The sequence below is a fragment of the Vigna unguiculata genome, chromosome 8 (assembly GCF_037176805.1).
Source record: "Vigna unguiculata cultivar grain cowpea cultivar isolate G323 ecotype 2 chromosome 8, ASM3717680v1, whole genome shotgun sequence".
In the NCBI taxonomy this organism is placed as follows: Eukaryota; Viridiplantae; Streptophyta; class Magnoliopsida; order Fabales; family Fabaceae; genus Vigna; species Vigna unguiculata.
In genome coordinates, this window is record NC_140799.1 from 22,353,732 (window position 1) to 22,414,679 (window position 60,948).

General features: G+C 35.5%; 1 protein-coding gene, 1 long non-coding RNA gene, 1 other non-coding gene and 2 pseudogenes across 4 annotated transcripts; 1 reads left to right on the forward strand and 4 right to left on the reverse strand.

Annotated features, from left to right (window-relative positions):
• Positions 1–235, reverse strand: part of LOC146884244 (uncharacterized) — a 1,423-nt pseudogene extending 1,188 nt beyond the window's left edge.
• Positions 236–38,074: 37,839 nt separating this feature from the next.
• LOC114195515 (uncharacterized) lies at positions 38,075–55,582 on the reverse strand. Of its 2 annotated transcripts, none has more exons than XR_014984278.1 (3): positions 55,403–55,582; positions 53,744–53,954; positions 38,075–38,565 (listed from the first exon to the last, which is right to left on the reverse strand). It is a non-coding gene; the product is annotated as an uncharacterized LOC114195515 (long non-coding RNA). The 2 variants fall into 2 exon arrangements; XR_014984279.1 differs by having other exon boundaries at positions 53,740–53,954.
• On the reverse strand, positions 43,589–45,734 carry LOC146884245 (uncharacterized; annotated as a pseudogene).
• On the forward strand, positions 45,025–45,131 carry LOC114195714 (small nucleolar RNA R71). Its single transcript, XR_003606547.1, has one exon. It is a non-coding gene; the product is annotated as a small nucleolar RNA R71 (small nucleolar RNA).
• A 1,473-nt stretch (positions 55,583–57,055) lies between the features above and the next one.
• On the reverse strand, positions 57,056–59,087 carry LOC114193424 (protein ANTI-SILENCING 1-like). The gene is made up of 3 exons (XM_028083216.2): positions 58,631–59,087; positions 57,978–58,140; positions 57,056–57,329 (listed from the first exon to the last, which is right to left on the reverse strand). The coding sequence occupies exons 1-2, from the start codon at positions 58,979–58,981 to the stop codon at positions 57,979–57,981; spliced, it is 513 nt and encodes a 170-aa protein (XP_027939017.1). The 5' UTR covers positions 58,982–59,087; the 3' UTR covers positions 57,056–57,329; position 57,978.
• Between the last annotated feature and the right edge of the window lie 1,861 nt (positions 59,088–60,948).

Here is a 60,948-nt window from a genome sequence, read left to right on the forward strand (position 1 = left end):
ATTTTTGAGACAAGAAAGTTATTAATTAAAATAAAAGACAAAAAAATAGTTATTCATAACAATCATTTGTGAAAACTACCTTATACTCTTCACTCAAATGATAATCAACAAATGAAGACCAGTGATCTTTTTGAATACCATCAGGGACATTAGCAATTAATTGTTCTCTTGATAATGAGCTATCATAAACACGGTTCCACAAATTCATCTTTTCATTTCTATACTTATTTAACATCCAAAGGGAACAATAACATTCAATAGACCTTTCTAATGCTTGGAAATGAAATAAATTCTAAAAAGGAAAAAAGAAGTTAGTATATAAAATTATGGAAAAAAAGAAGAAATGAAGAATCTAAAAACATGATAAGCAATAACAATCGAAATGAAAAAAGAACAAATGTCAATCTACATTCTAATCCATGTGTCAACACCCAATTTTGTCCGGATGAATAAATTTATTTTCAAAAAAAAAAAAAAAAAAAAAAAATGTGAAACAAAATTTTCTTCAAAGATTTTCAAACTTTAATTCTAGAAAAAAAAAGAAAAAACGGAGAGATGAAAAAAAAGGAAAAAATAAAGAAGAGTCCAATTTGTTATTAATTATCGCACTCCTTCTCATGAGCCCAACAACTCAACATGCTTTCTACCCTTTGTTTCTTGAAGAGAAATTAGTGATATGATTGGAATGATTAGAAGCAATATCTCTTCAAATGGTAAGAATCAATATTACTAATTGGGATTGATTTTGTTCTCTGATTTGTTGACGGTTAGAATCAATATTATTGATCTTGATTGATTTTGTGTTATGATTTGCTATGATTTGATCTCCAAAATGTGCTGCGATCATGACCAATTCCTTCCTTATATTGTTGATTACAATTAAGGTTGAGATTGCATTGATATTGCAAGGTGTGAGTATAAATACGCACTCTGTCATGACAAAAAAAAGAGAAAAAAAAATTCTATATACTTCTCTAATTCTTCCCGATCACCACTCCCACATACACACCCCATTTTTTATCTCTCTTTTAAAAAAAACATATCGAAGGAGGTAGAAAAAAAGAAGAAGAAAACATTATCTACACTCTCTCTTTCTCTCATTACCACCCACATAGACACCTCTCATCTTTATCTCTATTGGAAAAACAAACAAAAAAAAGTTAGAAAAGGAAGCAAAAAAAAAAAAAGGTGAGAAGATATTGAAATTGTTTTAAGGTACGTCACTCTCAATTCTTTCATCTTTTGATTTAGTTTTTTTCAATTTTTATTCTTTTTTTTAATCATAAAAAATAATTTTCCCCTTTCTTTATTGTCTACCCGGCCGCTCGCGTCGCATGACATCCTATACAGACTTTTGTTTTTTCTAAAAATATATACAGATGATCTAAAAATAAAAAAATAGCTTTCTTTGTTTACTCTTTTATATCTATCTGGTTGCTCACGTCGCAATGACATCCACAACTACTTTAAAATAACTTACAAAAAAAATATTAAAAATTTATAAATGATTAAAAAATAAAAAATAAAAGATTAGAAAAAAAGAATTTATTTCAAGTGTCTATTCGGCCGCTCACGTCGCATGATACCAATTTTAAAATAATACTAAAATTTTAATAAAAAGGTTTTCAAAATTATAAAACAAATTAAATCATTTTCCAAATAGTTTTTTCATAAAGAACTACGTAACCCTAATTCTCCATTGTAAATGGAGATACGTAGGAGCAAGGATTAATCCTTGTCGGGCCCAAAAACCAAAAAACCCCGGTTTTCACACTAGCCCCCAGGCCCAGTTTTCACATTAGCCCTCAAGCCCAGTTTCCACACTGGCCCCCCAAGCCTAGTTTTCACATTGGCCCTTAAACCCAATTTTGTCTAGCCTCAAGCCTAGTTTTTTTTTCATCCTCTAAGCCTAGTTTTCCTTGCTCTCAAATTAAAATAAAGGAAAAATGAAAAATGAAAAAAACAAATTCCACCCATGCATCCACACATCCATGTATGGATATCATCATATAGGTTCAAAAAGAAATCATAACATGTCATGCATAATCAAATCATCCATCATACTCCACAAAATCATTGAAAATCCTTTAAAAAAGAAGAAGTCAACAATGATAATTTGTTGTGTAAGTCTCACCAATGTTAGGCATTCACGTGGTGTTTGTCGACACTTCAAAAGCAAAATTCAGGTTCTCCTTTTATATATTAGGACCCTTTACAAGGCAATGGTCATTGATTTCCTTATGTTTACATCAAGACCCTCTACAAGGCAATGGTTATTGATTTCCTTTCTTTACATCGAGGCCCTCTGCAAGGTAATGGTTATTGATTTCCTTTTATACATCAAGACCCTCTGCGAGGCAATGGTCATTGATTTCCTTATGTCACATCGAGGCCCTCTGCGAGGCAATGGTCATCGATCTCTTTACATCAAGACCCTCTGTAAAGCAATGGTCATTGATTTCTTATGTCACATCGAGGCCCTTTGCGAGGCAATGGTCATCGATCTCTTTACATCAAGATCCTCTACGAGATAATGGTCATTGATTTTTTTGTCAGATTGGGACCCTCTACATGGTAATGGTCACTGAATCTTTTGATATAGACCCTCTCCTTGAGATTGGTCTAATCTCTTTTTCAAAAAGTTAAAAAGTTACAAAAAGATTTTTTTTTCGAATCGAGACCCTCTACATGTAATGGTCGTCGAATCCTTTGGATATAGACCATCTCCTCGAGATTGGTCTAATCTTTTTTTCAAAACGTCAAAGTACAACAAGAATATGTTTTTCGGATTGGGGCCCTCTACATGGTAATGGTCGCCGAATCCTTTGGATCTAGACCCTCTCCGCGGGATTGGTCTAATTTGGTTTTTTAAAAAAATAAAAAAAACAAAAAGAATTAGTGTGTCAAATCGAGACCCTCTACTTGGTATGGTCAAGTTTGTCTTAAAATTTGTCTTCTTTTGAAACCCGAACGAAATTAGTGTTTTTATCTTTACTTATCTTTTATTACGATAATATGAAAAAGTCTAATTTTCATATTATCTATTAAAATCTAAGTAAAGAGGGGTAGTTGTCAACACCCAATTTCGTCCAGGCGAATAAATTTATTTTCAAAAAAATAAAATAAAAAAAAATGTGAAACAAAATTTTCTTCAAAGATTTTCAAACTTTAATTCTAGAAAAAAAAAAAAGAAAAAAAGGAGAGATGAAAAAAAAAGGAAAAAAGAAAGAAAAGTCCAATTTGTTATTAATTATTGCATTCCTTCTCATGACCCCAACAACTAAACATGCTTTCTACCCTTTGTTTCTTGAAGAGAAATTAGTGATATGATTGGAATGATTAGAAGCAATATCTCTTCAAATGGTAAGAATCAATATTACTAATTGGGATTGATTTTGTTCTCTGATTTGTTGACGGTTAGAATCAATATTAGTGATCTTGATTGATTTTGTGTTATGATTTGCTATGATTTGATCTCCATAATGTGCTGCGATCATGACCAATTCCTTCCTTATATTGTTCATTACAATTAAGGTTGAGATTGCATTAATATTGCAAGGTGTGAGTATAAATACGCACTCTATCATGATAAAAAAAAAGAGAAAAAAAAATTCTATATACTTCTCTAATTCTTCCCCATCACCACTCCCACATACACACCCCATGTTTTATCTCTCTTTAAAAAAAAAAAAACATATCGAAGGAGGTAGAAAAAAAGAAGAAGAAAGCATTATCTACACTCTCTCTTTCTCTCATTACCACCCACATAGATACCTCTCATCTTTATCTCTATTGGAAAAACAAACAAACAAATATTAGAAAAGGAAGCAAAAAAAAAAAGGAAAAAGGTGAGAAGATATTGAAATTGTTTTAAGGTACGTCACTCTCAATTCTTTCATCTTTTGATTTAGTTTTTTTCAATTTTTATTCTTTTTTTTAATCATAAAAAATAATTTTCCCCTTTCTTTATTGTCTACCCGGCCGCTCGCGTCGCATGACATCCTATTCAGACTTTTGTTTTTTCTAAAAATATATACAGATGATCTAAAAATAAAAAAATAGTTTTCTTCGTTTACTCTTTTATATCTATCTAGTTGCTCACGTCGCAATGACATCCATAACTACTTTAAAATAACTTACAAAAAAAATATTAAAAATTTATAAATGATTAAAAAATAAAAAATAAAAGATTAGAAAAAAAGAATTTATTTCAAGTGTCTATTCGGCCGCTCATGTCGCATGATACCAATTTTAAAATAATACTAAAATTTTAATAAAAAGGTTTTCAAAATTATAAAACAAATTAAATCATTTTCCAAATAGTTTTTTCATAAAGAACTACGTAACCCTAATTCTCCATTGTAAATGAAGATACGTAGGAGCAAGGATTAATCCTTGTCGGGCCCAAAAACCAAAAAACTATTTTTGTTTCTTTTGTATATTCTTTTATTACTATTTTTGGGGAAAAATAAATATTTTGAAAACCACATCCTTTGCACATTTAATTAAAGGTAACCTTTTAGGACGGGCGTTGTGGGGTGCTAATACCTTCCCCACGCGTAACCGACTCCTGGACCCAAAATCTGATTTTTCGCAGACCTTACTCTTTTTTTTTGGTTTTTTCGTAGTTTTCCAAAATAAACTATGGTAGCAACTCCAACCTCTTTTTTTCCAAATTCTATTTTTGGTTTGTCGTCCCATTGCGATTTCGGTTGCGACACCTTGCAAATCGTTTGAAGGAAAATTGTAATTGGTAAAAAGCATAAAAGAACTAAAATCAATCATAGAAATGCATGAGAGCTAAAAACAAATTCAAGAATAGCAAAGTTAACCACATTATACCCAACATGACTTTGGAACCTTTGGCCAACTATCAAAGTTAATGGGGACATTGATTGAATCTGTAGCAATACGACCACATGCTGAAGAAAGAAGTGAAACTGGTAACATCCCTACTGGAATTTACTTAATTAAAATAAATTAATAAGAAAAGAACATCAAACGTCAAACTTTTATTATTCCCAAGGCAGGAAAATTCAAAACATAAATCTAAGTACCATAATTTAAACAAAATTAGAGTAATAAACTCATTACAATTTTCTAACAATTCTGATAAATAATAAAGACATAACAAAATCCCTAGCTCCAACCCAAGCTAGCCCCTCTCTCTGTCTCAAGCGTTAGCAGCATCACCTATATCATGATCTGCTCTCGTGTAAATAATTACACGATCATCGCTAAGCACAATAAGAAAGGGTGAGCTTAATAATAAACGAAAACACATCAATTAAATAATATAAATACACCCAGTTATATTATCATAGTTAGACCTTGGCCAAAATCCTTAATACCCCAAGTCTTTTCAACCTTCAAATCACACAACATAGTTAGCCATGGACTCAAGATTTATGACGCTCACACGAAGCTGCCCGCTCGTGGTCCTACCTCTACGAACCTCCCGTTCGTAGTCCTACTCTACGGACCTACTCGCCTGTAGTCCAACACATTTGATCCACCAACTACATACCTCCCTGCACGCAACATCTCTCAAATGTGAGTACAGAACATACGAACGTACCTCGCTCGTATCCCCACATGAGAGTAATTCAGTATGAACCTCCCTGCTCAAACCATCACATGTTAACCACCATCCATGAACCTACCTGCTCATGGCACAACATCTCCTAATCCACGTCTGCATCAACGTGTACAAACAACACACACAAACTACACTATATTCGCTTGGGCTAGAAGCCTTAGCTTGAGCGACTAGGTCTGTCTCGTTTAAGCTAAGCTTTCTCGTCTGAGCGAGCGTGCTTTAGTGGCTCACTGCGAAGTCTTGCTTAGGCGAGCTCTTCTCGCCTGGGCGAGATCGCCCTTCGCCTAAAACCAAAACTCTCGCCTAGGCGGTGAGTTAAGCAAAACACAAGACCTTGCACTATTTCTCGCTTAGGCGAGGACCTCTCGCTTGAGCGAGATGCTCTGTCGCCCAATCCATGGGCTCCTCGCCTGAGCGAGACTCTCGAGCAAAACTTCACAACCTCTCGATTTCTCGCTTAGGCGAGATGCTCTCGCCTGAGCGAGATGCTCGAACAAAACCAGGTTTCGAGTCTCTACTATTTTCGCCTAGGCGAGCCTTGCTCGCTTGGACGAGAATAGCAGAAGTTCTCCCCTCTTCACGTACGCAGACACCAAAATCTTGCCCAAAGTTTCCATCCAATAGTCTATTTTGACATGTCATTCGTAAGAACAAGTTATAACTCAATTAAACTCCCAAAACGTGAGCTTAAACCATACCCAATCATGCATTGTAGAAACCCTTATCTTATTCATACAAAACTTAAGGGTTTGATCAAACAACATGCAAAAACAACAAAACTCCAACCTCATCACATAGAGCACGACAAATTCAACAGCAATAGAGTTTATTCATTCATTCCATACAATATACCATGCAATTTTTCACCAATTACGCATAAAATAAATACAACTTCCCTAACCTGGAAATCCTTGCTTCAATTGACTTTTAGCTTTAACTTCGTGATACTCAGGAGCCCTCCTTAGCTCTCCCAAAAAAAAAAACTATAGCTCTCCTTTCAACCCATAATGACTCTCCTCTCTTGTAAAAATTCGCACCCCTCTAGTACTCTAGGTTTTTCAATCTCAAAAACCCTTCTACTACCTTATTTTGCCCCTTTTATATGACCTTAATTATGGGTAATGGTAAAAAAAAAAGAAAAGGACTTTTTAATTGTCTATAATTGCCTTTCATAGCTCATTTTGGGTTGTTTTTCCCATTCCCTTGGCTGCCCAATGTCTCTAGGGTTTACCCACCCTTTCACATTCAGACTACAATTATATTAGCAAAAATAAAGAAGTCAATTTCGTTCTCAACAAGATTTGAACACATAACCCCTCAATCACAAAGCAAGTGCTCAACCAATACATGTTTCGTGATAATCCATATAATTTTAGGATTACATTATCACTACTCCCATTCAATGGTATAACCATACCCAATCATGCATTGTAGAAACCCTTATCTTATTCATACAAAACTTAAGGGTTTGATCAAACAACATGCAAAAACAACAAAACTCCAACCTCATCACATAGAGCACGACAAATTCAACAGCAATAGAGTTTATTCATTCATTCCATACAATATACCATGCAATTTTTCACCAATTACGCATAAAATAAATACAACTTCCCTAACCTGGAAATCCTTGCTTCAATTGACTTTTAGCTTTAACTTCGTGATACTCAGGAGCCCTCCTTAGCTCTCCCAAAAAAAAAAACTATAGCTCTCCTTTCAACCCATAATGACTCTCCTCTCTTGTAAAAATTCGCACCCCTCTAGTACTCTAGGTTTTTCAATCTCAAAAACCCTTCTACTACCTTATTTTGCCCCTTTTATATGACCTTAATTATGGGTAATGGTAAAAAAAAAAGAAAAGGACTTTTTAATTGTCTATAATTGCCTTTCATAGCTCATTTTGGGTTGTTTTTCCCATTCCCTTGGCTGCCCAATGTCTCTAGGGTTTACCCACCCTTTCACATTCAGACTACAATTATATTAGCAAAAATAAAGAAGTCAATTTCGTTCTCAACAAGATTTGAACACATAACCCCTCAATCACAAAGCAAGTGCTCAACCAATACATGTTTCGTGATAATCCATATAATTTTAGGATTACATTATCACTACTCCCATTCAATGGTATAACATAAAAAAGTGCACCATTTACACAACATACAATTGGCATACATAGGACTCGAACCCAAGTCCTTTCACACAACTAAGTACTCTCAACCACTTGAGCTAGTACTTTTCCACATCACAAATATTTGCATTAAATGCCATAAAGGCTCCTATTACCCATATTTATTAAATAATTATTTAATTAATTATTTAAATTTCTCGGGCCTTACAAAGCTGCTTCTCCATAGGCTCGTAACTGTCTATCAAATGTCACAATTATACGTTCACCATGAGGCATCTCAAATACACCTGGCTTCGTCAACTGAATTTTTTTTTGGTATTTCCTTGTTCATCTATCAAATGGTGACATAATTAGCAAGAAATTTTAAAAAATTATAAATTATTATTTATAAGTAGAACAAAACTTAATTACCAATAACATGTACATCCATACTCTACTCGACTCACGTCCTACATGTGGTTGTTGAGTAGTATCCACTTGAGGTGGAACATGTGGATGTGAGGTAGGAGCCATAGGAGGAGGAATATGTGGATGTGGACTAGGAGCCATAAGAGGAGGAACATGTGGATGGGTCGACATAGAAGGAATATGTGGTTGCTGAGTAGGCGATATAGGTGGAGGAATATATGGTTGTGGAGGTATAGGACACACAAGAGGAGGAACAAGTGGTTCTTGAGTAGATGCAATTTTTTAAAGACGTTTGGTTTTAGGAGCCATGATTATTTAAACTAGAGTACAAGGCAATTTTTGTGAAAGCTGAAAAGAACCATTTCGAGATCCACTTACCGGTGAACCTCATATTTTGTTAGCTTAACTACTTTTAGCTCATTTCTCTTTACTATGCTGTATAAATTTTACGGTTGATGCCTTTCTATACTGCTATCAAAGTTTAGGTTGTTATTTTCTTAAAACTAAAATTAGTTTCAATTACTAAATTTATCAAGATATCAATTGATCCTTCACGCTATAATCAAATGCTTAATAAAATTCAAATGCTTAATAAAATGTATGCTAAAAGAACTAGATATCACATAATGCATCTCAAAGAAGGTTTCTAAAAGTTATACGAATTGGAAAAGTCCAATAAGTTTTGAGGAAATACATGACTACCTTCTCACTGATGTTACACATTTTCATGTCTCAAAGAAAAACTTTTATCTGTCTCATGATGATGCCATTTTTCACGAATTATTTCCTTATATGAAGAATTTGAAAACTAAAAGATGCTTATTCAGTTTTCTGTTTACATGTGTAATCATTTGAAGTTTAATATAAGAACTAAGATTATGATCGAAAAAGAATGGTTGTGGTTGGAGAAGTGAAAATTGCTATCTAAAATCTCATGCTTAGTGTAACATCCCTAAGGAATATTACTTAAAAAATAAATAATAAAAGAAATAATTATATCAAAAGTCGTCTCAATAATAATCCCAACGCGGGAAAATTTAAATTCATGAAAACATGTGCCAAAACTCATAACTTAAACGTTGAAGTGTTACAAGTTCTCAAGATTCGCGTTTGTAAATAAAAACATAATAAAGTACATATGAGAAAAACCCTAGCTCTACTCCCAAAGCTAGCCCTCACTCCGTCGCCTGGACATCCTCAGCACCACCTGTATCAACATCTGCTCTCGTGTAACGAATCACACGATCATCGCCATACACACACAAAAAGGGTGAGCTGAGAAAAATAAAATAAAAGATATATAATACTTAAGATAAATTATACACCCATCTTATTCATTCTACATAATTCTTTGCCAAGACCTAAACCCCATGGCTTTGTAGCCTTCAATCACACAACAGGTTAGCCTTGGACTCGGGAATATGATGCTCACACGAACCTGCCCACTCATGGTCCTACCTCTACGAACCTCCCCGGTCGTAGTCCTGCTCTACGAACCTCCCCGCTCGTAGTCCTGCTCTATGGACCTGCCCACCCGTAGTCCAACACAGTGATCCACCAACCCCTTACCTCCTCGCACGTGGCATCTCTCAACGTGAGCATGGAACATACGAACCTACCCCGCTCATATCCCCACGTGAGAGTAACTGGATATGAACCTCCCCGCTCATATCATCACATGTTAACCACCTTCCATGAACCTACTCCCTCATGACACAGCATCTCCTGATCCAAGTGTATCATCATTGCTCAAACAATACCCAAAACAACCAAAACACAATTGCGTTTCTGCCTGGCTCGGCCCACACGCCGCCAGGCGAAATCGCTCCAGACCGCCTGGCGGTACTCCCTTTCCGGCAGGCGCCAGCGTCCTTTCAGAGTCACTGTTTTTTTTTTCCAGTTACTGTCGGGCGGAGCTCGACATGCCGCCAGGCGCCCCTCAGTACAGTGCTCTCCCATGTTAAACCTATCGCCTGGCGGTTATCAGTATACCGCCAAGCGCCATACCAAAACAGTACCTTACTGATTTATGGCACCTCAATTAATCCAATTTACTATACAACTCACTTACATAGACCACATAGAACCTCCAATATCAAACTCTCGTATTGGCTAATCTACAACTATCATATGTAATTCAGTCCTATACTTTACCATGACCAATCCATCGAATTCAAGTCTCCCCAATTAATCAAGAACAATATCATAAAGTAGCAACTTCTTTCACCTCATGAAAACAGCTAGCCCCTCACTATCGGGGGTCACACCCTTCACTATACCACAAAATTTGGTTGACTCCACAGTCTCACCAAACACTTAAACATTCACACTCATTCCCAGCAAAATGATTGTTAAACTCCAAGTTAATTGCTACTGCCTCCCAACTGTTTCTTACCACATCCAATTTTAAAAATCAAATCACTCTAAGGTTCCTATTATAATTGTCGTCCCATACTCAATTTCACCACAATTCATCCACAGATACTTTCTCTCAAAACAGACTTGCAGACCTTCCCGACAGTCTCGTACATGGCTGCCAGAACTTCACAACATAACCTCTGGACTCGCTATCGCCTGGCGGCAAGCCTAGAGCCGCCAGGCGGTACAACAGCGCCTACCGAAACGCAGAATCCTCCATACCTGTGATTTTGTCAACCATAACCAATATCCAGTCCTATTCTACAGACACTCCAATATGACAATATATATATACCATGGCTCCACTTCTGTTTGCAAATCCATTCGGAACATATTCCTAGCTTCTACCCACACGCATATGATCATGAATGATCCATCCCAAGAGGGTCTAAACCCCACCATTTTACAATTATAATCAGTTCCAAGTTAAGATAACACCCAATAGGATCATCACGTTTGAAGTTCATGAATTACAGTGACCCTTCACACCCACAACAACAAAATCAACCAACGATCGCGAGAACTGTCGCACCGTCTGACGGATATTCATCCCTGCCAGGCGGTTTAAGTTAGCAGAAGCCAAAACCACACACAAATTGATGAATTTCCTGGCGGCACATGCATGCCCGCCAAGCAGTTTCTGGGCAAAACCAAGAAAAACGCGAAAAACAATGCAGACAGGACAGAGATTCAATACACACATGATCATACGAGGCACAATGTAATGACTACGATAAAAAGCACGCAAAAACAACTCCCCTTACTTGGATTCCTTGCTAAATTCGAATTGGTATGCTTATCCCTTCACAAAAACCTTCCTAGCTTTTGCCTTCCACTCCAACCTTCGTGATCTCAACCTCACCACTTCTCTCAATCAGCCCTAATACTCTGGAAAACCCTTGCTTATGATAAACACGAACTCATAGTGCTCTTTCTCTCCTCTTATGACCTTCTCTCTCTCATTTACTACCTCAATTATGTGCACTTAACACCCAAAACGAAAATGCGATTTAAGTTTCCCGTTTAATGGTTAATCATGGTCTCCATTCAGTGTTTCCAGCCCCTTAAACTGCCCCTCTTGGCAGATAGGGTTTTCATGTCTCTTCAATCCCATGCAAAAATAAAATTAGGCCAAAAAGAAGAGAGTTTAATTTGGTTCTTAGCAAGACTTGAACCCACAACCTATAAATCGCCAAATCAAGAGCATAACCAAATCAACCCACCACGCATTCAATATTTCATTAAACAAAAATGCATAAATTAAATAACATTCAAGTGGCACACACAGGACTTGAACCCAAGTCCTCTCACACAATCAAAGTACTATCAACCACTTGAGCTAGCACTTTTCCACATTATAGATCCACACTTTAATTGCTTTAAAAGTTTCTATTACCCGCCATAATTAAATAATTATTTAAATAACTATTTAATTTTCCCGGGTCTTACACTTAGTTCTCTCCACAGAAAAGTTAAAAATTACAAAACCCATTTTCCTTTCACAAAAGTTCCTCAAAACAAGGACTAAGGTCCGTGAAAAAGACCATAAGGATTATGAATCCAGGGATCACATGGTATCCTAGGAAGGGATAGAGAAAAAAATCAAAGGAACTAAATGATATCACAGTTAATTAAATACTAGTAAAAAAATCATCAATGCCTTTGAAAGTAGGAAGAGGTTTTGGTGAACATAGATTGAGATTAATTTTAATGTGCTCTTTAGTAGAAAGAAATGATGATGATTGATAATAGAAAATGAGAATTAAGCAATGTTTGACATGTACTGAAACACTACAAAGTTAAATATTGTCCAAAGCATCTTAGATTTCCCTTAAGTGAGTTTGGAATCTCAACAATAAAATTTGTGATCCTGTAGTAGTAAAATAATATTTCTTCTACTTATGCCTCTGATTTGATGATGACCATTTTACCTTTAAGTACTTTAACTCAAAAGTTCAATTATTAAAACTAATTACCATGGTACCCCACCCATCATACAAAAATTTATGTAATGTTTAAGTGTATGATAATATGAAAATTTGGATATGAAAATGAAAAATCTATAATATCAAGAAATAATTTTAATTAAAAGTCAAGTAATAATTTTATGATAATATGAAAATGAAATGTTATAATAAAACATACTGGAATAGCTAAGGTAATGCTACAAGGATTTGCTGATGAAGAAAAGCACCTACTACAGAAGCATTAATCAACAATAATGATGTTAAAAGCTTTAGTTATGATGCAGAATCAACCCATCAACCAGTTGATAAGGGACAACAAGGTTAGCATAATTAATATTGCGAAAGGTAAGAATAAAGCATGATAATACATTTTTCTGTTTCATGATTAACAAACAAGATTATAACTTACTGACACAAGCCTCAATGTCCCTAATATTTAGAATTCTAACTTTAGAAATCCCTAATACAAGACCCAAAATATTAAACGAAGAACATAGATAAATACCTCAACAATGTTCCAACGAAGTTACTGCCTCTTGAGCTTAACCTTGTACGATTTCAATTCTAGATCGAACCTCTGCAACTTTTCCTTCCACCACGACAAAAATTTCCATTAAATCAAGAGACCTTATGCTAATGAAAATGGATAGAGAAAACTAATAGTAGAATCAATTGGTTTAGGGTTCCAAAAATAGAGAAAGAGGAACGAAAAGAAGAAACTCTACCTTCCAAATGTGAATCTATGACAAAAAACATGAAGCTCGAATGATGTCGTTGGTTATCATCTTCAAAGGTAACCACGTTTCTGAACTAAGGCTCATTTAAACAGTTTAAAGTGAAACTGAAAGGGCTTTCACGCGTGAGTATAACGTTTGGTCTCAATATAAATTTAACATCTCAATATAAAAAATTTAAAATTTAATTATATAAAATTAAAATAACATTAAAAATTGTGACGGTCAAATAAAACTAACAGAAACAGTAAATATTTGTAGCATTTTATTTAACTATCAGAAAAAAACCGCTAATAAAAATTATTATTTTTGTAGCGATTATTATTAATCAAAGATAAACTAAGACATTTTATTTAATATAATATTTAACTAAAATGTCTAATAAAAATTTTAGTCATATAACTACACATCACTAATAAATTATTATGTCAATTTTATAATTTAGTACAAATAAATTCATATCTAAATGTTAGTTTTTTAATCTTAGTATTTATCATCTAAGAAAATAGTAATATCTTTGATTCACCATACGTCAATATCTTTCTGTAGTTTTGTCTGACTGTCTATTTATCTTATGTCAATATCTGCATATGTTTCTATTTATAAATTTTAACATCAACCTCACATCTTTCTTTTGTATGGACTCATTCATATTTTACGATGTGCCTACACTTTACTTTTATTTTGTATGTTTAATTATGCCTTTGGTCCCCATTTTCGTAGCAAAATATCAATTTGGTTTCTCTACTTTTTCTTATCTCAATTTCGTCCCTGTTTTGAGAAATTCGATGCAATCAAGTCATTTCCATTAGTGGTACAGTAACAGACTTATCACTATCACATTATTATCAAACTTTCATGCTAAATTTTCAAAGCATAAAAATAATGTCTCATGTGAAACACCAATCTAGGAATAATGTCTAACAAAACTGTAAAACATTTTAAACATAAAAATAAAAACAATTTACAAACCATATTTACAAATCATGCTCATGAGATTAGATTGATCTGGTTACCATCCCAACTACAACTTGAAAAAACATAAAGAACCATTAAACATAATAATATACTAAACAACGAAAAATACACTAACAAGACTCCCAACAGATTAAAATAACTTTAAAACCCAAATGACTCCAAACAGATTAAATGCGTACGAATTTCAAATAAATAAATCAAAATACGTACAAATTTAAATTGAAATATTAAAGAATCCAAATACATTTTAGAAAAAGAGTACACAAAAACATCTAAATGTTTCCGATTCCTAGAGGTTTGACATAAATCTAACCTATTACTTTGCTCATAACTAACGTTGCTAACTTGAAAAAACAACTACAAATATAAATAGATAGCAAATAGAAATATAAAAGTCCTTTATCAATTAATATTTATAATTTTTTTGTATGAAAAGTAAAGAAATAACACTAAAATATAAGCCAAAATATACATTCAATAGGAGAATAACTAAATATCATAAAAAAAAATTCTTTCCCCTAGACAACTAACTACCTTACATTTTGGAAAACACATAAAGAATAAAACAAAACAACCAAATCTGATAGAAGTAGAAGAGTGTATTATGTAATTGAATAATATCTTAATTAATAGCTTCACAAACTATCTAGACAATAATGTCTCTCTTCGAGGACATTATTTTGGCTCGTGATGAATCCATAGATACCTATAGAAAATAAATAAGCACTCAAAACAAGTGTATGCTTGAATATCATTGACCAACTCCTTTTCAATTTTTATTCATTTTGATATGAATATGAATTCAACGGATTTTATTGCCTAACATAATAAGTCTACAGCAAAATCAAGTATTTGCAAAAATATTTTATACTTTATACATAAATGTTCTTTTTCGTTAACAAATAATTCAACAAAAAAGAAATGTAATAAATTCTAACAAAATGTAATTTATATTATTTTATTAGTTCAAAAAATTTCTTATTGGCGAGCCACAAAAATTGCACCTATTAAAGCAACTAAAAGAATTATTGAAATTAGTTCAAATGGAAGAAAAAAATTGTTGATAAATGAATTCAATTTGTTGACTAGTGCTTATCAAATCTTGCTCTAAAATCTGATTGGGTCTTGTCGTCCAAATAATTTTGTGCCATAATGTCTCTAGAATAGTAGTTATTTGTGAAAGAAAGATACTAGTACAAACCATCAAAGTAATTCCATCCCCAACGGTGCAAACACAAAATTTTGGTAATAGTCTGAACCATTCATAAACATCATAACAAATATTATTAAAACATTTATAATGCCCACAATGGGAGTTTGATAAAATATAGAATAAAGATACACAAATAAGAACTAGTCCCAAAGGAAAAGCAGGAAAAATCGGATTTGTAAAGTATACTACTCCTAGACTTCCTAATATGAGACCTGATCCAAGAAAGATTAAAATAAAATCATGTTGCGATTCGGACAAATCCATTATATGTAAAATAAAAGATAAATAGAAATTTCATGACCAGGAAAAAACTTGTTAAATACGAAAATTATTTGTGCATAGAAATTCACCAAATCCTAAGATAAGATATGTGAATTGTTATTAGGTACAATTGTTATAGAATCAATGTAATTTCATTCTTTTCTTTATGCCAAAGAGTCATTTCAAAAAAATAGAATATCTTTCTTTTTATTCTATATATAGAGAAATTCAATTATTTTTGTGAAGAATTTTGAAATCATTTTATTTGAATTGTTCGAATTGTATAGTCATCAATTACTGATACTGGTAAACGACCCAAAGCAATTAGATTATAATTCAATTTGTGGCGATCATAAGTTGAAAGTTCATATTCTTCGGTCTTTGATAAACAATTTGTAGGGCAATACTCAATACAATTACCACAAAATATACAGATTCCAAAATCAATACAGTAATTAAGCAACCATTTTTTTGAATATCAGTTTCTAGTTTCCAATCAACAATGGGTAGATCAATAGGACAGACACGAACACAGACTTCACAAGCAATGCATTTATCAAATTCAAAATGTATTCGACCGCGAAAATGTTCTGATGAGATTATTTTTTCATAAGGATATTGAATAGTTACGGGTAACATATTTGCGTGAGATAAGGTAATCATGAGACCTTGACCAATATATCTAGCAGCTCATATTATTGGTTCACTATAATTTATGAATTCAGTTACCATAAGGAACATATCGTGAATAACTCCAATTTTTTTTTATTTCTCTTGTTTAAAACAAGTTGAGATGACATTGTTAATAATAGATTACCAAGAGAAATGGGTATGTCTTATTCGTATAATATTATATTAGGCATAGACATATAAAGAGTAAATCTCTTATCATGATCACATTGTCATCAAACTTTAATGCTAAATTTTGAAAGCATAAAAATAATATCTCATGTGAAACACCAATCTTTTGGAACAATGTCTAACAAAACTGCAAAACTTTCTAAAACATAAAAATAAAAACAGTTTACAAACTTTATTTACAAATCATGCTAAAGAGATTATATTGATACAGTGTCCATCCCAACTACAACTTGAAAACACATAAAGAACCATTAAACATAACAATATACCAAACAACAAAAAATACACTAACACAACAACTAACTACTAGTAAAATAACTTTAAAACCCAAATGGCATCAGAAATACATAAATACCACGCAAATAATGGCATCGGAAACGTGAAGGTGACGATTAAATAGTCCATTGGCTAGGAAACATTGAGAATGACAGAAAACCCACACTTGAGAACAGGTGTCACAATATTAGAATGGGTATTAAAGGGAAACAAAAATTGGAAATAATTTAAAAACCATTTATTTGGACAACTATCAAAATTTTAAGAAGGGGTAGTTAGGTATATTCATTGGTAGTTGTTTTTCTTATATTGTTATAGAGGTAACAAAATATATATGTTGAGAAGAAGATTTCTTTATATAAAAGAACTTATTTTAAGAGAATATTATTATACCTTAAAAGAAAAAAACTTACACATTCAATAACATGCAATCAAATATATAGAATATATAAGACATAATTCATTATAAACCTATTAGTAACTGACGTCGTGAATTTTAAACCCCGTCAATCTAAAATTATAAAAAAAAATTAATCTTCTATAAAAAAATTTAACTCCTAGTTTAACAATTCAAAAGAAATATTGTTTGGAAAAATTTTGTCAGTATCCAAACAAAATGTGTAAAGAACAATAAATGGTTTAAGAAATGTAGAACAAACAACCAATGTGTTGAGATAAAAAAGAACAATGTGATTGAAAATGTAAGGTATAATAAATAAAACATGCTTAGCTAATGTCCACACATCACACATTCCAGAATGCACATATTACTTAATAATACGCATCTATTCATGATATAAATGATCAACTTTCAGAAGATTAGTATCTATTCAATCAGACCTTGAAGATTCTACACTTGTCATATGACCTCCCATGCTCACATAGAGCCAAACTCCTCATGTTAAAGGATGAATTCCAAATTACCCATCACACACAGTCCTTTTTCACATCACCAAATAGGTCATATAAAGCTTCGTTATTTGTCCTCCTCATATGATAAGGTAAGTTTCTTAGGATTTATCGCACATAGTTTATCTTCACACCACCAATAAGATTATAGGAAGCTCTATCAACTAAAACCACATGAGTCCAATATTTAGTAGAATCAAGATAATCTCTTTACCTAATCCTTAATCAATACACCTACTTTGCACATAGTGAGCTTAGAGTCAAATTTCAGTAGTTGTGAAAAATATTGAGCGTGTGATTAGTTTTTGTAAAATCCTTCACATAGTGCAGTAAACCTTGTAAGCATAATTGTACTTTCATTATTTTATATTAAAGTTTTCACCTTTTATCAAAGTACATTTTATATTATTGGAAAAAACTCATTTAAACAAATGAAAGTTTCTAAATTTAATCAGAGTACATATTCAATTAAAATTAAAAACCCCTGGACCCATATGATCATCATGTATATAGATTAAAACATCTCACTAATTAGTTGGATGTAAAAACAATTACCTTTTACATCTTTGGAGAGCAATTCTCAACCAATACTAATGGTTTGACATGCAACCTCTCATATTTAAAATCCTCCTTGGCCCATGAAAAGAGCATTTGAAGCCCATGAGGATTTATGCCATCTTGAGAGAAGCTCATTTGAATCTTTCTTAACATGCTTCTTGTATTAGGCCTTTGATTGGGCTTGAGCCTTGAGGTGCATATGGGTCATGGGTTAGGCTTAGAGTGGATTCATCATATCCTCCCCCTTGGAAAGGATTTGTCCTCAAATCTTGATGTTCATCATCGTCCACAGTCCCTTAGAAAGGAAGTAAGTTAGATATATTGAATGTGGAATGAACACCATAGCCAACAGGGAGATCTAATTGATAAGCATTATCATTGATTTTCTTGATTATTTGGAATGGACCATCACCACGAGGACTAAGTTTGGATTTTCTCAAATGTGGAAATCTTTCCTTTCTTAAGTGTAATCAAACTAAGTCACCCTCATTAAAACTCCTAGCTCTCTTGCCTTTGTTGTTATACTTGGCAACTTTTTCAGTTTGAGCTTGAATTTGGTTTCTCATATTTTCATGTAAATCTTTGATGAACTTAGATTTAGATACCCCTTCTTTATGGATGAAATCAAAAGAAGTAGGAAGTGGTATCAAATATAAAGGTGTGATAGGATTGAAACCATGAACAACCTCAAAAGAAGAGAGCTTGGTGGTGTTATGGACCACACGATTGTATGCAAATTCAATGTGAGAAAGGTACTCATCCAAAGATGTATGGTTGCCTTTAAGGAAGACCTTCAACAAAGTGGATAGAGATTTATTGACTACTTTAGTTTCCCATCAATTTGTGGTGACAAGTAGTAGAAAAAGATATCTTGGTTCCTAGCCGAGACTAAGGTTCTCCAAAAGTGGCTAACGAATTTAGTATCTCTATCAGACACAATGGTTTAAGGTAGACACAAAAATAGAATCAACACTCCTAGAAGTTCTTGGAAGTTTTAGGACAAAGTCCATGCTTATGTCATCCTAAGGGGTGAAAGTAATAGGCATAGGAGTATAAAGGCCAGAAGGCATTGCAATAGTTTTGGCATGTAAGCATATGGTGCAACTAAAGCAATGTCTTTGGACCTCTTTCCTCATATGGGACCAAAAAAAAATTCTTTAAGCATGACTAAAGTTTTAGCAACTCTAAAGTGTCCCATAAATCCCCTTTCATGCATTTCTTGTATAAGGAGTTTTGTATACGAACCATGAGCAATACAAATTCTTCCTTCTTTGAACAAATACCCATTGTTCACATAGAATCCTCCTCAGGACTTTTGTTCACAAGACTTGTAAATGGGCAAAAAATATGGATCATGAAGGTATAATTCACAAATATTATTTAAGCAAAATATTTGAAAAGCAAAGGTGGCTAGAAGAGTATATCTTCTTGAAAGTGCATCAGCCGCAACATTGTTTTTCCCTTTCTTGTATTTGATAATGCATGGGAATTATTTTAGAAATTCCATCCTTGTGTTGGCTCTTCAAAAACTTGAGAGATTCATGATCACTATGAATGATGAACTCTTTTGAAATAAGGTAATGCTCCCAAGTATGAAGTTCCCTCACAAATGCATAAAGCTCCTTGTCATAGGTGGGATAATTACGCAAGGGCCCATTTAATTCTTCACTAAAATAAGCAATGGGATGACTATCTTGTAATAAAATCGTACCAGTGCCAACACTTGAAGCATCACATTCAAGCTCAAAGGTTTTCTCAAAATTTGGAAGAGCAAGAATTGGAGTTTGAGTGAGCTTAGCCTTAATCTCATCAAAAGCATGTTGTTGCCTTTCATCCCAAACAAAAGGAACATCCTTTTTTACAAGCTCATTTAAAGGTGAAGCAAGAGTTAAAAAGTTGGGTACGAACCTTCTATAAAAGCTTGCATGACCATGAAACTATGGATGTCCCCGACATTTTTATAAATAGGCCATTCTTGGATGCCTTGATTTTTCAAGGTCAACATGTACCCCATTTTTATTGACTACAAAACCTAAGAAGACTACATTATCTACACAAAAGTTGCATTTTTCTAAGATGACCTACATGACCACTAGGACTCTTACTAAACACTTAGATATCATCAAAATAGACTATAACAAACTTACCAATACAATCCCTCAAGACATGATTCATTAAGCGCATGAAAGTACTTGGAGCATATGTTAGGCCAAAGGGCATGAGTAACCTTTCATAAAGGCCAAATTTGGTCTTAAAAGCAGTTTTCCATTCATCACCCTTTTGGATGTGAATTTGATGGTAGCCACTTTTAAGATCAATTTTGGAGAAAATATTAGCTCCATGTAATTCATCCAACATGTCATCAAGTCTTGGAATAGTATGTCTATACTTTATGGTGAGGTTGTTGATGACCCTACAATCACAACAAATGTGCCACATACCATCTTTCTTGGGCACCAATAACACAAGAACAACACAAGGACTCAAACTCTTTTGCACATAACCCTTATCTAAAAGATCATTCACTTGAGTCACTATCTCCTTAGTTTCAATTGTATTTGTCCTATAGGCAAGTCTATTAGGAAGACTAGCACCAAGGATAAAATCAATTTGGTGCTTAATTCCTCTAATAAGAGGTAGTCCATGGGGAACATCCTTAATAAAAACATCTTGGAATTCTTGAAGAAGAGAAACAATTGAAGGAGATAGATCCTTAAGTGAAAGACTTGGAATTTTTAGTATTTTTGGAATTTTTCTTTTCTTTTTTTGAATTTTTATTATTTGCAAATATTTTTTGTTTTTCGGAAAAATAACATGTGTACAAAAAGATGGGACAAAAACAAAAATGAAGGTAAAAATAAAAATAAAAAATGCATGGAGGGTCTAAGCATAAAACACAGTGGGGTGCAATGAGTAAAATCTAAAAATAGAGTAAAAATATAAGGGTGTAGACTACAAAAATTGGGGTGCAGTTAATAAATGAGGACCAATGACATAAGGAATGCATAACGTAAATAATAGGGGTGTAGTGAGTAAAAAGGCACTTAAAAAAACATAAACAATTTCTACAAACATGTAGATGCAGATATTAAGGTGGCGTTGCATAGATAACACTAAACAGGGTCAAATCCAATTTATTCTATGAAAAAAGAAAATCAAAACCCTAATTAAATTTAAAGCCTCTATTCACTTCACCAATGGCCGCCCATTCTCCATTGTTTCGAGCCACCAAGTTTTCTTCCTTCATTTTCCACGCTAACCCTTTATGGCTAACACCAGAACTAACAAACCCTATGTGTGTGTTCACTTGTAATGATTTCACTATTGACGAAAATTTACAAAGACAGATTTTAACTATGCATTGTGTTCTCTATATCTGAAATGCGAGGATTCTAGAGCGCGGAAAAGTAGGATGGAGGAATTATCTAATAATGGCAATGCTGCGCAAATTTGAAGGTGTTCATTGCCATTTTACGATTTTAACCATGTCACGTGGTTAATATTTTTGAGTTACATGGTGTGGTTTTCCCTTTCTGCTAGCAAGATTCATGAACCATGCTGCCACAACTTCACGCATACTTGTTATTTAGTGTGTGCTGCAGAGGAGTGTGTGTTTTTTAATGTGTTCTTCACGCATAAAAAATTTAAAAATTGATTAAAACTCATACAAATACAAATTTATACTACTTTTTACATAAAGGGCAAAATGGTAATATCTCTTTAAAATATATTAAAACATTTTTTATGTATCATAGCAATCAAATCACTCACAAACTCTCATAAACTTTACTTCTAAATTCACTCACAATCACCTCTAAATTCCTTAAAAAAAACAAGACACATTTCACTCTCAAATTCACTCAAACCCATCCTCTCCCTCTCCCTCAAACCCATCTAACCAAGTGAACAAAGCCTAAGGTTTCCAACTTACATCTCTTTACAAACGTGCACCACCCCAAACCAAACATGTTCACTGCCACCTTGTTCTGCTTGACCAAAGGCCATCGTCGACGTCCACAAAGGCTTAGTGATTCTAGAGCTGGAAATTTGTGTGAGTGTGATGATGAAACTGTGTTATATTGTGTGACGTGAATAAAGGTATGGACTTGGGTTTGAAGACCAAAGTAGAGATAGATTTTGGCTTGTTTGTGTGTGATTTGTGGGTCGGTGAAACTGATGAAACTGAGTATGAAGTTGGTTCTTTGTCCGAGTATACGTTGTTGGTTAAACGGTGAAAGTGTTGGTGGATCATGAACGATGGTCAAACAGAGAGTATAATGTAACGTGTATATGTCCTTTGATCTCTGAATGCAGGTTGAAATGGTGTCCTGGTGGTAAAGGAGAATGAGATGAGACAATGGTGAAAATAGGTTATGAGAATGGTCACTACTTTAGGTGTTTCGTTGGTTATGGAGAATGGTGAGGATTGGTGGTTTTACGAATTGGGATCGAAGGTTAATGAATGTGAAGGTTAGGATTTGTGATTGTGGAAGGGCTTGGTGTCAGTTTCTTTTAGGTTCTACTTCTTTGTATTTTTCTAGGCGTGAGATGTAAATCAATGCATGAACTGTTTCATTAGGGAAGAAGAATGGAGAATGTGAAGCTGTATTGGCTGAACGTGATTAATGTTGGAGGTTGAATGGCAAAATGAGCAATGGAATGTGTGAGAAATGTGATGCGCATATATTAATGATGGTGATTGTGGATTATGTTTTCAAACACTCAAGCAACAACAACTAACACAATATCATTATCATGAATTAGCAACAAATAAAGCATGGCAAACACAACACAACATCATTCTTTCAAAGACTAGACAGTTTCACATTCATCCAAGCATTCAACTAAACATTCAAGAATTGAACGGTGTTTACCTCTTGTAGCCTTCTTGTGCTTGCGTCATTTGTAGCCTTCTTGTGCTTGCGTTGCTTGCTGCTGGGTGATTCATCTCCCCTAATCTTAGTTGCTTCCATTCTTTCCTCCCCTGGTTGTTCTCTCCCCTCTTGTTTTGTTTTGAATTTTGAACTTATTCCCCTTTCACAAAGAATGGGTTACCTCAAAACTACCAACACTTTCCCTTTTCATTCATTCTCTACTTCAATTTTTGAAAAAAAAACCAAAAGCATAAGGGAAAGAAGGAAGACTGACAAATTTTGCCATTCCAACACCAGCGTTGCCATGGTGCAACCTTGATAGTCCCTAGTATTTCCCTTCTCATGTCACAATCCGTATAGGGGAAAGAAGGAAGACTGACAAATTTTCCTTATATCATGATAGAAGAAGGCCAACAAAGGTGCAACGACTTCAAACGATTGACTTCAAATTAAAAATAAAATAAGATAAAATAAATATAACGTAAAATAAAACAATAAAATAAAAGTAAAACAAGATAAGAATATATATATATATAATAGATATAAAAATAAAAATAAAATATAAAACAAAAAAAAATTAAGTTGAAATAAGATAAAAAAATAAAAATAAAAATCTATTATTTATACTCAATTCAATGTTCATTTTTTTTGTATTATTATTATTTTCTTTTTTTGTAATTATCTTTGAAGTCAATTTTTTATTATCCAAACGAAATAGTGTTTACTTGACTAAGATGAGACACTCCATGCAAGGGGGCCTTCTCCCTGCACCCCTAAGTCTTCTCCAGTACCACCCATAATTACCATTTTATCCCTAATAAATATTTACTTGGCAGGTGGGTGAAAGTAGTAAATGATATATTTACTGCGACCAACAGTGTATTTTTGCTTTGTTTTTATCTGAGCTTTGCACCCCCAACTATTTCCACACTGTTTCTTCTCTCCACCGTTTCTTCACTCTGTTTTTTCTCCATAGTGCTTTCTAAACTGTCATATTTGGTCCCTGTGCTTCAAGGTTGCAGTGGTCCCCGCTTGTGCTTCATTCTCTTGTGCCTTGTTGAATTGAAGCTGGTTTGAGCTTCGTGCACCCCTATTTCATTAATTTTATTTTTCAAAGTTGTCCTCTTCTCTTCTCTACCAGGTTAGTCGTCTTCCACTTTAATCATAATCATGTTGAATGTTGGAATTTTATTTGAATGTTGAAATGTTGTTTGTTAAGATCCGTTTTGTAATTTGTTTCTTTTTTCTTCTGTGAAATGGATGTTGAGATTCGTTTCAGGAAAATGTGAAACGGATGTCGACATCCGTTTCATATTCTTTTTTTATATTACAGATCTCGAGATCCGTTTCAGAAAAATATGAAACGGATCTCGACATATGTTTCTTTAATCTTTTTTGTTTTTTAATGAAACGAATGTCGACATTCGTTTCACATTTTTCTAAAACGGATCTCGACATTCGTTTCATTATTTTTTTTCTTTTTTTTACAAAATGGATGTCGAGATCCGTTTCACATTTTTGTGAAACGGATGTCGACATCTGTTTCATTAAAAACAAAAAAAAAATAATGAAACAGATACCGAGATCCGTTTCACATTTTTCCGAAACGGATCTCGTGATCCTTTAGTATTTATTTTTTTCCTTTTTCTTTCTTACGGATGTCACACACAACTGGATTGATAAAGAATTACAGAGGCAAAAGCAAGATACAAATGTAAAATGTTAATGGTGGCTTTACTAGTAATGGTAATGGTGTGGAGAAAATAGTGTGGTTTTAGTGTGGTTTTAGTGTGTGTGCGTGAGTGAGGTGTAGTGAGTTTGTGAGGTAGTGTGTTGTGTGCGTGAGTGAGGTGCAGTGGTGTGCATGAGTTTGTGGGGTAGGTAGTGTGTGTTGTGTGCTTGGTGAGAGAGTGCAGTGAGTGTGGTTTTCGTGTGTGCGTGAGTGAGGTGTAATGGTGTGTGTGAGTTTGTGAGGCATTGTGTGTTATGTGCTTGGTAAGAGAGTGTAGTGAATGTGGTTTTAGTGTGTGCGTGAGTGAGGTGCAATGGTGTGCGTGAGTTTCTAAGGTAGTGTGTGTTGTGTGCTTGGTGAGAGAGTGCCCTGAGTGTGGTTTTAGTGTCTGCGTCAGTGAGTTTGTGTTCATAATTCATCTCTTTGTTGTTTCTGTTGGTTTCTTTTGGTTTGAGCTAAGGATCAAATTTTTCTGCTGGTGCATTGCATATTTTGCTTATCTGCTTGCATATTTCGCTTTTATGCTTGCCCTTAATTAGAGATGGCAAATAAACCCGTGCCCGTGGGTATCACCCGAACCCGTCCCCGTTTTGACGGGGAATCCCCGCTTTGACTGGGTATGGGTATGGGTATGGGTAATACCCGAAATTTTCAACTGGGGATGGGGATATATATATACCCACCCAAATACCCGTCCCCGCTTAAATTACTAAACTATTTATAATTTATTAAATAATCTAAAAAATATATATAAATAAATAATATATTTACACATAAAATATAATATAATATAATATAATATAATATAATATAGTATATATACATATAAATAAAATATACTTTTATATATATATATATATATATATATATATATATATTTACACATATACATGTAATATAATATAATATAATATAATATAATATAATATAATATAATATAATATACATATAATATATATACATAATAATATAATATAATATATATAATATATACGTATAAAACAAATTAATCATTTAACTAATGAGATCTTTTATAAACAAATTTATAACATGACAAATTTATAAAAATTTAAAAGAAATATATATATATATATATATATATATATATATATATATATATATATATATATATATAAAAGCATAAAATATCTACGCATATATATATAATATATATACATAATAATATAATATATATTATTATATTTATATTATTATATAATATAATATAATATATACTTAAAATAAATATATATCTATAAATATATATATATATATATATATATATATATATATATATAAACATAAGATATCCACACATATAATATATATACATAGTAATAATAATATAATATATAATATAATATAATATATATAAATAATTATATATATATATATATATATAAACATAAGATATCCACACATATAATATATATATACATAGTAATATAATATATAATATAATATAATATAATATAATATATATATATATATATATATATATATATATATATATATATATAACATATTTGTCATTCTCTTTGTTTTTTGTTATACACTTTGTTTACTCTCTCAATTGTCTGGTTTGTTTTTCAAGATTTAATTTTGAAGGTAATTTTTCTTCTTCTTATTACATAATTTTTACTCTCTGTACATGGTTATGTTCAAATAGGTGTTCCTCAATTTCATTCTATGAAATAATTTTTAGGTTACACATTTGATTATCTTTATTTATTTATTTATTTTCATGAAAATGTTTGACTCTTATTTTGTAGCTCTTCTTTTTGTTACTTTGGTTATAAACTTTTTTACTCTCTTTTAATTGTTTGGCTTGTTCTTTAAGGTTTAAGCAGATCTTCAAGGTACTTTTCCTTTTATCATAATCTTAATTATACATTTTTTTTTCCGTTATGTTATGTTCAAATGGCAAAAAGGAATTGGCTTGTGGAGCTTATAATGAAGAAAATGCCAAGAGGGAACTTGCAACAATGATTATATTGCATGAATATCCATTGTCAATAGTGGACCATATTGGTTTTATTAGATTCGTGACAACAATTCAACCATTATTTCAACTTCCTTCACGAAATACGATAAAGAAAGAGATACTCGGCATCTATGAACATGAAAAACAAGTTGTTATGAAGTTGATAGATACAAATAAAGGAAAAATAGCAATTACATCGGATATGTGGACTGCAAGCAATCAAAAGAAAGGGTATATGTCTATCACAGCTCACTATATTGATGACAATTGGACATTGCAAAATATAATTTTGAGGTACACCTTTTTTAATTTATAAATTTTCCAGTAATTTTTTTTATGCACCTCTAGAAAGATTATATGTCTTACAAAATATTGCTTAATTTATAGGTTCATTTATGTTCCCGCACCTCACACAGCTGATCGACTTTGCAATGTATTAGTTGATTGTTTGTTCGATTGGAATATTGATACAAAATTGTCTACTATCACTTTAGACAACTGCAGCACAAATGATAGCACGATTGAAAAAATTAAGGATAAGTTGAAGTTGGACACACTCATTAAGAAAGGGTCTTTGCTTCATATGCGTTGTTCAGCACATATCCTTAATTTGATTGTGAAAGAAGGGTTAGCCGTCCTAAAAGAAGGGGTGGAAAAAATTCGAGAAAGTGTAGCACATTGGACAGCAACTCCTAAAAGAATGGAAAAATTTGAGGAAACAGTTAGACAATTGCAAATTTCTTTCACTAAAAAGTTAAGTTTGGATTGCCCAACTAGATGGAATTCTACTTACAAGATGCTTGATATTGCCATATGTTATAAGGATGTGTTTTTTAGGTTAAAGCAACGTGAAGCTCAATACACTTCTTTGCCAACTGATATGCAGTGGGAATTTGCAAAGGATGTTTGTCGAAGGCTAAAATTATTTAATGACATCACAGAAATCATTTCTGGCTCCAAATACCCAACTGCCAACATCTTTTTCCCAAAGATTTGTGAGATCAAGATTGCAATAAATGATTGGGTTAAATCTCCTGAGATAACCATTCAAAATATGGCAATACAAATGTTAAAGAAATTTGAAAGTTACTGGAGTGTTATTCATGATATATTGGCAATTGCTTCAGTTTTAGATCCAAGGTACAAGATGGACATGTTAGAATATTATTTTTATAAATTGTATGGTAATGATTTTGATCTGAAACTTAGTAGGATTCGTCAAATGTGCTATGATTTGGTTTTGGAATATCAATCAAAAAAGAATGAAACTTCTTCTTATAGAGCTACATCATTGGAGTTGGGAAAGGATGTTGATAATGATGCGAATGAATTTTTAGAGTTTATGGCAAAAAAGAAAAAATCTAGAACTACAGTTATGAAAACAGAGTTGGATTATTACTTGGAAGAAGATAATTTGCCGGTTACACAAGAATTTGATATCCTATCATGGTGGAAAACAAATGGGTTAAAGTTTCCAACCCTTCAAGCAATTGCAAGGGATGTTTTAGCTATTCCAATAACAATTGTAGCTTCTGAATCTGCTTTTAGTACTGATGGTCAGATATTAACTTCTCACCGTAGTCGACTTCATCATATTACTATAGAGGCTTTGATGTGTACAAGAAGTTGGATATGGAACTCAAACCATCTAGGTAAGTTACTCAAATTTATTAATATTTTTTGTTAGTATTTTTTGTGAATTCTCATCTAATATTCTACATTTGGTGTTTGTAGGTGTTAAAAAATTAAAAGGAAAAGATGTTCTCATGAGTGAAAATGAATCTGATGAAGAAGGTACATTATATTCTAGTAATTAAAATTTTCAATTTCAATTATTATATCATATCTAATTTTTCATTTTTTTTCTATGTGTAGGTGGATCGAATGCAAATGAAACCACTGATCATTTGTAAAATTAATAAATATTTTGGTTATTATAAAATTTTAGTAATGTGTAATTTTTTAGCTTTTATATAATTATTTGAATTTTATTTAGTTGTTATTTGATACTTTAATTTGAGATTTATACTATTATAATATTTTTCTTAATATTTGACATCATGAAAATCAAAAAGAGTATGTTATTTTAATATTGAATATTTTGATAGTATCATGATTCCGTTGGTGTGATTTTTAAATTTTTTTTATAAAAAATATTTAATTGATATATGGAACAATAAAAAAATGGGTATGGGTATGGGTATAAGAAAATACCCGTTACCCGGTGGGGATGGGGATGGGTCAAAAGTTGTATACCTGTTGGGTTTGGGGATGGGGATGAGGATGAATTTTTATTATGGGGATGGGGATGGGATCATGATACCCGTACCCGCCCCGCCCCGTTGCCATCCCTACCCTTAATCGGGTTCTATCATTTGGATCATACTCATATGCATGATTGCATTTATCATGCAAGTGATACACTACCACTTCAACATATAGATTGCATGATATGATTTTATATCTTTTACGTATTAAAATATTTTCTTTTTATTATAGCTCATTATGTAAGATCATCATTTTAGTTATTTGAGTTTCTTGGATTCTCAAGTGGATTCTCAAGTAAATTGTAGTCTCATGTCAGACTTTTCTGATTTCGTTCATGATATCTGCGAACAAGATTATACATCTCAGTTTACAACTGATAATATTTTCTCAACATGTGAAGATTTAATTAAGTGGGTTAGAGGGGTTGCTTTTAATCTTGGATTTGTTGTTATCATTCTAAGATCAGATAAATATAATGGACAACCAGGAAGAAAGACCCATGTATTATTAGGTTGTGAAAGAGGTGGAAAATATAGAAAATACAAATGTGATGCAGAACCGAGTTTATCTGGGACAACAAAATGTGACTCTCCCCTTAGATTGAGAGGCAAACCCATCTCTCAAGGGGAGGGATGGGTGTTGAACGTAAAATGTGGTTACCATAATAACGATGTCTTATCTACTCTAGTTGGTCACCCCTATGCGGGTAGGTTGAAGTCCACTGAATAGTCGTTGCTTGTTGATATGACTAAAAGTCAAGTAAAACCTGCAAATATACTTCTCACTCTCAAAGAAAACGATGAGTGTAATGTGACAACTTTGAAGCAAGTATATAATGCAAGATATAGGTACAAACGTTCAGTAAGAGGCTCAAGGGCCGAGTTACAACAATTAATGTTGATGTTGGAACGTGATCACTATATCCATTTTAGTATATGTGTTGATGAATCTGATGTGGTTAGTGATCTGTTCTGGACCCATCCTGATGTTGTGAAGTTGTTAAATTCATTCAATATTGTGTTCTTAATGGATAGTACTTACAAAACCAACAAATATTGGTTGTCATTGCTTGAGATTGTTGGTGTGACCTCAATAAGATTAACTTTCTCAATCGCGTTTGCATTTTTATCTAGTGAAAAGCAAAATAATTTCACTTGGGCTCTTGAAAGGCTAAGAGGTCTGTTTATGACGTCTAAGGGTGGTCCATAAGTCATTGTAACTGACAAAGATTTGGCTCTAATGAATGTTGTTGGCATTGTGTTCCCTGAGTGTTATCATCTTCTATGTCGTTTCCATATTCAAAAAAATGTGAAAGCAAAGTGCAAAATGTTAGTGAATTTTGTTGATGCATGAGATGTTGTACTGCAAGCATGGGAGAATGTTATGGACTGTGAAGATGAGTTAAAGTTTAACGATTGTGTTAATCGTCTTGAGCTTGTTTGCCAGTCATGGCCTGTATTCTTTGAATATGTTAATGACTCGTGGATTATTCCTTACAAGAAATATTTTGTGAACGCGTGGACGAACAAAGTTATGCATTTAGGGAATACAACATCAAACAGGTATGTTTTCATATTTTCTTACTAGGGTTGAATCTGTTCATTAGAGCCTCAAGAAAGTTCTTGGAAGTAGTATGGGAGACCTTTGTTCGTGTTGGGATGAAATTCACAACGTTATTATCGTGCAACATAACGAAATAAAGGCGTCTTTTGAAACTTATGGTCTTCCATGTGCGTGTGAATTAGCACGATATGACCCTAGGATGATTCCTGTCCAAGAAATTCATGTCATGTGGACTAGGTTGAGCTTCTTAAATGTGTTCTCTTCACAATCCGTAGGGCAATTATCTATTCAGAGGGAGGTTCATCTACTGCTTAATCTTGTCAAAGAAGTTCACATTGCAGGAAAAGTCACCATCAAACATAAATTACTTGACATAGTTTGCCCTTCAATGACATCGATGTTGCCGCCAGTGAGTAAAGTTAAGACGAAGGGTGGACCTAAAAGTCATCGATCAAAGAAGTCAACCAAATGTGATCCCTCATATTTTGAGCATGTTGACACCTTCCTTGAGTCATCAAGACAAGACACATGTGTTGCAAAAACAAAAAACAAGTTGAAGACCAAAGGTGTAATCCAAGAAAAGATAATACCATGCTAGAACAGTTCAATCATGTTTTTCATCCTTATATAGGGGATGTTATGGATGTAGTGGCAGATGGTCATTGTGGGTATAGATGCATTGCTGCATTGCTGGGTATGGGTGAGGAGTCATGGCCTCTAATCAGACATGATTTATACAAAGAACTTAGTCAATGGTGAGATGAATATGCAACATTAGTTGGAGGCTATGATCGTCTAGAAGAACTAAGAAAGTCTTTGCTAGTTCATTCACCATCTTGGGTATGACTTCTATACACTAATGTTGAAACTTATTTATTAAAAAGTTTTTTATCATTTTGTTTGATTATAATCTAATTAATTATATATAGGCTAATTGAAGTGGATCACTAAACCGGACATGGGGTATGCGATTGCTAATCGATATAATGTAATCCTCGTGTGCTTGTCATCGGTTTAGAATTAGACGATATTCCCACTTCGTACATCCCCACCTATTTCGCAAAGTCAACATCGAATAATTTGTATCGGACATGTTTAGGGTTCTCATTTTGTGTAGGTATATTTTTTTTCAAAGAACTTTATTTCTTTATTGACTAATTACATATTTACAGGTTCATCTACAAGAAGGTTGTCCATTACCGATGGTGGATATCATATCTTCAAGCAATTGTTACCCAAAAGCAAAGGGGTGGGCATCATTTTATAGAGATAGGATGCAAGCATTCGTAGATTTACACGTAACGGATCGTAGTTATGTAGATCTTATGGAAGACTGATATTTGTTAATTGTATTAAATATTTAACTGTTTAGTTTATTTTAGGAAATTTCATATTGTAATGTACTTTTAAAGAAATACGTTTGTAATTATTTTACTAATATATAAAATACTAACTCCTCTAGACAAGGGACATGTATATTTTGGCCTTATTGCTAACAAAATAGACGTTTGAATTTGTAATCATGTATAGATGAAATTACTTAATATAAAATCCAATAAAAATGTAATTTGTAACATCAAACACAAATATAAAGTAAATCGATTATCCAGACGTAGATGGTTGTCGACCTCGAACTCAACGTCCTCCTCTAGTCTCTTCGTCTTTTGTTATATCACGAGCTATCTGTAATAATTCATGCATGTGATCCCAAGCAACTGTGTCCTCACTAATGTCTTTATATTCTATCATCCGCTGAAGATTGCTGACAATGTGTTTCATGGCACCCTGCAACAATACGAAGTTAATGTCAAATATTTAAGTTACTAATAATATGAACAAATAAATTTGTAACATACCAATAAACCACCACAAGATGATGACTTTGACGTCCTCTAAACTAGTATGTCATATGGCATATTCTGACAAAGTCGGGGCATAACCACAAGGTCGGGTCGGTCAGCCTCAACTCCGCGTAAAATGTAAGGATGGGAGAACGATGAAGGATCGACTCTGATTTGGAGTGGAAAACATCTTGGACAGAAATGGGTATAAACCCTATAACAAAAAATGGAGGAAAATGGAGGAAAATGGAGAACGTCGATTGGGGACTTTTTTGGAACGGGAGGAAATCACGCCACTTAGAGGAGGTTCCAAGATAAGTTAGGAAGATCCGCCACTTTGAATCGGAGATTCAAAGATAAGGATTGGTGGCTGAGGAGAACCTCGAGACTTAAGAGAAAACTCAAATTTTCATATAGCTCAAATCTGAATACAAATGTGTCTCACAAGGGCTTATATATTATGGGCCGAAACACCAAAAGGCCCAACACAACAAAAGGTCCGATAAAGCCCAAACACAAACATTATAGAAATTATAAAAGAGTTCCTATTCTACGATCTGAACCTAATCCGAGATCTCTTTGAAGGTCTTAGGCATGATTCCATCAACTATTCTGAAATCCCTATGACGATCCTGAACCACGCCTCCATCATTGCCTCCAAGTTGGAGAAAATTCGACCTCAAATTTTAGTTCTTTATTACCTACAACCAAACACACAAACATAAGTGTTGAAAGCACACAAAACTAGAATAGTCTAAAGACAGAAATAAAATGCTATAAAGAAAAAATGAGATTGAAATCATGGAAGAAGTCAATCTCTTATTATCAAGGTGCTTGAAGATTGTCCTCTAGGATCAAAGATAAACCTGCAGAACACATCAAAGAGTTTCAACAACTATACTATCCACAGTGAAACAAAAAGGAAAACAACCCCTAGTAATTAGAATAGAAAAAGAGTGTCCCTGAAATCCCTTAGGATTTTCATGATAGGACAAACACACAAGCAGATGATTAAAGTCGGGTTCATGTTTTGCCCATGTTGTTGCTGCCTTTTCTATCATCTTTTCTTCACCCCACTGCTTATGCCATTGCTCCTTAATATATAAGTGTTCCCTAAGCATTAACACAAAAGGGGAGGGGTTAGTAAGTGTTCTCAATGAAAATGCAAAATGATGATATGAATGGGAACAACAATTTAATGCATTATCATCCCCCTTTAAGGATTTCATCTCAACCATGCATGTCAGGGGTATGAGGAGAGACTCCTTCTCGTGTTTCTCTCTTTGTTCTTCTTCTTCCTTTTCTCGTCACTCTTTCTTCTTTTTCTCTCTTAGCTCGTTCTCTTTTATTTCTATTAGCGATTTCTTCCTTTGTTCCCTTTCCAAATTTTCCACTTGTCTTGCTTTTTCCAACATTTCCTTTAGTGTTCTTTCTGCATTCTCTCTCTCCCTTTGTGCTTGTTGTGCTTGTTTGACTTCGAGTTTTTTTCTAACACTCCTCTTCACCCCTTTCAAGTATACAATGTAATCTTGGAGTTCCTGAAGAGTCATGTACTTGGCGTTCCAATTAAGACATTGATAATTTTCGTGTCCATAACCTTCACACTTGGTGCACCTAATAGCACTTGTTTTGTCTTTTGGCAATGATCGTCTATCTTCATGTTGCTCCCTTCTAAGATTCCCAAGTTTGCTATTCAACCTGATAATTCTGGACACAATGAAGTTGATATCTTCTATCAAGATCGAACGTGTATGGAACATTCTGGAGTGCTCAAATTTCCTAATTTCTGCAGTGCAAGAGAGGAAACAAGAACTAACAAAAAACACGGCAACTGGTTAGCAAAAGAAATGTAGATAAAGTTATCAAATGGGCCTCACCACTCCTTACGTGTTTACACTCAATTATACTCGTGTTTCACTCTCAAAGTGTATTCATTCGCTTACAAGTTCCTGTTCAGTTCTTCAAAGAACCTCCAATCAACCCATCAACAATTCAACATCAAAGTGAAAGATGTAACAGATCTAAGCTCAACTTAGGAGGCCAAGGAAAGAAAAGTCTAAGACAAAACCAAGGAAATTTGAAGACAAACTAAAAAGCACCAAAATCAAGAAATGGCTAAAGCAAAGGGAGTAAATATGTGACAAAACTAGAACTATGACAACGAGAAAAGCACTTTTAAAGACAAGAGTAATCTAAATAGTGTATTTATAATTACTACTAGAAATGGGAAACAAAGTACTCAAGTTAAACTGTGATGATTAATTCAAAGTCCCACAAGCAATACTTCCAACAATTTAGCTCAAGGTACATTGTCCCACAACATAAGAATCCAAGGAAAATCAAACTCAAAAAGAAAAGTGATACACAATGGACTCAAGCAAAGCTAGGAATTCAAGAAAAAAGACTTATACTCACAAGAACATTGACCCATAAATAAGCACAATACACCATGTATATCCATCATAACAACAACTTCATAATCCCATCGATGGAGTAGTGATAGCAAAGTGCATCATGAACGCCAAACTGATGAACCTCATGTTGCACTAAATAGGAAATGACCAAGACTAAATCCCTGGATTGAATCACCTCATTACCAACAGGAACATTCAGCGGCTTCTAGAACGTGCCAATTTTTTTCTTCTTCTTCTGCATCGCTCCAACTCTATTTTTCTCACACAACCACTTTATGCGTTATATTTGGACCAAAAGTTAATCAACCCCTATATAGTTGTTGCATCGCATGGCAAAAAGACTAGAATTGACGGTCGTTTGCTTGGTTGGACTGCCACTGCTTCAATTCCCAAATAACAATGCTCACCGCTTGAAAAAGAAAAAGGTATGTTGCTGTCAAATTGTAAGGTCTGAGAGTGGATGTTGGACAGTGTTGCTGCAATGTGGAATTTTGGTGGCTATACAAGTTTGGGCTATTGGTGTGATAATTTCACTTTGTTGCACCGCTTAAGATTTGGTTGCACCTTGCGTGATGTTTCCAGCCACTTCCAACTCCAATTTCACGTGGCAGTTGTGCTTCTCCACTTGGCACCAAAAGATCACCTCAATTCATACCGACACCTGTTGTCCAAACAAGAAAGTTTCATGCCCAAAACAGTCATTAAACCACCTTTAATATCTCCCAAGACAACACCAATTAAAGAACGACAAGGCTGCCACTTGCACCGTTTAGAAATGTTTTAAGTTAATGAATTGGCTGCTGCACAGAATGTTCAGCTGGACTACCATCTTTAATGGTTGGCACCAAAGTTCACCAACTACGCTACTGTCAATCATTGCGGGTTGTAGCTAGCATGGCTTAAGCGAGTGAGGCATGGCTTAAGCGAAGAAGGCTTGCGGGATGGGAGGCTTTCATAAAACACAACTCTGCTGCAATAAAAGTCTTGCCAACAATCAAGTCGCTTAAGCGAGGGGGCTACTATCATGCATGAAACAATAAAGGTCTGTTGCTGCTCTAGCTATTTCACTGCACCAAAAGGCCAATTGATTTTGGCACCAATGCACCAAAAGTGTTTACTTCTCAAATTTAAGACTTTGCTGGAATCACTTTGCCTTTGATGATGCACCAAAATTTCCTGCCTCCACCGCTCGTCAAAAGTGTATGTTGCTACCACCACCGCTTGAACTAATAAATGGAACGGACCATGTAGCTATCTCTTGAACTAATAAATGATGGAGGCGTGGTTCAAGATCGTCATAAGGATTTCAGAACAGTTGATGGAATCATGCCCAAGACCTTCAAAGAGATCTCGGATTAACTTCAGATCATAGAATAGGAACTCTTTTATAATTTCTGTAATGTTTGTGTTTGGGCTTTATCGGACCTTTTTTTGTGTTTGTCCTTTTGGTGTTTCGGTCCATAGTATATAAGCCCTTGTGAGACACATTTGTATTCAGATTTGAGTTATATGAAAATTTGAATTTTCTCTTAAGTCTCGAGGTTCTCCTCAAAACCACTGATCCTTATCTTTGAATCTCCGATTCAAAGTGGCGGATCTTCCTCACTTATCTTGGAACCTCCTCCAAGTGGCGTGATTTCCTCCCATTCCGACAAAATCCCCAATCGACGTCCTCCATTTTCCTCTATTTTCCTCCATTTTCCGTTATAGGGTTTATACCCATTTCTGTCCAAGATGTTTTCCACTCCAAATCAGAGTCGATCCTTCAACATTTGGTATCTAGAGCCTACGTTATCTTGAATATGGTGTTTTTCATGTGCTAACCCTGTCTTGTTGTAGCTATCTTGGTATGGCTCAAATCCACTTCCATGACACACAAAAACAGTGCTGGCAGAAAATGTGACGATTTTAAAACATTAAACTACACCAGCTCAACGGTCCAAAAATTACGTTTTTGGTGTCAAAAGAAATCTCTTTGAGTCTAGTTTCCAGAGAAAATAGAACCAACGCATTTGGAGTTCTATGGAGAAAGTTATGATCACATTTGTGAGCTAAGGTCAGATCTGCCAAGAATACGTGAATCAACGTTTTCAGGTTTTGTTGTGGCAGTTTGGCTACGATTTTTTCACCTCTTTCAGCTCTTAAATGTGGTTGGATAACATGTCTTTGGATGCTTAGTCTTTGAGCCTCAAATCCATGAGTTTAAATGCATGATAGCTACATGTTTGTATCTTTATGTATGTCATATTGAGTCTTTAAATGTGCCTAACTTTTGCTTGAGTCAAATGTCATATGTTAACTTGAAGTTTTCTTATTCTTGTTTTTTCAAGTATTTGAATCTTGCTTTCACTTTATGTCTTGTGATAGAGGTCGTACCCCACCAAATTAAAACATATTAAATATAGTATATGAAAGTGAACCAAGTCGTCTCCCAACGACCAATATTTTCATTTAAAGCGAAATTTCCAGATTAACACAACAATAAAACACAAGGGGGGGGGTTTGGCAGATTCACACAAGTTTGCTAAATTCTAATCAAAACACCAAAACTGAATTAAACACACAATTCAAAACGTACTGGTCCTTTGATTCCACTGAAAATCAACCAATCACAGGTTACTAAATCAAGTCTCTTATCCAATTTACTCTCATGAAATCCGAATTAATCAACTATGCGAAAATTAACACAGCTTCATTATGCATAGCACACATCCCTCTTTCAATTTCACACACTCACACACAGATTAAGCAACTGTGACCAAAACCCGAACTCACTAAGCATGACAAGGATTCTGAAATTGTGCAAAATATGAACCCACGATTAAGCATCACAAATTCCATTTCATTCAAAGCTACGAAATTGAATAGGATGAAGAGAAATTAGGAATTGGAGTGCATTGCAAAACATCAACCTCATGGTTTCAAATTAGTTTCTTCAAGGAACCAATACGAAAAAAACTTAGCTAGACATGGAAAATGAACAATCAAACACTTCAAAACTGCAATAAAAAAACAGAACCAAGAACCCTAATTTTTGAAATCTGAAAAACGCAATTTAAGAGCAAAAATAGAAATTTCAAAGCTTAAATGGAATGCAAAACGGTGTTGTCATATATAAATGCGAAAACCCCATGAATGGGTATTGTTCCAAGTCAATAAAACCCACAAAACGAACTGCCCAAGCAAGAAAACGAATTCAAAACGTAAAACCCTCAATGGGTGCTGTCAAATATGCATAAAAACGGTAAAAATGAGCCAAAAACGTGAAAAACCGCAAGGGGGGTGTCCATGGAAGCTTGGACAACGAAAATGGAGGTTTTTGAAGAGAGGTTGAAGATGATGGAGCGGTTAGCCTCTTCTCATGCAGACCTAATTCGTGGTCATATCACCCCTGCCACTTATATTTACAAAACTGCCACTCTGCCACTCAGATTTACAAAAATGCCACTATGGGCCTCAAATGTTGACCCATTGACTTTGCTGACGTGGAAATGACATGGAAATGATGTGGCAATGATGTGGAAAGTCTCTTCAACTAAATATTAATGTCCAAGCTCCAAAATTGCTTCACCCAAATACCTAAAAATAATTAAAAACAAAAATTAGGCCAAATAATGTGAAATTAGTCCAAATTCGGAACAGTGGCCCAATAAAGCCCAACAGATGAAAAACACTCTAATGATGAACAATTAAGCACTAATCAACTGTCTAATGGGTGCACAAAGGCTAGTGGAATAGAAGAAAATAATGACTCATCAAATCGACCACACTTACCCTTTTGCACTCCTGGGCAAAATTAAAGAGTAAAGCAAAGCAAGGACATCACAAACATAACAAGAGAGACAAAAGACACATGACAAACAGACACATGACAAACGGAAACACATCTAACACAGAAGGATTCAAAGCTGCAAGGTATCCATGAACATCATCCAAGCAATTCAAAACATGTCAAGTGCTCAGTTCAGCTTAAGGAGAGAATTGAAAGCAACATAACCTCACGAAATATGCACTGTATCACTCAAATCTCTAGGCTACTGTTTACTCTCAAAGCACCCCTGAAAAACAAACATCAAACAGACTTGGCAAGCCTCTAGAATGAACAACCAAACCAAAAACACATGCAGGTCAAGATCAGAAGGACTTTTCAAGGTTGTAATGGGGCTGAGGACAAGGTGTGGAACATATGGATAAGTAGCTAAGCAACCAAGGAAATAGAGGAGCAATTGGGAATAAGTCTCAATCAATCATGAAAGTAATCCCAAACACCAACACTTCCAACTTCAGTTCGGTTCTCACACAATGCTCAAATACAAACTCCTTTTTATTTCTTTTCTTTATTCTCTTTTCTTTTCTTTTTGTTTTCTCTCTTTTTTTTTCTATACAAAGAACATGCAGAGAAACAACAATTTTGAAATCCCACTTTGGTGTACAAATGAGCAATTCCAAGAACCAACCAACAACAAGTGCGCGCACAACCACACTTAAATGAGCACCCATTCCCAAAACAATTCCAAAGCTCCAAAATTTCCTAAGGTAGGAATAATCATGGTTTTTCAGGCTAAGGGCTTGTAATGAGCTGTAGAACAATGAAAGGGTATGCAGGCTCAAAAAGGGGTATCAACAGAAATAGTTCAAGGTAGGCTCATCTGGCTATAAGCTCACAAAAAAAAATGGCCTAAATCATATCCCAACATGCATGTGAATCAGAAAATCATTCAGAAAGAGTCAAGCCAAGGCCACTGTGCAAGCATTCAAGAGGCATTTGTCACACAATCAAAGAACAGAGAGAGGCTCAAATTCTCACACAGGGTAAAATAATTCCAAAAGCAACTTGACATGCAAAGAGAAAGCAAGGATATCAGTCCACAGAGTAACCAACAACTCATCCTCCAAGAGTGAAGTGAGTGTTCCAAACAGAAAACAAAAACATAACACTAACTAACACAAATTAACAAAAATGAAACAAACAAACGGAAACAACTACAGACAGACAGACCTGGACAACTGCAATAAAAGTAAAGAAGAAGGGGAAAGAAAACTCCCTGAATCATGGTGAAACAGCAGTGGGGTCAAGCAGGGAGGTTTCCTCCACAATAGTATCCACCAGGGCAGGATTGCTGAGGAATGGCTTAAGACGATGCCCATTCACTTTGAAGCTCTTATCTGTGGACTGGCTTTTGATTTCAACTGCACCATAAGGATAAACATTAGTGACAACAAAAGGACCAATCCACTTTGATCTCAACTTACCACCCATGAGTCCAAGTCTGGAGTTATATAGTAAAACTTGCTGACCAACAACAAACTCCTTTCTAGCAATGGAGCTATCATGGAATCTCTTGGTCTTCCCCTTGTAGAACATAGAGTTCTGATATGCCTCCAAACGGATCTCATCTAATTCATTCAACTGCAGCTTCCTTTCCTCCCCAGCTTGATCAAGAGAGAAGTTGCATGACTTGACAGCCCAATATGCTCGATGCTCTATCTCCACTGGAAGGTGGCATGGCTTACCAAAGACAACCCGATAAGGAGACATCCCTATAGGTGCCTTGTAAGCAGTCCTGTGAGCCCATAGAGCGTCCTCAAGTCTATTGCTCCAATCCTTCCTGTTGGGCTGCACAATCTTCTCCAAGATCCTCTTGATTTCTTTGTTTGAGATCTCGGCTTGCCCATTAGTTTGGGGGTGATATGGTGTAGAAAGTTTATGCACAACCCCGTACTTTTGAAGCAAAACCCCCAAGGATCTGTTGCAAAAATGGGTGCCCTGGTCACTAACAATAGCTCGAGGAACTCCAAACCTGCAAAATATATGAGACCTAACAAACTCCACAACAACTCGAGCATCATTAGTTCTAGTGGCTTTGGCTTCTAGCCATTTTGAAACATAATCAACAGCAAGTAAGATGTAAGTGAAACCAAAAGAGACAGGGAAAGGGCCCATGAAATCTATACCCCAGACATCAAACACCTCACAAAATAGCATGGGTTGTTGAGGCATCTTTTGTCTCCAAGAAATGGCTCCTCCTGCTCGTTGGCATTCCTCACATGTGCTACAAATCCTCCACGCATCTTTGAAGATGGTGGGCCAATAAAATCCGCAATCTAGCACCTTACGAGCTGTCCTTTGTGTGCCAAGGTGACCACCAGGTGCAGATGAATGATGAATGACAAAATTTGAGGACCGAGTCAATCTCATGGTCCGGAATGCTCTCCTGGTAACCTGATCACTACACATTTTCCACAGATAGGGGTCATCCCAAATGTAATACCTAGCATCGCTCTTGAGTTTATCACATTGAGCTCTGGATGCTAGGGGAGGAAAAATAGAAGCAGCAAGATAATTAACAATGTTAGCAAACCAAGGTGAGGAAGAAGTAGAGAGTGTCAACAAACTTTCATCGGGAAAGTCATCCCGGATCGGTGAAGCATCATCAGCAGACCTCTCAATCCTGCTTAGGTGGTCTGCAACCAGGTTTTGTGCTCCGCTCCTATCACGGATCTCCAAATCAAATTCTTGGAGCCAGAGCATCCATCTTATCAGCCGAGGTTTTGATTTTGCCTTCTTCAACAGGTACTTAAGAGCTGCATGGTCAGTAAACACAACAACAAGAGAACCAAGCAGATAAGATCGAAACTTTTCAAGTGCAAAAACTACCGCAAGGAGCTCTTTTTCTGTTGTGGTGTAATTTGATTGGGCAGCATCTAATGTCCTGAAGGCGTAGTAGATTACCCTCGGCTGCTTATCAATCCTTTGAGCTAGAACAGCCCCTAATGCATAGTTGGATGCATCACACATAAGCTCAAATAGGGCTGTTCAGTCGAGCGCCTGAATGATTGGAGTTGTGGTCAGGGCCTTCTTGAGGCAATCAAAAGCCTCTTTGCATCCTTCATCAAAGATGAAATCAACATCCTTTTGCAATAGGTTGGACAGTGGGAGGGCCTTCTTACTGAAGTCTTGAATGAAGCGTCTGTAAAACCCTGCATGGCCAAGAAAAGAACGAACCTCTCGTATAGAAGAGGGGTAAGGCAATTGTGAAATAATTGAGATCTTGGCAGGGTCAACTTCAATGCCCTTTTTTGAAATTATGTGCCCCAATATTATGCCTTGTTCTACCATGAAATGACATTTCTCAAAATTGAGAACAAGGTTAGATTGGATGCACCTGTTTAAAACTCTGTCCAAACTATCCAAACATGCATCAAATGAGGACCCATATACAGTAAAGTCGTCCATAAACACCTCGCATTTTTCAAGAAAATCACTAAAAATGCTTAGCATGCACCGCTGGAATGTGCCAGGGGCATTGCATAGGCCAAACGGCATCCTCCTATAGGCAAAAGTGCCAAAGGGGCAGGTGAATGTTGTTTTCTCTTGGTCCTCAAGTGCAATGTGAATTTGAAAATAACCAGAAAACCCATCAAGAAAGCAATAGTGGGACTTACCTGCCAAGCGCTCAAGCATCTGATCAATAAAAGGCAGGGGGAAGTGGTCTTTTCTGGTTTCTTGATTTAGCCTTCTGTAGTCAATGCAAACCCTCCAACTATTTTGCACTCTTGTTGGAATTAGCTCCTCTTTTTCATTCTTGACTACAGTGAGGCCAGTCTTCTTTGGAACAACATGGATGGGGCTAACCCACTGACTGTCAGAAATGGGGTAGATGATCCCAGCTTGTAGAAGCTTGGTCACTTCCTTCTTTACAACATCTGAGATGACAGGGTTGAGTCGCCTCTGTGGCTGTCTCACTAGCTTTGCTCCATCTTCCAACAATATCCTATGCATGCATGTTGATGGGCTAATACCAGGGATGTCAGCCAATGTCCATCCAATTGCCTTCTTATGCTTTTTAAGAACGTGCAACAACCTCTGCTCTTGTTCAACAGTGAGGGAGGTGGAAATGATGACAGGCAGTTTGTCCTCCTCCTCTAAGTAGACATACTTGAGGTTGTCTGGTAGTGGTTTCAACTCTAGAGTACTGGATGCTGGCTGAATATCAGGAACCTGAGGGGAGGGAGAAATGGGTTCCACAGCCTGTACTTGAGCATAACAATCAGATGCATATGTACTTCCTGCAACATGGTTAGTGCAACCTGATTGTATAACATCAAAGTGAATAGGTACAACATCCAGAGAGTCAAACTCTGTACATTCAACATTATCCATATCCACATCATATTCAGCTTTATCAGAATCAGAATTAGAATCAAGAACATCAATGCATGCAAATTCAGATAACTCAGACACGGATGAATGTTTTAATGTATGCAAAGAGTGGAAATCAGAAATCAATCCATCAACAGCATCATCAATAATATCCACGTGAAAAACAGAATGATCCTCAGAAGGATGTTTCATGGCATCCAAAATGTTAAATCGCACAACAATATCATCAAACTCCATGGACAAAGTACCTGCATGGACATCAATTTTGGTTCGTGCAGTTTTCAAAAATGGTCTACCTAAAATGATTGGTGCAGAACCATGTGAAAATCCCTCTTCCATGTCAAGAATGTAAAAATCAGCAGGAAAAATCAATTCACCAACACGAACCAAAACATCATCAACCAAACCTGCGGGGTGGGCAACACTTCTATTTGCCAACTAAATCACCACACCCGTAGGTTGCAAGGGTCCAAGAGAAAGAGATTTAAAAATAGATAGAGGCATAACATTTATTGAAGCACCAAGATCAAGCATTGCATTTTCAAATTTATTGTTACATATGATGCAAGGTACACAAAATGTACCTGGGTCCTTGCACTTCTCAGGAATCTGAGGAACAGATTTACCTATCAATGCTGACACGTTTCTGCCCATGCTGATCTTTTCGTTTCCCTTTAGCCTCCTCTTGTGCGTGCATAGCTCCTTCAAGAACTTTGCATATCTGGGAATCTGTTTAATGGCATCCAACAGAGGTATGTTCACCTCCACCTTCCTGAAAGTTTCTAAGATCTCCCTGTCAACCTCTTCCATCTTTTTGCTTGGAATGGATCTTGGAGGGAAAGGAAGAGGTATGAAAGGTGATAGCAGTAGAGGTGGAAGGTGTAGAAGTCGCACCAGATGTGGAAGGACCAGCTACATGAGCATCACGCTTTCTCTGAAGTGTGGCAGGGTCGGCTTCCTTTGGAGGTGTAGGCTCGAAAGTGGGAACTTCAATGTTCTTCCCAGATCTCAAAGTAATGGCACTCACATTCCTAGGATTTTCCACCGTCTGTGATGGAAGCTTGTCAGAATTCTAAGCTTGTGCCTGGTTTAGCTGAGTGGCCATCTGCCCCATTTGATTTGTCAAACTCTGGATTGAGGCCCTAGTCTCCTGCTGGAATTGCATATTTTGAAGGGTCATCATCCTGACTAACTCCTCCAATGAAGTAGAAGAAGAAGGTGCAGGTGCTGCAGCAGGAGCTGGTGTGGGTACAGGTGGAACAGGAGCAGCTTGTGGTGCAGGTGCAACTCTTTGTTGTGGAGGTGGTTGCACATTTTGAAATTGTTAAGGCTGCTGGTTACCCTGGTTTCCCCATCTCAAATTAGGGTGATCACTCCATCCTGGATTATATTTGTTGGTTGACAAATCATGGTGGTTTTGTTGTTGTTGTTGGGGCCTATTGTTGTTGAAAATATTTGCTGCATAGGCCTGAGGTGTGTCCACTAGTGTAAAAGAAGAAGAAGGAGAAGCAGCCTGTTGTTGCAACGCTGAGCAAGAGTTTGTAAAGTGATCAACAGATGTACAAAAGCCACAAACTCTTATAGCTGGAGATCTCTGATTGGAAGCAAGTTGGTTGACCAGTGTGGTAAGAGCATCAATCTTACTCTCCAACTTCTTCGTGTACTCGGCTGCTCCTACATCATGAACACCTCTAACAACTATGGCATCACTCCTTGTGCCAAATTGTTGAGAATTTGAAGCCATGTTCTCTATTAATTGTCTGGCTGCAGCTGGGGTTATGTTACCAAGGGCACCACCACTTGTGGCATCAATCATATTTCGATCCATGTGGTGCAAGCCTTCATAAAAATACTGCAGAAGGAGATGTTCAGAAATCTGATGGTGTGGACAGCTTGAACAGAGATTCTTGAACCTCTCCCAGTACTCATAAAGGGTCTCTCCAGATTGCTGCTTGATGCTAGAAATCTCCTTCCTTATGGCTGTTGTCCTTGAAGCAGGAAAGAACTTGGCAAGGAATAATCTCTTCAGGTCATCCCAACTTGTGATGGACCTGGGTGCTACGTAGTACAGCCAGTTTTTCGCATTACCCTCCAAAGAATGAGGGAACGCCTTCAAGTATACATGGTCCTCTTGTACATCTGCAGGCTTCATGGTGGAACAGACGACATGAAACTGCTTCAAGTGTTTGCACGGGTCCTCACCTGCAAGACCATGGAACTTTGGCAACAAGTGTATTAAACCAGTTTTCAGCACATATGGAACCTCCTCCTCAGGGTATTGTATGCATAAACTATCATAAGTGAACTCTGGTGCAGTGAGCTCACTCATGGTTCTCTCATGAGGTGGAGGAGGTTGAGCCATGTTATCAGTATGAAAATGAAAATGCTCAGAATGCAAAGAATGAGGAGTGTCAGGAATGTGATGAGAATCAGAAGAATCAGGAAATGTCACTGAATATTCAGCATGCAAAGATGGATTCCTAGGATGCCTACTTCCTCTGTGGAATGTCCTATCAATCTCAGGGTCAAATGGTTGTAATTCACTTGGGTTTCCCCTAGTCATGCACCAAAAAGCACTAATTGTAGTGATATTGGCATAACAAAGGGTATAACTACAAGTATACTGAAACGACCTTCAATTGACTTGAAAATTGGTAGGATATTCCTCTGAGTGGTCAAACAGAAGCACAAAAAAAATCAGATCAATACTCAAAGCACAAGTATTTTTTTCAATTTTTTAAAAGTAAAAAAAAATGAAGAAAAATCACAAAAAACATTGCTGAAATGTAGAAAATGGCATTTTCTGGAGAATCTGAGTTTGCAAACCGGCAGAGCGGGTTACAACAAGGTAGCAAATTAAATTCTACCCCAAATCCATATAAAATAATAGTGATTCTGATAACCAGAGCAAAAGTTATGGTCCTCTGAAGTTTCACTAAAAATCAGTCCAAAAATTTTTTGAATCTCTTAACTCAGACCATACCAACTGCTCCAGCTATTTTTTCTATCAAGTTCAATGTCTTAGAAGTGGAGGGAAAAAATTTCAAGTCAAAACAAGCTCCGTAGCTACCAAAACAAAAATCCAGAAGTTAAATGCCAGATTCAGACACTATTCAAACACTATTCACTACTACAAATGACACTATTCATGCGCGCCGCAACACTATTCACTACACTACACAGAAACACACAGGAATGGAAACAGACACTGAACTTAACACAACATTAACATCACAATGAACATATACCAACTCAACCACACTTGAACTACACACACAAACCAAAACACAAAACACAAACACACTAGAAATTTTACTGTGAACGAAACGATTGGTCCCCGGCAACGACGCCAAATTTGCTTGATGTATGTTTCATGAAATGGATTTTGGCCTAAAACTTGAGGAACTAAGTGTCCAAGCCACCTAAAACTCTTTCTCACCATTTTATGAAACTAGTTGTGAAAGAAGAAAATTTTGCACAAATTTTTGCCTAAAAACCAAGAGCAACCTTGCTCCTTAGTGAACTAAAAGTGTTTTTCACTAGGTGTTATGCTACTAGTTTTCATACTTGGGAATTGGGTGATATTGGCTAATTAGTTCCATGTTTTAACTTGGTTATGATATTTCTTGGTGTATGCATGATTTAAGACTTGAAGATGCTTGTCAAGTACTTTCCATAGAGTCTTTAAAATGTGCTTTTCTTGTTTTAGTCTTGTTAAAAGTTGTCTCAAACTTTTCTTCTTTAGATTTTAGCTTTCCTTGTTTTTGTGCTTTTCTTTCTTGTCACTAGGTGTTCTTTGTTTTGTCTTACTAGTTTTCTTTTCTTAAAACTCTTAGGGTGTTGTGGCCGAATCACTTGTCTTGCATTTGAAAGGTTTTGCACAAGTTTTAAAAGTGTTTTCTTCAATCCTTTGGTGGATTTTGAGTGCTAGCCTTGTCTTGTTACTTTAGGAGTGTGATCTAAACACTTAGGTTTCATTTTAGGTTGGAATTGTTCTCGGTTTTCATGTTAACACTTGGTTTTGAGTGTTTTGTTGTAGGAATCATGGCAAGTTCATCAAATGCACCTACTCCAAACAAAAATAATACATTCATGAGATTGCTTTGCGATTTGGAGTTGTCTAGGAAAGAGTCCTTTGAACAATTGAGAAAAGAAAAAGAGCAAAGTGACCTAAGAATCCAAGAGCACATTCAAAGGCTTAAAGCTAAAGAGCAAGAAAGAGAGGCTAGGAAAAGAGGGCATTCTAGGCGCAACCCAACAAAAGAGAAGCAAAATCCAAAGATTCCAAAGTTCTATGGTGGAAGTGATCCCAAAATCTTCCTTGATTGGGAAGCTAAAGTTGATCAAATTTTCAATGAAAATCATGTAAAGGATCAAGCACAAGTTGATCTAGTAGTTTTAGGATTTTTGGATTATGTCAATACTTGGTGGCATAAAGTTTGTAAGAATTATAACCAAGGGCCACCCGCGGCTTCTTGGATGGACATTAAAACTCTTATGCGCGCTAGATTTGTTCCTCCCTCCTATAGGAAGGAACTTCTTTTGAAGCTCCAAAGGCTTCACCAAGGTCTTATGAGTGTGAGTGCGTACTTTAAAGAATTAGAGTCTCAAATGCGTAGGGTTAAAATAAAAGAAACTAACAAAGAGAAAATAAAAAGATTTGTGAGTGGTCTTAGGAGAGACATACAAGACCAAGTAGAGTTGTATGAGTACTCCACTCTTGAAAATTTTTTCACACTTGCCCTTGGGATTGAAATTCAATTGAAAAGAAAAATAAGGATAAAGAAGAGTTACTCATCTAACCACTACTTTAGTCACTCATGGAAGGGAAATAGTAAAAAGAAACATGATAAATTCCCTTCTAACTCTCATCAAGAACCACCAAGTAAAAGTAAGTCACCAAGTGATCACATTCACCATTCCACTTCTCCAAGATCAAGTTCCATTAAATATTTTAAATGTTTGGGTTATAATCACATTGCTTGAAATTACCCAACCAAGAGGACCATAATCTTAAAGAAGAGTAATGATGTTGAAAGTGAACACTCATCTCCCCATTCTCTTTCAAAAAAACCTTCTTCCTCTAGTAAAACTAATTTTTTTTAGAAAGGCCCTATGTTATTAAGGCGCATGATAGGTCAACATCAAAGTGAGCTTGAGCCAACTCAAAGAGAAAACATTTTTCAATCTAGATGCAAAATTAACAAATGGGTTTGCTCTCTAGTTATTGATGGAGGAAGTAGTACCAATGTAGCTAGCACAAGGTTGGTGGAAAAGCTTAGCTTAGAGACCATTCCTCATGCTAAGCTCTACAAGCTTGCTTGGATAAGTAAAGAGGGAGAAATAGATGTCAATAAACAAGTCCTAATTAACTTCTCTATAGGAAGCTACAAAGATGAGGTGTTATGTGATGTTGTTCCCATAGAAGTCACACATATCTTACTAGGTAGGCCATGGCAATTTGATAAACAAACTTTACATGATGGACATACCAACCAATACATTTTCTTCATAAATGGGAAAAGGCAACTTTACTACCTCTATCACCTTAAGAAGTTAATAAGGATAAAAATATAATAAGAAAAGATGAAGAAGAAAAACAAAAGGGGCAAGTTTTCACCAAGGTGTTACTTGCCTACAAAAAAATTCTTCCAAAGCAAGATGTGCGTCACCCTTCCTTCTCTTCCCAAGCCAAAAAGAAAGGCCCAAAGCACAAACAAGAAAGGAAGAGTAGTCTAGAAAATAAAGATGACCTAACCAAAGCTAGGGGTAATACCCTTAGAAAGGATGGAACAAGAGCTCATAAAAGGGAGCCGCAAATCCTCCCCCAAATCAAGTCAAGCTCCATCTACAAAGGCTTAAAGAATTTGTGGTCAAATTCTCTCCAAGGAGGGGAGGATGATGAAGGATTGATCTCAACCAAGGATGGAGGGAGGCACATGCTTAGGAAGACTAAGCATGTTTAGAAAGGAAGTTCACTAATTCATCATTCCTTTCATTTGTGTTTGTTATTTTTGATTCCCTAAGTTGAGTTAGTTGAATCAATTTTAGTTGACTTGTTGACCTTTAATTAGGTTTGACTTGTTGACTATAGTTGACTTGACTTAAGCCAACATGCTAATCTATGTTTATTTGCTTTGTAGGTTAATTAGGAGTAAGAAAGCAATGCTAGGTGGCGCATGGTGATTGGGGAGCATAAATGATGTGGAGGAGAGAGTAAAGCAAAGACATAAAGCATAAAGAAAAAGGCATAAAGCAAGTGTACCTATGTACCTTTGGTCTCCTTTGTTTTTAGCACACTTTGACCACTTTTTGGAGACATATGAGACACATTCTTGGTCTCCTTTAGTGCTAGAACGAAATTAGCCTTGCACACACCATAGTTAGCTCTTTTGTCTCTCATTTTGTAACCTTATTTGACCTAGTTTCTAGAAGCTAGGGTTAGGTTTTTGTACAGACATCCTTAGGTATCTTTTATTTGCATAGAGGCTCCTAAACTCTTCTATATAAGGGGCGCTCCTAGACATGTAAAAGGGTTGAACATTTTGAAGTAAAAACACTATTGTTTCTCAACCATTTGTGAGAGTTTCCTCCCTAGGGAGTGAATACTTTTAAGCCTTATCTTGCATAGCAAGTGGCGGCTGATATCGCTGTCGTTGACGCGATCAAATTACAACTACTTAACTTTAGCAACTTTAGTATTGCAAAATTAGTAGTGATTAAACTAGTCAGGGTTAAGATAACCCTGAGTCGTCTCACAACGAATACGAAATTGATTTCAAATATTTGAGTTTTATAAAAATCTATCCTAAATGCAATTAAAACTAGAAACTATAAAAATATGGGGTTTTGATATGCAAAGAATAAATGTCACACAAATAAAAGATTGTAAACACAGTAATAGAAAAGAGGTCAATTCCACTACTTTTTCAAAATAGGATTCTTCATCGGTTATCTAGAGATTATTGTTAAATTAATTATTGTTGTTGATTTACAAATCAATCAATGTAAAGTCTCAATTAATTTGTTAACGTTCTCACTTTTAACCAAAGTACAGTCTCAATTAAAAGTGAGAACTTTTAGATTATCCATAGTAAATTCAACCAAAGTACAGTCTCAATTAAATTTTACTATGCCTAATCATGTCTATTCCTTTGTTTCCTCACCAAATAGAAAACTTGATTAATCAAAGTAAAGTCTTGACTAATTTTAGTTAAAGTAATTACCTCTAATCAAAGTAGAGTCTCAATTATTGGCAAAAACTTATTTAATAAAATGAAAGTTTCTAAATAAAATCAAAGTAAAGTCTCAATAGAATTTAAAAACCTTTTTACTCACATGATTAGCATGCGTGTAGATTTAAAATCATTATTTTCTATTCAATTAAGAAGCAAAGGACATAGATATAACAAAAACCACAACAATAATCAAAATAACAAATACATAAATTTATCTAACCTCAGAATCCAATTAAGAAATTACAGTGGAATCAACCCTAAAAGTTTAGCCCTCCATGGCTTTGATGGAATACATGATAATATGATGAAGGAAAGAAAATAAAAGGAAAGGAAGAATGAGAGATGTGGTGGATGACGGTATCTGCCAAAACCAGAGAGTTGCTAAGTGTCTCCTTCTTCTGCTCCCTTAGACCTCTTTATATAGGCTTCAATTGGAGTTGGACTTTATCTGTCGGTTGCTAAAATATTTTATCTTTATTTAATTAATTAGCAACTTAATTTCTATCCAATTTCCAATTTTACCCCTCTTATTTGACCGTTTTTGCAGTTTTGACCAGAGTTTGACCAGAGTCTGACCAGAGTTTGACCAGTTGACCTGTTAACCAGTTTGACTGTATAATGAGAAGTTGACATGTGGCAGTACACTTTCTCTCTCCAAAATTAGGGTTTCTGCAGATTGGAGATGCAATGACGACTGCTCCTCTGCTGCCTGCGCTGACTCGTGGTGGTGGCTGCCTTTTCTTCTCCAGCGAAGGCGCGGTGGTGCAGAAGGTTGTTGTTGGCGTTGATGATGGTGGGCGCGACTGCTGCAGGTTGTGCGTGGGTCTGGATCGTGTTTTGTTGTTACTCTGCTGTGGTTTCGTGGTGCTGCAAGGTGCTTGGGGACGCTGCAATGGCTGTGCAAATCTGTTCTGGCTTGCAGTACAGTGTAGATCTGGCTGCAATGGTGGAATCAATGGTTGCTATGGTGGTGCGGTGCAGCTGCTTTAATGGAGGTGTGCCATTTTGCTTCGCGGAGGTGTGGCAGTTTCCATGGCTGTTCGCGGAGGATCTGTGGTGATTCAATGGGACTCTCGTTGGTGATGGTTGTTGGAGGCGAGAAGGATGGTCACGGTGGCTACTGTAGAGATGGTGCGAGGTTGAAGGTGCAGGCGACAGCCGCCGGTGGTGCTGGTGGGAGAGGAGAAAATTAAGGTTAGGGTTTCATGTGTGAGATGGAGGAGATAATGACGTGGCAAGCTCTGATTGGTCAATTTGGTGAGTGGAGGATTATGATACGTGTCAGCATATGGTTGGACAGATTTAGAAGGTGAGGATTGCCACATGGCATAATCTGGTTGAGTGGAGTTTAAATGGTAGGAGGGGTAAAACTCAGTAAAAATTGAGGGTGCAGAACATGTTTTCTTTTGTGGTCCACTTGCCAGAGGAGTGTGTAAATAAAATCTGGGGGTGTATTTAGCTCCTGATTTATTCTTTTCCAGAATTTCCTGATTTTGGACTTATTTTGTAACTTTGAATATTTCAAATCCAAACTTTTAATGACCCAAATTAAACTTCAGCTGCATTAACAAATGTTAAAATATCCAATAATATTTTATGCAACTAAAATCAATTTTTACGCCATTTTTAGCTTACATACTCAATAAATCCAATAATCACAAATCCTAACTAAATCAATCCTTAAGCACAAAAATTCAATTAAATTCCCAAATTTGCACATTAAATGAGGGCAAAAATTTGAACTCATCAGCGGCACACATCCACTCATCTTCAAGATTGTGATGGCTTCTAGCCTACTCTTGTAGTGGCGTGCTTCTCACATTTTTACCATTTCTTTCCTTTTCATTTTATGTTTTCTTCTTCCTTTAATTGTTCTTGGTTTTCTATGATTTATGTGCTTTTCATTTCCTTTTCATTTTGAATCAATCCATCATCTTCTTCTCTTGAGCTTTGTGAAAGCAACCTTCACATTTAGATAGCTTGCTATCTTAATGTCCAGTGGGGATTTCACTTAGCTTTCTTAATCAACTCACACCATATTCAATAATCTTAAAAAGGAACAAGATAATCCTTCATCAGAGACCCTCCTAAACCACTACAAATATCCATCCGAACATGAAAAAGGAGTTGGCGCAGCGACCACCTGAACTACGATAAACTGATCGTGGTCTCTCCACCGATCATCAATAATCGCAAAGTCCAACATGGGAAGCGAGCTCAGCAGTCGTGGAATAGGCTGCATGAAGCCAAATTGTCGTAGCACACGCTCTGGCAGATGACGGTGTACGAGGATACCAAGCCTGAGGAAGCCAAAAAACATGACAGATACAACAAGTGGTCGACTAGCCCTATGTGCTCCATATGGGTTCCAAATCACCCCATCATATGTCAAGGCATCCAACTAGACTCTAACATCAGCTAGAGCGGAAGTAGCTCGTCTAGTGACATAATGTCTGGCACGGGGTTCGGTCTCCACATATGTATCACGTAATTGCTTCATTCCCAATGCAGGGAAGTACTCGTATATCCAAGCCTATATAAAATAGCATTTCATTTAACTATTGTGATATAAAATAAAAAATAAGTAAAATATTCAACAAAATGTAATATAAAAGGTACCTGTAGAAGAGGAGGATATTCAACTAATTGCTTTGTATTTGCAAAGCTAGCATCTCCTAGTTGCTTATATAAGTAGACAAGAGCAGCAACTCCCCAAGCATATCTACGACATATAGGGAGATCTCAAACAAGCTCGAGGTAATGGGTACGAACATAGGTGGCACTTTTATTAGCAAATATCGTGCACCCTAGAAGGTGCAAAAGATATGCAGGTGCAACAAACTCCCATAGCTTGTTATCACAACAACTCCTATACAAGTCTCTCAACCAACTAAGTCTGACATGTCCACCCCGACTTTGATTCAACTCACTAGAAGCCACAACCCAATCAACACCAAGAAATGTCATCATAATCTTGAGTGAATCTTCATATTCAAGATTTTCAGTGGAGCAAAACTCTCTAGTGATGGGAAGGTGAAGGAGCGACCAAACATCATCTAAAGAGATGGTCATCTCACCAATTGGTAGATGAAAAGTATTAGTCTCGGGATGCCATCTCTCCACAAAACCCAGTATTAATCCAGTATCGGGATATTCATATAAATTATCGCACAGAGACGATAATCTATAAGCTACCATAAAAGGCAGAACAGAAGGGTGAGGACGTCCTAAATTTTTCACTTTTTTAATATGGGAGACTAGTTTGACAATTCGATCCTAAGAAAAAAGAAACATAAAACAATTAAAATACACAACAACGATAAAATAAAAACATTTATAAAAATTTCTTACTAACTTGACCCTCCCATATGATATGTGCAACATGATCCTGGTATCGAGTCAATAAAGATGTATCAGAGGGACCACTTGGAAATCCTGCAGCATTGTGGCCAATCCCTTGCTCCTCGTCTTGAGCAACATCTGAACCCTACTGCTCAACAACATCACCCTGTGCAGAACTCTCGGGGTCATCATGTGAACCGCGTATAGATAAATTTCCTCTTGTCCTAACCATATTTATAATTCAAAGTTTCAAACATTACTAAGTTGCAAATTAAATCCCGACATCAAGAGGCCTAAAGGAATGCAACCAACTAAAAAATTAAATTCTTTTTCACAAACAAAATTATCATTAAGTGCAACAAAATTCATTATTGTATCAAACATAACCAAATTCACCATCTAATATAACCAAATAAATAATCAAAGCATAGGGTAACTTCCACCCCTTATTCTTATTTCGCAGATTCTTTCAAAACAAAAAATTTCAACAAGCCAACCATCTCCAATACAGCAAGAATAAATCACTCAAATTATCAAATATCAACCACCAAATATAAAATGAAACACCACTGGAACAGATCTCGACATCTGCATTGCAAAAAACAAAAAAGAAATAAGGAAACAGATCTCGACATCCGTTTCACAAAAAACCAAAAAAAAATGAGACGGATCTCGACATTTGTTTCATAATTTACCGAAACGGAGACATTTGTTTCACGAAAAAAACTAAAAAATAAGAAAACAGATCTTGACATCCGTTTCACAATTTACTGAAACGGATCTCGACATCCGTTTCACGAGAAAACTAAAAAAAAATAAAGGATTGCAGATTAAAGTGCTTCAAAAATGATACGTTGGAATACAACAGCATTCACCAATAACTTCATCAATCAGTACAGCTGTCAAAACAGGTCACCCGACCCAACCCGGCTCGGCCCGCGACGGGTTGACCACTTAGTGGGTCAACCCAACCCGGCTCACTTATTAGCGAGCCAACAAAATTAGAACCCGACCCGACCCACCACGGGTTGGCGGGTTAAACGGGTTGGCTCACTGGCTCACTTAATTAAAAAAAAAAAAGAAACATTTCGATTAAAAATCTAAAAAAACTTCAATACAATCCAAATAAAATCTCAAATTATGTTAAACTCCAAATACAAACCAAAATCACAAAAATATAAATTACTATCTAACATCAAATCATTATTGTCACTTATCAAACTATAATATTAGAATCTTGAATGAATAAATCCACAACGTTTTCATCTCTTGAAACATCTTCTTTATCCCCATCTACAATATATATATATATATATATATATATATATATATATATATATATAATATATGCATATATAATATATAATATATAATATAATATATATATATATATATATATATATATTAATTAATTAAATATTTAAAATTTATTAATGGGTTGGTCAGCTAACCTGGCTCATCGGGTTCAACCCAAATGAACTGAATTCTTAATGGGTTTGGTTCATTTTTAACCCGTACTGAAATTTGTAATTTTTTTTCAACCCAACCCGATCCCGTGATGAATCAGGTTGGCTCGCGATTTATAACCCATTTTGACGACTCTATCAATCGGTATCATCATTCACTATCATCATTAACGGAAAACCAAAATAAAACATTGAGAAAACTCAACTGGGTGGATGAAATGTGGACGGAGAGTGGATGTGTGGATGAAATATGGACGGAGAGGGAACTGCTTGGTGGTTGGTGGTTGCTGGTGGCGCTCTACTCAGATCTACTCCACAAAAAAGAGGCAAATGGCCCGCTGCTCACAAGTGAAGGAAAAGAAGAGGAAGGGTGGAATTTAAATGGCCCGCTGCTAGGTCAACGAGATTCGTTTTTGGGGTGTAGGACTGCAGTAAAAGCAGATTTTTTGCGGTGCAAAGGGTGCAGTTTTGGGGGTATAGGATGAAGACTTGAGGGTGCAGGGAGAAGCCCCCATGCAAAGAAGGTGTGCGTTAAATTGCTTCATGGTTCGGCCCATCTTTTGATTGTTTGAGTCTTTGAATGTGAACAAGGGGTTTATGCATCTATAAATACATCTTAAAATATGACCTCTTGCCTTCTTCTAACAGTCACATTTGATTCAATGAGAATTGATTTGCTTATAAGCTTGTCTTCTTTGTTCTCTCGGATCATAAATGGTAGTAACATTTTCTTCATTCTCTCCAGAGAACTTTCTCTAGAAGAAGAAAATCTAAGTTCTTCAAATTTAGGAGTTTAATCATTTTTCTTATCTTCGGATACTTCCTTAAAAATGCTTCCATCAAAGCCTTAGTGTGTTGGGTGCTAATTGTAGTGTTTAACAAAATCCAAGCAAATCAGATCTTATATATATTTGATTTTTTTGTCTAACAAAGTTTTTTTCTGTTACAATTTGATAAAGTATCACGATTTAACTCAGACCGTCTTACTCATGTTGTGAACCATTAGAACGTTCTTATGTAGTAGATGAACTTTTGCTTCACAAAATACACATTAAAAGGTCTCTAAAAGTAATAAAGATTAATTCACTAACTGGTTCATATTTATTAACATCAAAAAATTTCCATTAAGAAATAGTATAATGTTTCTGTTAAAATATTAGACCATAATCTCTATTCTTTTTATAATGACAAATATCACGAGTTTTGAATTAAAACTTTTCTAGTTACCAACTCGTTCATGTCCATGTTGCACATGTTACGTTATGAGTCTTATTGGTCTCTCAAGCATAATACTATTAGTTAATATCAAAATTATCAACATCTTATTCACCTATTGGATAATCTTATATGTATTATCTTATTAGTAGTAAGTAAATAATTGAGTCTCATAGGCGTGATATTATTAGTTACCTAAATCTTCTAAACCTGCCCCCTTCTGCCCGCCGCCTTTAAGAATTAATAAAAATTGCAAATAAAATAATTCAAATTCAATACAAAATTGTGGATAATTCAATACCGAAGTTAATCCTACGTTAAGCATTTCAACAAACTAATTGATTATTGCATATACTAAAATTAAATTACAATCATTTCCTATTATTTCTCACATTAAAATAAATAACTCTTACAAACATATCATTAGTACTGTAAAATATTTTCCATAGCCACTGGTATGTACAAACTAAAGCAAACTCCTAAATATCAGTAGCGGCAGCAATAACTTAATTAAAGTAGAAATGTGGTAAAAATAAATAAATTAATTACATTAATTACAATAGCAGTATTACTAATAATCTAACTACAGCCGTAACAGCAACACAAGTATGCAAATCCTTTATTCCCCCTGAAAAGAAGCTTTCCCAGCCCCGAAAAAATATTTGAATGACCACATTTTTCCTTCTTTAGAAGGCTTGTCATGTAGATTTCGCATCCCTCCCAGACATATACACTCCGTAAGCATCTTTGTAACATTATGTATGCTGTACGTCAACATATTTGTCACCTAACTTTTCAATTACAGGCTAACTAATTTATTTACCCGAGATATCAACTTCAATGCTTTCTGTCTTGTCAAGACCGAGTTCCACGCCTCCAACAAGCATCGTTTATCTTATTTGGTGCAAATATTTATCACTGCAACAAGTTCAGAAAAACAATCGATTCAACCAACAAAAACCTCAATTTAGATAATAAATGTTATAGCAAAGTAGCAGCTAAACACTCATTTCAGACCATTGGGTAAGACTCAGTTGACATTAGAGCTAAAACGTGGGATTCAAACCGTAAAAAGAAGCGAGAGGGACATCACTTGGGAGACCCAATACACAAGAAAGTTCCATTCTCAACTTTCTCCAACAACACAATAGAAGATAATAACCTCACTGTGATCGTAAACACCATGGCAGAAGCTGTCATATACAATCTTATAATTTTTCCTTCTTGTCTTGAAACCCAAGTTTTTAGATAATTACTTAAACTATAAGGGTAAAAAAAGTTCAACTGGGAATGTAAGGAGTGACAAATCCCCTATTTTTTAGAAAAAAAAAAAAAAAAAAACTATCTTAAAACTAACACAATGGTCAATCTTTTACATCACAGTCCTGTGATTTTTCCTTCTTTTCTTAAACCCAAGTTTTTAGATAACCACAAGGGTAGTTTAAAAAGTTTGGGAATGTCAAGAGTGACAAATCCGCTAATTATTTTCAAAAACAAAAGCTATCTTAAACAAAAACAATGATAAATCATTTACATCGCATAAAAACGAATAAGATCACCCAATACCTTAAGTTCCAGCAATCTTGTCATCTATCTGGTCCACTACTTTGCGTTGTCCAACATCAAAGAAACGGTAGAACACAAAATCAGCCTTTGCTTCATCGTACAGTTGCGAATTTCCAATATTCTTAGAAATGCAAACGACATTGCATTTTCCAACGATAGTTTCCTGGTGCAGATAAGCAAAATCTCAAAACGACAGAAAAATAGACAAAAACCTTGAATGATAGAAAAAAAAGATCACAAGTACTCAAAACGGCAGAAAAAATAGCCAAAAGTACTCAAAACGACAAGAGAAAAAACTTGGAAGCCGAAACTTATCAAAAGCTCGACGTTTGCAAAGCAAATAGTCTAAACAACAGTATATTAGCCAAAACCAAACGACAAAGATAAGTTTCAGAATCCAAAAATTGCCAAAGGATTGATACTTGCAACACCTATACCAAAAACCACGGAACAACATCCGATAATATTCAAAACGATATACATAAAAATAGACAACAATACTCAGAATGACAGCAAAAATATTCAGAATCGAAACTCAGCAAAAGAAAAATATCGAAAACGACAGCAAAATAGCCAACAATACTGTAAACGGCAGAAGAATATCCAACAAGCATTCAAAACGATGGGGAAAGGATTTAGCATCGAAAGCTTACGAGAGGATTAACATTGGCGAATCCCTTGCCGTCACCGCATGCCAAAAACAACTCGTTCTCCTTGGTTTGGATCCCTTCCAAAAACTTGTGAATCTCGCCGGAGCGGAAGAACCACTGCACCTTGACTTTCCTGGACTTGTCGCGATTCTCCCAGATCTTGATTAGCTTCCCTATGTGAGGCACATCGCAGCTTTCGTTTTGGAGGTAAACGGCATCGTTAAGAGTGTACTGCACGCCATCGAAGGTGAAGGACTCGTAGAACTGCACGTCCTTCTTCTTCCCACCCATGCCTCGCTTCCTGCCCCACGCAAACTCATAATTCAAATCGTCTTCCCCCGTTGGCGCGGCCATGGATAGTGACGGAAAGAGAGGGCAATGGCTGCGCAGTGGATAGATAAGGTAGTGGTTTGAAAACAGTAAAAGAAAACCCTCAGGCCAGATTGGATTTTTTTTTTCCCAATTGAACTAATTTTTTTTTTAATAAATACTCAAATAAACTCAAATCCCAATTTATTTCCATTCATGACTTTTAATATCATGCACTTTTTATCTTTTCACTGCATTCATCAAAATACTCTCGTAATTAGATACCGAATTCTAAACTTTGTTTTTACAAAAAAAAAAAGAGAAATTAAAATAAATAAATAAGAAAACTGAATCGTTCTTAGTTCTAAAAAATATCTACAAGTATAATATCTACAAATATATTTTTATATGATAACGTATACTTGTATATATTTTTTTTAGAACAAGATGGTATATCTTAAATAAAATAAATATAAATACATATATATATTAATTAATTAAATAGTGTAAAATAAAGATTTATTAAATAATTATAAAATTATATGTTATTATATATAAAAAATAATAAAATTTATGAGTTATTTATTTAAAATAATAATAATAATTAATTAAAATAGTGAATAATGAAAAATTATAATAAATTTATTTACAATAATATAAATTTTTATTAGATATTGTGATTTAATATAAAGAAATATATTAAATTTAGAACAAATTGAATAATAAAGTGTATATGTAACGTCCCATTTAATTTATAAATGCAATTAAAGGAAACGTCACACATAAGATAGCATAACAACGCAGTCCTGGGGTTCCCAACATCACCCCTACAAAACTAGGCACACCACGATGCCAAAAAGCAGGATAGCTGAATACGAATACAACTTAGAGTGTAGCGTAGAAATACAGAAGGAAATACATGGGCCATAGCCCTAAATAAAACACAAGGAAAACTCCAGCCCAAATGGCTAAGCAACGGAATCACCATTCGCCTGTTGACCGTGAGAACCTCGCCCATCTGCTCCCATCAACCAAATTGATGATCATCGCAAGAGAGAACAGCCACATACATCATAACCATGCAATAAAACGGGTAAGCTAGAGCCAACAACATATTCATCATGCAGTCAAATATATTTTTCCTCATCTCATAACCACATAGCAACCACACATGTTATGACTCTTCATCCAATACACTACGACTCGACTCGACTCATCCGGATACGTATAACTTGGTCGGATTCAGCGGACGCTCGCACTTGTGGTGAATACTCCTGCTCGACTCTAAGCTGCTCATCTCCGAGCTATGTGTTACAAGTGTTACGATGAATCATATCTCCCTCACCACAAGGTTAGCCCTTAATGAATTTCAGGTCTCCTGCTACTCTCACCACAGGAGTCAGTCTGCTCTAAGTGAGACTAACTGGCCCCTTAGAGTGTCAGGATGCAGTCCTTACCTTGAATCCTTACCTAGTTATACAGATGGGGCACCACCATGGGCACCCACTAACAGGGGCCATGGAATTACGTCCCGACCACTGAAGCGCAACCCCAGAGGTCTCACCTAGAGACCTCAAGGAATTTACACGCTGACACGGACTAACCGTCAAAAATCAGCAATAAGAGAATATTGAATTATATTTTTCAATTCCATAGCAACCCTTGAAGTTTAATCCTCATATCAATCACATCTCAAATCCATACCTCCGATCATCACCACCCCAATGAGTCTGGGGCCTAGTCTCATGCCAATATCATGTTCCTTTAATTTTCAAACCACACATTCATTTCTCACGTTAAGCCTCATACCAACCCATTCGTCCACAATTCATGAATCATGCCAAAAATATACTTCATGTTCCATTACATACATGTTCATCATCATACAATCATACTCAACCAACATGGATCACTCGAGAAGCATTAAACATCCAAATCACAGCACTGTCTCGCCCAGCATCTCGCTCAGGCTGAGGGGTCTCGCTCAGGCGAGCCTCGCCCTTGCCTAGGCG

What these genes read in the sequence shown, in the direction of transcription:
- LOC114193424 (XM_028083216.2), bottom strand. Translation starts at nt 58,981, where the DNA reads ATGGCCGCGCCAACGGGGGAAGACGATTTGAATTATGAGTTTGCGTGG. An exon ending in TCGCCAATGTTAATCCTCTC is followed by an intron (nt 58,141 to 58,630) that starts GTAAGCTTTCGA and finishes TATCTGCACCAG; the next exon opens with GAAACTATCGTTGGAAAATG.